This window comes from Pinus tabuliformis, chromosome 4_1 (assembly GCF_031772625.1).
Source record: "Pinus tabuliformis cultivar Carrire ecotype Pingquan chromosome 4_1, CPIR1, whole genome shotgun sequence".
Taxonomy (NCBI): Eukaryota; Viridiplantae; Streptophyta; class Pinopsida; order Pinales; family Pinaceae; genus Pinus; species Pinus tabuliformis.
Window position 1 is genome coordinate 225,203,711 of NC_142303.1, and position 72,089 is coordinate 225,275,799.

A 72,089-nucleotide genomic window follows, 5' to 3' on the forward strand; every position below is an offset into this window, starting at 1 on the left:
TATGCATCAGTATGTTGCTATTCCGGCTGCACTCAAGACTATGATGCACATGTTAACAAATGATTTGGACAGAGGGGCCAAATCAGTGTACCTGGATGCAATGAAGGCGAGAGTTCACTTTCAACTGGATGTCACCATTGAGCATGCAAACACCATCTTGGACTACGAAGCTTGACATCAGTTCGCCACCGTTGATCATCACGAGGATGTCGAAGAGTTGGTCTTCCCACAGTTTTCCGAGTCTTAGTAGTGTCTTTCATGGATTTCTCAAGAATATTTTATCTCACATGGGTACGTGTGCAGATTGTAATGTAACATCTTGTAAAAGTGAAAGCCCAAGTGTCGATGGTCGAATGTGACAGTCATGTAGTAGTTGAAGAGTCATGAGGGTAGGTGAAGAGTCACAAAGTGGAATGTCAAGGGTCACCCCACCCTTTGCTATTTATAGAACCTCATACCTCATTTTACAGGCTTTTGGTGGCCAAGCTTCCTACAGGTGTATCTTAGAGAAATTTTGGAGTGTATTGTAATGAGCCTTGGCTTCTCCATAGTGCAAAGCTAGTACATATCTTTGGAGGAGCAGGTTGCAGTGACTGTAACGTTCCGCTTTTGGAACTAGTGGTTGGTCATGGTTGTATTGTATGATTAGATCTTTCAATATTAATATAACATAGGCAACATGTTTCATGCATATGTTGTTATTTTATTTCAGTTGTCTTGATTTCTCTAATGATATATGTAGTTGTTTGCTTATGCATGTACGTATGGACTCCTTCTATATATGTATGTATGAATCTTATTGAGATGTTTTGTTGGTTTAACCATCACTTTGGATTGTTGGTTCACCTGCCTTCCAACTTGTGATGTATCTTTGCTCGTGTGTTCCCTTCCAAGCTGCGTGTTTCCACAAGTTTCCAAGGGGCACACTCATTCCACCTCTCGTGTGTTAGAACCCTTCATGCATCTTCCTTGGCTTACTATGCTGGTCACACCCTTGTTACCAACAAGAAAATCCTGCTTGCCTCTGCGTGAAACCATAGTCAAGGTGATACTATATGACCCATTACTGGGACTCCCACACCAAACAGTCTGAGGTCTAGTTGGGACTTCTTACCAGGGAGATCCCCTGACATGTTGGCGAGTCCAGCACCATCAACATTTTTGGCGCTAGAAGGAGGGCCAGATTACAAGCTGAGCCCTTACATCCTGTTTTGAATCTTCACATATTAATCATAGATACTATTAGACTCATCCCTCCATGATGTCTGTCTTATGCTAAACCTGTTGACATCATGAGGGAGGTTTTTTATCTCTTGTTGGAATTCACGTAGGATGGTGTAGGTAAAGTGGCCTAGCCTACGTACTTACAATAATTCTATGCATTTATTGATGATGCAGATGACTTCTCTGATGAAGAGGCCAGCTTGCTGCTTTCACACACACTTCGCGAATCCCCATAATGATGGTGCCACAACCTGCCTCCCGATAGCGTGCACTCACTTGACGAATTCTGTGATCTCATTGAATCTACTTTCCATCATTTTGATCTAGAAGCTCTTGAAAAAAAATTGTTAAAACAATGGAAGACTCCACAACAATCACCTATGGAATTTTGGCAGCACTATTGCAGTTTGAAGCTCTAAAAATCCAGATGAAGTTTCAATATCTTTGGGACAAATTCAAATATTATCTTAACAAATATCTCAATCCTAAGATGAAGTTGAAGTTCAAACCCTGCTCAACATACTTCGGTGATGGATCTGCGCAATCATAAACGAAAACAGTCACTGTCACAAGTGACTATCTTGCATCCCCTCATCAAACAACTTCACCACCGTATAGTGATGTGGGAGAACATGCACACACGTCTGTTCAACTTTCATATCCTCCCAACATAACTGCTCTCAATTTTCACACAGATTTGGTTGCGAATCCCATGGGTTGTCACATGCACTTGTTACCATAGCCTCCGTCTTCGCGTTTTGTTGATCCTACGGATTGCACTGTCTTGTGTTCTTCCGTTCCGAACTCTACACCTGTTGTGAACGAGGATCAATCCATCGACGGAGTGGGTGTTACACAACCAACCTGCATTGTCATTCATGATGAGTATGATTGGGAACCTAAACATCAACTCGCGGAAAAGGATGATATCCTTCCATCTGTGCCTCCTCCACTTTTTCCTGACATCTTTGGTGATTCTGCCATCACTAATTTTCCTTGTGCATCCCCATCTACATATGAACCCAATCTTGATCATTCACAGAACACACCGGATGTCAACCCATCATTCAACAACGGAGAGGATAAATTATTCATTGAAAATCCACTTGAATTTTCATTTGCTTTTTCCGGAAACACAGAGGGTGAACATTCTTGCTTCTCATCTACCCCTCTGTTTGATTTATTTGAACATGAGGATGCCGATGAAATCATTGATTTTTTTTATCATAGATGTCGTGATATCTTTACTTCTGTATTCGATCACGATGATGATTCTATTGTTGTTGATTTTTCAAATCCACCTATTTATGATGATCTATCTGTCAACGAAGTCGAAACCCCATAGATTGTCGAGGCACTTCAGCCTGAGCTGATGGTTATGTTAGGCCCTCGCTGTCCTGAGGTTGGTTTCACTCCCAATCAGGAAATTTTTGAAACACCCAAGGCTCCTCATCACTCATCAGTATGCATTAAATATCAATCCCACACATATTTCACTTCCTCCACTCGCAGTACATGATCCCATCACTCATGCATTGGAGGAATCTTACACATCAAGCACACATGCGTGAGCAAGTTGCCTTTGTTTCTCTCATTTTCTTGCATGTCATAGTCAAGAGAATGTGTATGCTTAATATTGTCACTTAAAATCACACCAGCCGCACAATTGTTGAAGGAGAGATAGAAATCCTCCTAGAGACAACCTCTGGGTTGATTGTCAACCAGTTCCTAGGACATCTTAAGTAGAGGACTACATGGAATATTATCTTTAAGGGGGTTTTGCAACACTCCAATTTTCACATAATAAAAAGATAATAAAGGGGCTTGGTTCAATAGGTCTTCATTAAGGTAGACTCAAGCCAACACATGGATCCAAATTCGGAGGGTATATCAGGGAAATTTGAAAGAGAAATGTCTTCTTCTGGTGACCGACACACAACAATGAGACAAATTAATACTGAAGTTGTAGTAATAATAGAGAGGAAGAGAATAAGGAGGGAAATAGATGCTTCGAGTTGTAACAAACAAAATCCTCAGCAACAATGTTCCAGCAGAAATATGGAAGAGGAAGGAGGTGGAGTGATAGAAACAATGGAGCGCAAAAGAAGTTTTTAGGCCAAATATAATATGGGTATCATTATCTGCCAACAACATAAGTAAATCTAAGCTAACACAGGTACTGTAGGTTAATCAAATACACCATTAAATCTGTAATTTCTATAGGTATTGTATGCTAGTGAATAACACAAGTAAATCTGGATTATAACGCAGGTATTGTTCTCTATTTAGCAACCTAGATAAATCCATCAATCAGGGAGAAACCTCAACTTCATTACAATATTTCAGAGAGGGGAAAACACAAATGGAATGAGATTTACCAAGAGGAAACATGCTTCATATTGTTCATGCTTGGAATCACCAGGGAGTTTCATTAATCTAATATGAGTCCAACATACTAGTCCATAACATTTAGCACAACATCAGTCAAGTCCCCCATGAATAAGCAAACAGAACCAAAAGTGTCATCTAAGAATTCAGACCCTATGGGTGAGAAATTATGGAACCTTATATAAGTGTTTCCTCCCCCTATTTATAAGAAGAGGGGGAGCTTGGATTACAGTTGCAACAAAATATCTGAGCCAGAGCTCTAGCTGTCTGCTATACTAGTTGTCTCGGCCTATGTAAGGAGTTGTTTCCCAAAATGATTACAATCGGGATCAAATCCCTTCTTGGAAATAAATAAACTACAGAATAATGAGAAAGAGAAGGAAAACAAAAAGATGATGGAGGAGGTGTCCCCCTGCTATTCCTGTGGATAACCCTGATCAAGCCACATCTCTGTCGTGATTCGTTGCCCTTGCTGCTCAGTCAGTTTCTATCAATTCTACCTTAACTACCTGATTAGTTCTTTCTCTGAAGTCGAGTGGAGCCCCATGCCGAATCATTAAGTGCTCTCGAGCCCCCCATACTGGTGCACCATCGCACCATACTCTTATTCAATGTTGGAGCTACCGACCCATCCATCTTTAAAAGCTCTGTATCATGCTCCTGGTCTACTTGGGGATGCGTTTACGATGTAACAAGAAGTCTTTTAGGTGCGGGCCTTTATCACTAAAATATCACGAAACAGGCACGTTCTGAATTCCTCTTAGGCCCCTTTTGGTATAGCCCATTTCCATTATTTCTTTCATATGACCAGGGGTTGCAACCAAGTGCTCAGTCCTCGGGCGCTATTGCCTTCAAGCTCCTGTCCAGGGCCTTTTTCCTTTGTTATATGAAATCCCACACTTCGTCGCTTTCCGAGGGTTGTCAATGAGATTTCCCTTTGAAACCTGCAATCATCGATTTGCAGGGGCAGGCCAACTTGTCTATACGTGGCGGTCTATAGAATGCATCACATAAATTATCGCATCCTGTTAGGATTCCAAGAAACTCTCCTAGGTTGTAGCTCGGAGATGCCTAGTAACATATAAATTCAACTATTGTTGCAAGATTTAATGGAAGGAATGATGGTTTGGTTCAAGCCGGATAACCACTTCTACTCTGTTTCACTTCAGACATGCATGAACACCCTCATACTACAAGGCTTTAGACCACTAATGCTCACAGTTTTAGATATTAGGTGAATATGGAGAATACTAACCACACCAGCATATACACAAGACCATGTGATGGCCGGCTGCAATTAGTACAGAAACCTGCAAATCTAATCTACTAATGCAAAGACGGGATGACAGCTCTCCTGCATTAGAATAAAAGAAACCTGGGCAACCTATTCAGTGATGCATTCAAGATTTTAACACAAAGATAAGATGACAATTATCTAGTGCTAAACATCAAGAGATCAAGAACACAGCGTATCAGGCAAAAGCTTAGAACAGAGGAGAATGGATAGTGAAAAGTTAACAACAAAGAAGCTTGTATTTGTTGAAAATGAAGATGAGACACTACAAGTGACAAAGTGTCTACAGTCTCCAGAAGTTGAACCTTACATCAAATGCCAACCCTGATTACATCTTGCTTCTAGATATTTATAAGTTTTCCTTACAATGGCACTTGGCCGTTTAGGTATGAGGGGTCATAGTTGACCACCAACTACATTTAACCACCTGATGTAGTCTCTGAATGAGGTTGCTTGTTCAGTGGGTGAATTCGATCTGTTCAGGTGCTGTGTTGCCCTTTAGGTGGTTGGAGTGATCATACCAGTGGAGTCCATGAGTGATAAATTTAGTTACAGAGTCGTGCTATGTCCTTTTCTCCTTTGGCCATGCTTTATGTTAAATATGGTTGTTGGAGATATTACTGTAACTGATGCTGGAAGAGCTAGTCATATCCTTCTTTGGGCAATAGAATGGTGAAAGGACGTGGAATGCATGGGTAGATGGACGATTTGGGTGAGCGAGAAGAATGACCGTCAGATCAGAGGAATGAACGACAGAGATGGCTCGGCGGAGGTTATTGGCCAAGGTGGGAGTGGGGCGTGTTAGGGCTGTTGGCTCTTCAGCAGACAAATCGGATGGTTATCAGGCAACGGAGTTGCACGGGCGTTTAATGGGCGAGGGCAGTTTGGTCGGGCGGTAATGGTTTTCATCGCACCGCTTTTGGGTGCTAAGTGGTAAATGCCCGGGGCCGAACGATTCCATTCAATGATTGACACATATTAGTGGATGAGAGAGAAAAAGTTCTCTCATAGCGTGCTATCGCTTGATCAATTTGTCAGTGCAATGAAAGCGAAGATTGTCAGAATTTGGCGGAGGTGATCTGACGGCAGAGAATTCTAGAGCAGGTCACCTTTATCAGGTGCGACAGGAGCCGTTGGATCCACGGGGGTGATTAATGGCAGGGATGTGGTGTGAGGAGTTACGAACACGCGAAAACATGTGGTAGGGTTTTATGGGGGCTTTGGGGTTTTGCACTTGGGGATGAGGCCAAGGGAATTTTGTTGGGTTTTTAGAAGGTTTGTTTAGGAAATGAGGAAGATTTAGAGGTGAGCAGGGTGAGAACAAGGGAAAGTGACCAATGTAAGCTCCCTTTTTTGACACATCCAACAGACCAGATCTCTTTCCGACATTAGAAAATCAATGTTGCATAGCAGAGCTAACATTGGCTCCTTCTGGGGATGAAAGCCTCCCTGTGAGATTTCAAGAACCGTAGACCACTGCCTTTCATACAAAAACAAGATCAATAATATTTCCTAGTGTTCCATTGGGCATGGAGTCAAATTAAGCCTACACTAAAACTTGTAAAAGGAACATATTTACAATAATGAGGCCTGAAAGCCTTTAACAAAATAAATTTTCAAAAACCGCCCATTGACTGGGCCATCAAAACTGTTTCTCCTTTCAAACTTTGCAGCATGAAAGTGTTGTTCCCTTGGATCTAAGAGATGATAAAAGACCCTGTCCACAGAGCGTCGAATTTACTATGATTGCCCTTCTTTTCTTTCAATGCATCCCATTTGAGAACCCAGTCACCAACTGAGAATTGACCCTTTTACCTTTCTATGAAAGGTTTCCTTCTCTTGGTGAATGTGCATGTCAGCCAATTCATCAAAGACTTGCAAAAGCCTATTGATTTGATCACTTGCCTCAAAAAGTTTAGGGCTTTTGACCTTATCAGGTAGAGATGGTTTATATTTCACCCCCTCTCTGTATGCTCTCATCCTTGGATGTTTTTCGTGGAAGCGTTTGCACACCTGTTGAATAATAAGGTTGTTGTATACTCGGTTGTGTCATTTGTGGCCTGAACAATTAATATAAAAGGTGAATCAATGTATTCTTGTGTGGGGGACACAATGAATTCACCTACTCCTCTAGCTTTCTTAGAACAAGCCCCATCAAAGAAGGTGTCCAAAATCTGTGGGCCTTCTTCCTCTGTGATCTGGAAAACTGCCCTTTCAGGCTGTGTGGAGGCAAACTGGGCAAGCTTTGTAATATCAAGACTGAGCTTATCCATGTCAGCCTTGGGCATTGAATTATGGCTGGCTCCAGTGCCTAGGAGGAAATTATGAGGAATTTTATCTTGAACAAACAGAGGAGCATAAGATGATAGGGAGCTGACTTCACATTTTTTGATCACTGGGCTAAGAATAACAGCTGGTTGGTCACTTTGCAAATTCACATAGTTAGTGGAATCTTGGATGGTTTTAGGCTCAATATCTTCAAGGATAGATTTCTTGAGGAACTCATTCTTCACTGGTTCAATCAGAGGCATGGGTATTCTTGGCTTCTGAATTTCTAATTGAAAACTAAAAGAAGAAGGGGAATTTTCAAGGCCTCTTACCTCTATGGCTGGAACTTTGAGGATGATGGGATCAACTACTGGTTGCTTCTGCTTATTAGCTTGTTGTTCTGCAGGGACAATAGCTTTATGAGCAGGAGCTTCTTTGACATTATTCATCATAGATCTCAGATCATATTGGTGCTGATCGACAGTTTGTAGAATAGCTTCACCATCCCGTTCTTGGCTGATTTGACCATTGAATAATGACTTCTCATAGGTAGCTTTGGTTAAAAAAGGGGCACTTCCCTTGTCTTCCATACCATGGATCTCATCATCTTCTTCAAACTGCTCTTCTTCCATGACTGTATTTTGAGAAAGGGTCTTCACCCTTTGGTCTTCATTTGCATCTTTGTTTCTTTGCAAAATCTACGACTTATCATTTTCTCTTCTATATGGATTTGGATTTCTAGGAGAAAATGTATTAGGAACCCTTCCTTTCCTTGAATGTTCCTCGAACTTCAACTTGGAGATTTCAGAGGCCAATGACTCTATCATCTTGGTCATTTTGTCTATATTGGGGTCTGAAGATGAAGAAGATTCACCCCTCTGTCTCCTTCGATCAACATGTCCTTTGAGTTTCTCTGTAGCCATGATATTGGATTCTACCTCCAAGGCTGCATCTTGCATTTCATCCAAAGAAACACATCTTCTTTCTCTCAATAGCAGGTAGAAGTCAGCGTCGAAGGCATTGGCATAGGTGAGTTTGGTAGCGGTAGGTGTGGGTTTCACTTCAGCTGGTATCTTGCTGTACATGCGGTTAAACCTTTTATTAAAATCAGAAAGTGACTCCCCATTTTCCATTTTCAGGTTCCCAAACTCAGTATGATAGTAGAGAATATCTTTTTTATCTCCCCAATGCTTTAGGAACACATCATCTAAGGCCTCAATTTATGTTACAGACCTAGGGGTTAATTCTCTGAACCATTTTCTAGCCTCTCCATCTAGGCTTTGGACAAAAACTCTCATCCACACATCATCTTCACTAATGTCTAGATTATCAACATAGCTATAGAAGGACTCAAGATGTTCTTCTGTTGTGACTCCTTCTGTCCCAGTGAACTTAGGCATGTACTTATGATATTCTCCTACAGGCATGGAATTCAGGGGAGTAGGCAATACCAAGCGTCCATACCTAGCAGCTATGATTCTCTCCATTTTGGTAGGTGCTTGTGGACCTGCCATGACTGGGGTGGATGGAAGGGAGGTTTCCTTTGGACTGAGATCCAAAGGGGAACTTATTGAAAAAGGAGCTTTATGAATCTCTGAGAGTATTTCTTCATTGATAGTGCTAGGCTCTATGTTTTCAACATGTGCATGCTCAGTTACAAGCCTTTCTTGCAGAGATACATAAGATTGTTTATGCTTACCTGGTCCTGATGCTCCTTTTTGTGATGTCTTTCTCTGCTTGAAAATCTTTTCAGGGTCAGGCACTGGGTCAGCTGGTGATTTCTGAAGATTTCTTCGAGTGTGTCTCACAAACTCAGCCAGAACTGTGATGTGGAGTCGACAAGATGTCAGTTCTCTAGTAGAGTCGCCAGATAGATGATTGCAACCAAAAATGTGTCCAGACTTTGTCTATCATCAAAGCTGGATCTATGTTGTTCTCCCACGGAAACTGAGCTTCAATCTCCTCTCTCCGGCAACGGCGCCAATTATGTTAGGATTCCAAGAAACTCTCCTAGGTTGTATCTCAGAGATGCCTAGTAACATATAAATTCAACTATTGTTGCAAGATTTAGTGGAAGGAATGATGGTTTGTTTCAAGCCGGATGACCACTTCTACTCTATTTCACTTCAGACATGCATGAACACCCTCAGACTACAAGGCTTTAGACCACCAATGCTCATAGTTTTAGATATTAGGTGAATATCAAGAATACTAACCACACCAGCAGATACACAAGACCATGTGATGGCCGGCTGCAACTAGTATAGAAACCTGTAAATCTAATCTACTAATGCAAAGACATGATGATAGCTCTCCTGCATTAGAATAAAAGAAACCTAGGCAACCTATTTAGTGATGCATTCGAGACTTTAACACAGAGATAAGATGACAGTTATCTAGTGCTAAACATCAAGAGATCAAGAGCACAACGTATTAGGCACAAGCTTAGAATAGAGGAGAATGGAAAGTGAGCAGTTAACAACAAAAGAAGCTTGTATTTTCTGAAAATGAAGATGAGACACTGCAAGTGACAAAGTGTCTACAGTCTCCAGAAGTTGAACCTTACATCAAATGCCAACCCTGATTACATCTTGCTTCTGGATATTTATAAGTTTTTGTTACAATGGCACTTGGCTGTTTAGGTATGGAGGGGTCATAGTTGACCACCAACTGCATTTAACCGCCTGATGGAGTCTCTGAACGAGGTTGCTTTTTAAGTGGGTGAATTCAATCTGTTCAGGTGTTGTGTTGTCCTTTAGGCGGCTGGAGTCTTCGTACTAGTGGAGTCCATGACTGATAAATTTAGTTACAGAGTCGTGCTATGTCCTTTTCTCCTTTGGCCATGCTTTATGTTAAATATGGTGTTTGGGGATATTACTATAACTGATGCTGGCAGAACTGGTCATCTCCTTCTTTGGGCAACAGAATGGTCAAAGGACGTGGAATGCATGGGTAGATGGACTTTTTGGGGTGAGTGAGAAGAATGACCATCAAATCAGAGGAAGGAACAGCGGAGATGGCTCAGCGGAGGCTATCGGCCGAGGTGGGAGTGGGGCATGTTAGGGCCATTGGATCTTTAGTGGACAGGTCGGACGATTATCGGGCGACGGAGTTGCACGGGCGTTTAACAGGTAAGGGCGGTTTGGTCGGGCGGTAATGGTTTTCATGGCACCACTTTCGGGTGCTAAGTGGTAAATGCCCGAGGCCGAGCGATTCCATTCAATGATCAACACGTAGCAGTGGATGAGAGAGAAAAACCGCTCTCATCGCACGCTATCACTCGATCAAGTTGTCGGCGCGATGAAATCGAAGATCGTAAGATTTTGGAAGAGGTGATCTGACGATGGGGGCGGCCCGTTCCAGTTTTTTGCATGCATTTCCTTTGTTAATTCTTTTTGGCCCTTCCGGCGATCTCACATTATATCGCAAAAAGTTACGATATCACAAATCTTAGGAGTGATGACTTCTTTGTCCTGTCGATTAGCGGATGTGCCGATAATGTGGGATTGCGGGATGGCCGATATGTGGGATGGGGGACTAGGGATGTAGGACTGCGATATCGGCGTTCAGCACCATGAACCACCAATAAACCATAAGCTTGTGCCCACGACCCCATTGATAGCCGATTTGCGATGAGCCTTTTCCTTTGGACTATTTCTCTTTGCTTTCTAGCTTTCCAAGGGTATCTTTAATCTTCTTTAACTTCTGATCCAAGACTATGTTTTTGGACTTCCATATAACATTGGAAAGATTATCACGAGCACTATGTAATGGAGAGGGGATTATTTGGCTCTAATAACTTCTTTGGCTTGGGAAATGGCTTCAAATTTCCATGCTCTTATGTATTCTCGCAATTAATAACTTGTAAAGCGGTGAGTGACAACATTGTCTCCTACTTGGGATAGTGCCTTGCTAGCAAGGTGTTGAGAACCTGCAGACTAGTATCCTTCACCATTGGGCATGGAGTCAGAAATATATGAACTTACATAAAGTTCCATGAACCTTTGTTTGCAGGGAGTCACTTCCTCCTCAAACTGAAATGCAGAAATAAAAATTCTAACAACTAGAAATTAAATGCTCAACTAGTGAGCTTATTTCTATACATTCCTACTTATGCACAAGGCTCAATTCACCTATGTGATTTAAACCCCACAATGGAGCTAGACCAGCATTAGAGTATTGGGCCTTATGCCTTCACATTGTTGAAAAATAAAAACTAAAACAAGTAAGCACCATGAAAAATATGCAAATGAAATTTTGATGCATGCTCTAGACATAACCTCTATTGCTGAGTTAAGAATATGCTCATGTACTTAGCTACAGGTTCATGGAATTGAAAAGGAAAGTTTGCATCTACCTCTTTTTCATGAGCAGTATGTTGATGAATATCCTCTTGGCGAGGGAAGCCACAAACATTGTTTAGATCCTCAGTCTTATATTTTTTAAGCAAAACTTGTTTCCAGAATCTTTCTCTCCACTTGCTGGTAAATGGATCTATTTGAAAATCCTCGACCATCTCATCCTCCTCTGAATGATTTGAATCTAAACTATAGGAGGTTCTTGATCTTGTTCTCCAGGTGTAGGATGTGCTTTGTAAACTGGAGCCTCCTTGCTGACTTCCTGATGGGCTTCCTCTTCTTGCACAACTTCCCATGACTAGGAGCACTATGGCTCAGCATCACTTGACTCTCCATCAAAGTCATATATTTCATAAGAAGGAGAAACATCAAAATCGGCCAAATTATACCTCTGATGGTTTATTTGCAGTCTGATGATGATTCCTTCTTATCTTTCTTGCTCATCGGGTGATCTTCTTGACGTGAGTGGATGTTTTCTTGGAGCGAGGCTCCATAGACATCTTCAGCAAGGTCCTCGACCTTGGGAATTTCTTCATTGTTAAATTGTGTGCAACAATATTCAAATAGAGCATTCGGTGGATAAAATCTTTTGAAATATTGATGCAATGTTGTATGAAAACATTTCAAGGAAGATATGCTGCTACGAGGTATCATTTTAAACCAAACTCTAGCATCCTCATCTAAATACCACTTGAACAAATTCATTTGTACATCTTCAAGAAGAATACCTTGTTGCTCCATGCATTCATGAAAGTATTTCAGGTGATGGTCAGGTCTTCTCTCTGTGTTCTCACTGAATCTAGGAAAATAGGTATCCCACTCATGAAACGCAGGGACATGATTGGCGTTACCAACACTAGAAGAGAAATCTAGTGAGGCAAATTGGTTGGCTAGGAATGTAGGAATGGCCATCTCGAAAGCCTCCCTATATGAGTGATTTTAGTTTCAAAAGTAGGGAAAGTTTTTGGCTACTGTAGCATCAGAGTGAGTATGGGGCTACTTGAAAGCTAGGATAATCAAATAGAGATATGGACAGTGGATTCGCCGAGATGTTTACCATAGAATTGAAACAATGGAGTCACCAAGGTGATAGATCTTCAACCCACACTTCCCTTGCTTGCCGAACAAAGGAAATGTAAAATTTTGTCGTACCCAGGGGAAAATATTCTAATCTGTTCCCGGACAATGGTGCCAGAAAGATGTTTTCGCTTCAAATCACACCAGCAGCACAAGTGTTGCAGGAGAGATAGAAAGCCTCCTAGAGACAGCCTTTAGGTTGATTGTAGACCAATGGCTAGGACATCTTAAGTAGAGGAGTGCATGGAAGATTATTTGTGAGGGGGTTTTCAACACTCCAATTGTCATGTAATAAAAAGATAATAAAAGGGATTGGTTCAATAGGTCTTCATTAAGGTAGACTCAAGCTAACACGTGGATTCAAATGCGGGGGTATATCAGGGCAATCTCAAAGAGAAATTTCTTCTTCTGGTGGTCGACACACAACAATGAAACAAATAATACTAAATTTGTAGTAATAGTGGAGAGGAAGAGAGGAAGGAGGGAAATAGATGCTTCGAGCTGTAACAAATAGAACCCTTAGCAACAATGTTCCAGTAGAAATATGGAAGAGGAAGGAGGTGGAGTGATAGAAACAGTGGAGTGAAAAAGAAGGTTTCAGGCCAAATATAATATGGGTATCATTATCTGTCAACAACATAAGTAAATATGAGCTAACACATGTATTGCAGGTTAATAAAATACACCAATAAATCTGTAATTTCTATAGGTATTGTATGCTAGTAAATAACACAAGTAAATCTAGATTATAAGGCAGGTATTGTTCTCTATTTAGCAGCCTAGATAAATCCATCAATCAGGGAGAAACCTCAACTTCATTACACTATTTTAGAGAGGGGAAAACACAAATGAAATGAGATTTATCAAGAGGAAACATGATTAATGTTGATCATGCTTGGAATCACCAGGGAGTTTCAATAATCTAATATGAGTCCAACATACCAGTACATAACATTCAGAACAACATCATCGAAGTCCCCCATGAATAAGTAAATAGAACCAAAAGTGGCATCTCAAAATTCCGAACCTCAGGGTGAGAAATTCTGGAACCTTGAATAAGTGTTTCTTCCCCCTATTTATAAGAAGATGGGGATCTTGGATTACAATTGCAACAAAATATCTGAGTCAGAGCTCCAGCTATTTGCTAGACTAGCTGTCTAAACCTATGTAAGGTGCTTTTGCCCAAAACTATTACAATCGAGATCAGATCCCTTCTTGGAAATAAAGAAACCACAAAATAATGAGAAATAAAAGGAAAACGGAAAGATGATGGAGGAGGTGTCCCACTGCTATTCCTGTGGAGCCCCCTGATCAAGCCATGTCTCTATCATGATACACTTCCCCTGCTGCTCAGCCAATTTCTATCAATTCTGCCTTAACTGCCTGATTAGTTCTTTCTTTGAGCCGAGTGGAGACCCATGTCGAATTATTAACTGCTCTCATGCCCCCCATACTGGTGCACCGCCGTACCATACTCTTATTCAATGCTAGAGCTGCCGACCCATCCATCTTTAATAGACCTGTATCATGCTCCTGGTCTACATGGGGTTGCGTTTATGATGTAACAAGAAGTCTTTCAGGTGCATGCCTTTATCACTGAAATATCACAAAATAGACACATTCTGAATTCCCCTTAGGCCCCTTTTGGTATAGCCCCTTTCTGTTGTTTCCTTCATATGACCAGGGGCTATGACCAAGTGTTGAGTCCTCGAGCGCTAAGGCCTTCACGCTCCTATCTGGGGCCTTTTTCCTTTGTTATATGAAAGCTCGCACTTCGACGCTTTTCAAGGGCTGCCAATGAGATTTGCCTTTGAACCCTGCGATTGTCAATATGTGGCGGCGAGCCAACTTGTCCAGACACGATGGTATATAGAATGCATCACATAAAGTATCGCATCTGAAGGAGGGGTGTTGAATGAGCATGTGGCCTTTAAAAAGGGCGGACCCGATGGGCCTTTAAATCCAATGTATAAATTATCGCATCCGAGGAGTTCCCACACATTGTAATGGCAAGTCGGAAGGGACTGAGGTGTAGGAGCGCCTTGACCTATGCGATCATTGATCGATGATCTGTGGGGGTGGCATCATCAATGCCATGTGTCACCCTGTGAATGGTGACACGTGTCACCCAGAAATTCCCCTATAGGACTGCTAAAAATATCGAATTAGAATGCCACGTGTCCTCCATACCACCACGTCATTGATGATGTCAACTGTCATGTCAGCCATAGGGACCATTCATATTGCGCCAAGTAGCCCCCCTGGAGGAGAGAGAAAATGGCCAATCCGACCTTAGTTTTTCCGTGAATTCCTTTGTTAAATAGAATCGGCCCCTCCCCAACGATTTAACACTGTATCGCAAATCACCGATATCTCAAAGTTTTTAAAGTGGTATCCCCTTTACTCTGCCGATACCGTAGAGCCGTCGATCATCAATTTTCGTACCGCCACATGGAGGAGAGAGAGAAAGGGGGCGGCACGTTCCTATTTTTTGCATGCATTTCCTTTGTTAAGCCTTTTTAGCCCTTCCCAACGATCTCACATTATATCACAAAAAGTCACGGTATCACAAAGCTTAGGAGTGGTGACCTCTTTATCCCACCGAGTAGTTGATGTGACGATAATGCGAGACTACGGGATGGACGATGTGCGGGATGAGGGACTGCGGGATGGTCGATATGTGGAATGCATGACTGCGATATTGGTGTTCAGCACCATGAACTGCTGATAAACCATAAGCATGTGCCCCTTGGAAAATTTTAGGGGCTAATATTCGCAGGATGGCTAATTTTTTGTGCTTTTTCCAGAAAAAAAGTTTCGCCAATTTCCATTTTTTTCTAAAAATGATTCGCCCAAATTTTATAGTATAAAATTATTTTACCTTAAAAATCACCAAAATTATAGAGACTATGGATAAAATAATTATATATTAGAGTATTTTTAAAAATATATCACCAAACATTTTAAAGTGTACATATCAAGGACTAGTAAGATTCGCCAATGTTTCTAAACTTTAAGATAAATTTCCATCCTTAAAATTTTCCCTGATGTGCCTGGAACCCCGCTGATAGCCAATTTGTGATGAGCCTTTTCCTTTGGGCTATTTCTCTATGCTTTTCTATATTTCCAAGGGTATCTTTAATCTTCTTTAACTTCTGATCCAGGACTCCGTTTTTGGACTTCCATAAACCACTGGAAAGCTTATCATGAGAACTATGTAATAGAGAGGGGCTGATTTGGCTCTAATAGCTTCTGTGGCTTGGGAAATGGCTTCAAATTTCACTACTCTTATGTATTCTAGCAACTGATAACTTTAAGTATGGGGGATTTATGCAGTGCATTATATTAGATATCATTTTTTGGGATTCAACTGCGTTAAGTAAGTCATTCAAACGTATGACCATTTCCATGAGAGGTAGTCGTAACTGACTAATTTCTCATGATTTTTGAATAGTTCAGTTAGCACTCATTGCATCGGGTGATGCTCACAGGGGTGAAGAAGTGGGATTGAAACTAGTGAAATGTGGAGAACGAATCACATAGCATCAATCATCACTTCCGGGGCTTGCACCCGATAACCAAGACTTCCCAGGAGGTCACCCATCCCAGAACTCCTCTAGCTCAAGCGCGCTTAACTGTGGAGTTTTTCCCCACAATCAAGCCCACTTAGCTTGCTACCCCATTTGCAAAACCTTAGCAAGTATTGTGCCTCATGAACCATTCAAGTAGAGATCCCTTGACTCTTTTTTAATTTAAGTATGGGGGATTTACGCAGTGCATTATATTAGATATCATTTTTTGGGATTCAACTGCGTTAAGTAAGTCATTCAAACGTATGACCATTTCCATGAGAGGTAGTCGTAACTGACTAATTTCTCATGATTTTTGAATAGTTCAGTTAGCACTCATTGCATCGGGTGATGCTCACAGGGGTGAAGAAGTGGGATTGAAACTAGTGAAATGTGGAGAACGAATCACATAGCATCAATCATCACTTCCGGGGCTTGCACCCGGTAACCAAGACTTCCCAGGAGGTCACCCATAACTTGTAAAGCAGTGAGTGACAACATTGGCTCCTACTGGGGACAGTGCCTTGTTGGCAAGGTGTTGAGAACCTGCAGACTAGTATCCTTCACCATTGAGCATGGAGTCAAAAATATATGAACTTACATAAAATTCCATGAACCTTTGTTTGCAACAAGTCACTTCCTCCTCAAACTAAAATGCAGAAATAAAAATTCTAACAATTAGAAATCAAATTCTCATCTAGTGAGCTTATTTATATACATTCCTGCTTATGCACAAGGCTCAATTCACCTAAGTGAGTTCAACCCTCCAATTGAGCTAGGCCAACATTAGAGTACTGGCCTTTATGCCTTCACATTGCTAAAAAATAAAAATTAAAACAGGTAGGCACCATGAAAAATCTGCAAATGAAAAGCTTGATGCATTCTCTAGACATAACCTATGTTGCTAACTTAAGAATATGCTCATGTACTCAGCTACAGGGTCATGGAATTAACAAGGAAAGTTTGCATCTGCCTCCTTTTCATGAGCATTCTTCTAACGAATATCCTCTTGGTAAGGGCAGCCACAAACACTATTTATCTCCTCGGCCTTAGATTTTTTAAGCAAAACTTGTTCCTCGAAGCTTTCTCCCCACTTGATGGTAAAAAAATCCATTTGACAATCCTCGACCATCTCATCCTCCTCTGAATGATATGAATCATAAACCAAAGGAAGTTCTTGATCTTGTTCTCCTAGTGTAGGATGTGCTTTGTAAACTAGAGCCTCCATGTTGACTTCCTAATAGGCTTCGTCTTCTTGCACAACTTCCCATGATAGGGAGCATTGTGGCTCAACATCACTTCACTCTCCATCAGAGTCATATATGTCATAAGAAGGAGAAACATCAAAATCGGACGAATCAGACCTCTGAGGGTTTATTTGCAGTCTGATGATGTTTCCTTCTTCTCTTTCTTGCTCATTGGGTGATGCTTCTTGATGTGAGTGGATGTTTTCTTGGAGCGGGGCTCCACAAACATCTTCAGCAGGGTCTTCGACCTTAGGAATGTCTTCATCGTTAAAATGCACGCAACAATCTTAAAATAGAGCATTCGGTCGATAAAATCTTTTGAAATATTGATGGAATGTTGTATGAAAACATTTCAAGTAAGATATGCTGCTACGAGGTATCATTTTAAACCAAATTATAGCATCCTCATCTAAAGACCACTTGAACAACTTCATTTGTACATCTTCAAGAAGAATACCTTGTTGCTCCATGCATTCATGAAAGTCTTTGAGGTGTTGGTCAGGTCTTCTCTCTGTGTTCCCACTCAATCTAGGCAAATAGGTATCCCACACATGAAATGCAGGGACATGATTGGGATAGCCGGCAATAGAAGAGAAATCTAGTGGGGAAAATTGGTTGGCCAGGAATGTAGGAATGGCCATCTCGAAAACCTCCCAATATGAGTGATTTTAGTTTCAAAAGTATGGAGAGTTTTCGACTCCTATAGCATCAGAGTGAATATGGGGCTACTTGAAAGCCAGGATGATCAAATAGAGATATGGACAGTTGAGTCACCAGGATGTTTATCATAGAATTGAAATAGTGGAGTCGCCAAGGTGAGAGATCTTCAACCCACACTTTCCTCTCTCACCTAATAGAGGAAAATATAAAATTTTGTCGTACCCAGGGGAAAATATTATAATCCGTTCCCCGGAAACAATGCAAGAAATATGTTGTCGCTTCAAATCGCACCAGCAAAATAAGTGTTACAGGAGAGATAGAAAGCCTCCTAGAGATAACCTCTGGGTTGATTATAGACTAGTTCCTAGGACATCTTAAGTACAGGAGTGCATAGAAGATTATCTGTGAGGGGGTTTTTCAGCATTCCAATTGTCATGTAATAAAAAGATAATAAAAGGGCTTGGTTCAATAGGTCTTCATTAAGGTAGAATCAAACCAACACGTGGATCCAAATGCGTGGGGTATATCGGGGCAATCTGAAAGAGAAATGTCTTCTTCTGGTGGCTGACACACAACAATGAGACAACTTAATATTGAAGTTGTAGTAATAGTGGAGAGGAAGAGAGGAAGGAGGGAAATAGATGCTTTGGGATGTAACAAATAGAATCCTTAGCAACAATGTTCCAGTAGAAATATGGAAGAGGAAGGAGGTGGAGTGATAGAAACAGTGGAGCACAAAAGAAGGTTTTAGGCCAAATATAATATGGGTATCATTATTTTCCAACAACATAAGTAAATCTGAGCTACCACAGGTACTGCAGGTTAATAAAATACACTAGTAAATCTATAATTTCTACAGGTACTATATGCTAGTAATAACACAAGTAAATATGGATTATAACACAGGTATTGTTCTCTATTTAGTAGCCTAAATAAATCCATCAATCAGGGAGAAACCTCAACTTCATTACACTATTTCAGAGAGGGGAAAACACAAATAAAATGAGATTTACCAAGATGAAACATGCTTCACATTTATCATGATTGGAATCACCAGGGAGTTTCCTTAATCTAATATGAGTCCAACATACCAGTACATAACATTCAACACAATATCAATCAATTCCCCCATGAATAAACAAATAGAACCAAAAGTGGCATCTTAGAATTTAGACCCTGTGGGTGAGATATTCCAGAACCTTGAATAAGTTTTTCTTCCCCGTATTTGTAAGAAGAGGGGGAGCTTGGATTATAGTTGAAATAAAATATCTGAGCCAGAGCTCCAACTGTCTGCTAGACTAGCTATCTCGACCTATGTAAGGCGTTGTTGCCCAAAATTATTACAATCGGGATTAGATCCCTTCTTCAAAATAAAGAAACTACAAACTAATGAGAAAGAGAAGGAAAATGAAAAGATGATGGAGGAGGTGTCCCCCTGATGTTCCGGTGGAGCCCACAAATCAAGCCATGTCTCTGTCATGATGCGCTTACCCTGCTGCTCGACCAGTTTCTATCAATTCTGCCTTAACTACTTGATTAGTTCTTTCTCTGAAGTCGAGTGGAGCCCCATGCGAATCATTAAGCGCTCCTGAGCCCTTGATACTGGTGCATCGTTGCACCATACTCTTATTTAATGCTGGAGCTGCCGACCCATCGGTCTTTAAAATATATGTATCATGCTTTTGTTCTGCCTGGGGATGCATTTACGATGTAGCAAGAAGTCTTTCGGGTGCAGACCTTTATCACCGAAATATCACGAAACAAGCGCATTTTGAATTCCCCTTAGGCCCCTTTTGGTATAGCATCTTTCCGTTGTTTCCTTCATATGACCAGGGGTTGCGACCAATTGCTAACTCCTCAGGCACTAAGGCCTTCAGGCTCTTATCTGGGGCCTTTTTCCTTTGTTATATGAAATCCTTCACTTCGGCGCTTTCCGAGGGTTACCACTGAGATTTCCTTTTGAACCTTGCAATCGCCAATCTACGGGGGTGGGCCGACTTGTCCAGACGCGATGGTATATAGAATGCATCGCATCTGGAGGAGGGGTGTTGAATGAACATGCAACCTTTAAAAAGGGGTGGAATAGACGGCCCTTTAAATCTAATGTATAAAATATCGCATTGGGGGACTTCCCCCACATCACAATCACAAGCCAGAGTAGACTATGGTGTAGGAGTGACTTAACTTGTGCGATCACCGATCATCGATCTACGAGGGTGATGTCATCACTACCATGTGTCACCATGTGAGTGGTGACACATGTCACTTGAAAATGCCCCTATAAGACCCCTAAAAATGCTGAATTGGAATGCTATGTGTCCTCCGTACTACCACGTCATTGATGATGTCAGCTACCATGTTAGTCATAGGGACCAATCATATTGCGCCATGTGGCCCCCTTGGAGGAGAGAGAAAATGGCCTGCTCGACCTTGGTTTTTCCATGAATTCCTTTGTTAAATAGAATCGGCCCCTCCCCAACGATTTAACACTGTATCGCAAATCGGCAATATCGCAAGGTTTTTAAAGTTGTAGCCCCTTTACTCCACCAATTTCCGACACCGTACAACCACCGATCACAGATTTCCGTACCGCCACATGGAAGAGAGAGAGAAAGGGGGTGGCCTGTTCCTATTTTTTGCATGCATTTCCTTTGTTAAGCCTTTTTGGACCTTCCCGATGATCTCACATTATATCACAAAAAGTCGCGATATCACAAAGCTTAGGAGTGGTGACCTCTCTGTCTCGTCGATGTGTCGATAATGTGGGATTGCGGGATGCAGGACTACGGGACTGCGATATCGTCGTTTAGCACCATGAACCATCGATAAACCGTAATCCTGTGCCTGGGACCCCGCTGATAGCCGATTTGCGATGAGCCATTTCCTTTAGGCTATTTCTCTTTTCTTTCTAGCTTTCCCAGGGTATCTTTAATCTTCTTTAACTTCTGATCGAGGAGTCTGTTTTTGGACTTCCATATACCGTTGTAAATCTTATCACGAGCACTATACAATGGAGAGGGGCTTATTTGGCTCTGATAACTTCTATGGCTTGGGAAATTGCTTCGAATTTGACTTCTCTTATGTATTCTGGCAATTGGTAACTTGTAAAGCAGTGAATGACAACACTTAACATCTGCACGCAGTATCGCACAACACAATGGTATGTCCATAGATTGCATGTCACACGCATACACTCATCTATGTTATGTGGATGCATTTAGACTCAGAGTGTGTTTGTCTTCATTTTTATATCTTCCATGTTTGCTGGTTCACGTGATTGCGTTGTTCGCGAACCATGCCTTCACCAACATGGGTCGACCAATGCGCCGATGGTTGCATTGGAAATATCACTTCACGTGATCAGACCCATGCACCATTAGCTTAGGAGTAGGAGTAGTGTTTGCTTCTTGTCTTGTTTTCTTGCATGCATGTTTACTTCTTGCCTTGTCTGTTTGTTTTTTTTCTTGCTTGTTTGCTTACTCGCTTTGCTTTCACATTTTGCTTCTCCTCTTCACTCTTTTGGTTGTTTGTTTGCTTGTTTACATTTGAGGGTTAGTTTCGCATGAAACCATGTATGAATCTTGAAACAAGAGAAGGTAAAGTGAAAGAGGACTTGTGCAGTTATCAATACTTGGTTATCTGTCGTCCTATCTCTATATGTAGAACTTGTTATCTTCAGTCCATGGTACACCAATGGAAAATACGTGATGTTCGAAGTGAACCTTGATGAAAACACAACGCTTGCGTGCTAACTAGTATCACCTACTCTAGTAAGTTGTTTTTGGTTAATCCTTGTCGGCTCAGCATTCATTTTTGTAATGTAAAGGAGGTTGCCCCCTTGAAGAGGCTAAATTCTAAGGCATTGATCTATCTTTTCTATCTTTTTGTGAGCTAGTTTCATAACAGATCCAAACAAAGACTAATAATTTTGAAAAAGGGAAAACAATTAAAGCTTCAAAGGTGCTTACATGGAGAAGCGCACTTTGCCTAGTGTAGTCCAAAACACCATTAAGATTCCAATGTGCGACCAAGCCTGTAACTTCTTCCATCAAATCACAAATTGCATTGTTAGTTTGAAGTGTAACTACCTCTTGAAAGTGTGACTAAGCTAGAGTCTCAACCTGTGACTTGCTCCCTCCTCATCACATTCTAGAAATGTGACCTAAGCTTGTCGCATTCAATCATTAGAGAAATTTTGAGTTCTAAAATGGGCCTCCTAAGGAATATTATAAAATAATAGTAGAAAAAATAAAATAAGATTAGGCTACATCATCAAATTCATATGGAACAAAAAAAGGAAAAATTAATTTTCAACTCGTATTCTCAATTGATATCCCTACACTTTTGCTCAAATTTAGAGCGGAAACACTTCTTGGGTGCGGAATTTAATTCCTCATCCAAGGAGTACCCATGTTGCATACTTTCAATGGACCCTACAACACGAAAAATGATAAATGCATGAAAAACTTGATTTTAATCATGATTTTCATGTATTTCTCTTTTTTCGTGTAGTAGGGTCCATAAAAAGTATGCAACATGGGTACTCCTTGGATGAGGAATTAAATTTGGAATCCAATGAATACTCCCACTCGAAATCTGAGTAAAATTGTAGGGAGATAAGTTGAAAATATGAGTTGAAAAGGTAGTTTTTTATTTTTTTATATTTTTACTTTTTTACTCCAAAAATGGTGAATCATCCCCCATGGTTGACATCATCATATTCAATCCTATTGGTTCTTATAAATTTGATTTTGGTTGTACATTTTTGTTTTGAGACCATTTTTTACCTCAAAATTTCTCTAATGTAAGGTTTAGCACAATCTCTCAATGAAACCTTGGAAATGCAATTTGTGACCATGACCCAATGAAATCAAGAACAGAAACCTTTGAGACAAGTTAGGGGAATTGGGGAGAATTGAGCTACATACATTATCACAACAAAGAAAGAAAAAAAAGGGACTGCCCATATTAATATTTCCACCATTATATTTTGCAAATTGATCATCATCTTTCTTATGTTTTTTCTAATGGTTATCTATAGGGAGAGGGGTAAGTGGAACTGAGCAACATATGGATCGAATTATTATGTTCAATCCAAAGCATGAAAAATTCACGCTAGGGATCACTAATTCAGAGGATCAAGGCGATGAATTTGAACCTTTCATAAAAACAACACCCATTCTAGATTTAAACGATAAGCTTAATGTCTTTGGGTGAATTTTAATGATTTTTGTTGTAGCTTTGAATGACAATTATGTTGAGGTCACAAAATGCATGCTCAATCCCTATCATTGTTGTTGTACACAAATACAACTTATGATAGAAGTGGAAATTGTGAGCCCAACTTTCGACTAGACAAGGGTTACCGAAGTTATTTTTCTGAGTAGTGTGAAGAGGAAATGTTAGCAGCGATAGATTCAAAACTTGGGAAAGAAGAAATTGTGTTGGTCACACCTATTCTTTCAAACAATATTCATATAGGGGATGTATTTTCTTCAGGTTTGGTATATTCATCTTCTATTTATTCAGTAGAACTATTTGGCTTGCTAAAGATTTTGTTTGGCTAGCTTCAGACTTGAAATATGGAATTCATGTTGTTGTTGCAGTATGGCTGAAGTAATATCATGAACCTATATTTTATCGCTCATCTTCATTTTTGAAGTCATAATCACTTGTTTATGGCCTACATCCCACAAAGGAAAAAGAACCCTCTTATAAACAGATTGACTATAACACATTAGATGACTTTAAACATGCATGGATATGCATGGATGATTGTTATTGCTTTATTCTATAAAGTTAAGGAAAATCATATCCAAACTGATAAAGATAACCCGAATATTCATGCAGAGGCATCCAATGGACAAATGCAAAATTTAAACCTAATTAATGTTGTGAATTTTAGCAGTTCACAGACAAGGGTTACATACTAGAGTGGAGTCATTATTTTTCATGCTCATTTGGAAATGACTATTTGATTTAGGTGAGATATTGGAATGGTTGGGAAAAGTAGCATTTACCTTAAACCTAGAGTGAAATTTGGTTTTCCTTCTAAAGAATATTTTTAGGATGTTGTAGGTCTTGCTAGCACTATTTATCACCAGGAATTGGGTATACCTACAGGTGCACATGGTTCTTTTCTGAATTACCAAGTGGGTGCAATAACTCTTGAAGTGTCTTTTTGTTTCTCTCTTGAAAATGAAATGACTCGCATATCATATCTTGTAAAGATTGGTAAGATTCTTGAAAGGGTTGTACGTTCAGTAAATAACTTTCTCAAAAAGTTTCACTAGTCTTTCTTTTTGTACTTATTAAGCTCTTACAGTAGATTCATCTCTATTGGATTCTGCATGATACCTTATTCCCTTCTTATTGTTCCCCTGGAAATCATTTTTGCAACCCTATGCTCATATAAAATTGGTGGTCTGAACCCATTAGCCAAGTCTTATGATGGATCTTCCCGTTGAGATTATTCTATATCAGAGTTAACTCATACAAATACACTTATGTCAACATTAGGCACTTGTACTTCAGGTCAGGAAATAGATGTCATTAACTTAGGTCTTAGCTTTCATTCACAAGAATGATTTAATGTGGAAAAATATGTTCTCCTTGTTCACTTGTGGGAAGATGTAGTGGCCATGTTTCTTTATATGCTATGTAGGCTCTGAACAGATCTGAGATGAAGTTATTGATTTGGGATGCCTTATCTTGTTTAACCTTATTTTTGGTATATGATGGTTTAGGCATTATTTATCCCATGTTTGGAATATGGGAAGAAGTATACAAGGAACCCCATATCGAAGGTTGGGTTGCTTTGAAATCATTTACCCTCATAATTACCACTATTGGCTTGGTGATTATGTCAGTATTAATTTTGTTGTTGCACAACCAGGGTTTGTCTTTCTATAGAAGGACTCAACAGGGTATTCAAGACATCCCCACATGCTACTCCTGCTCACGAAGTTATGTTATATCATTAAAGGTAGAGAGTATTAATGCTAATGAGAACCAAATGTGGAAATAGGTGAATTGGCTCCATCTAGGTTTCTAGGACTGTTTAATAGCAACAAGGGAATTTTTCTCAAGGCTTGCAACGACATTCTCAATAGGATTTGGGTTCAAAGCATGTGTGAATATGTCATGACCTTCCTTTTGTTGTAAAAACTATTTTTTCATATTATAAAACAAAAGTCACTAGAAATTAAGGAGTCAAGAGGAAGTCCAAGAGTCATGAGAGTAAATGAAAAGTCATGGTAGGTGAAAAATCACCTCATTTCTATAAATATATTGTTATGCCTCATTTGTAGATGAATTTAGCACTTAAGCTGGGATAACATTAGAGATTTTATTTGTGCTTGAGGAGATATAGGCACACAACTCTTGGCAGATAGTAGATGAGTTGTGGTGATGCTAGGGTTTTTCACTAAAGGAGGTGTGAAAAACCCATGTTCCATTACTGCACTTTGATGGACTCGTTGAACATGTACTTGAAATTGTATCATGAATAATGAGAATTTCTTCACCTTCAACATTGATTCCCATGCATATTCATTGTGGTTATATTGGTCGTCTAGTAGTTCCACTGTGTTTTTATGTGTGCTCTCATGTGGTTGATATGTTAATGAACTAATTCATGGTTAATGGTTTGCATGTCTACTTTAAATATTTTCTTTCTTATTTCACGCTATGTCGGTAACTTATTGTGAAATTATTTGGAATTAACTCCTGGCACTTTCCTCTTCATGTATGTCTGAGATGGCTTTAGCTCACGAACTCTTTATTGAGGCATGCTTATTCTTATTGTTTTGATGTTATATTCTTGTATCCCATTTTGCAAGTTATCAGTCGTGATTTGATCTCATCCCCATTCTTCGAGCATTTCATTCCTTCCCTTGCTTTAACATCTCCACATTTGACAACGAGGAGAAAAACAATCATGGTGGCAGTCGACCCACATACTTGATGGGGATCCTATCCCAAACAATGTGAGGTCTAATTGGGAATTCACACCGGGGAGACCCCCTAACTGTTGGCAAGACATTTTTCCTCATCAGTAGGACCTTAATAAAGTAAGATATTACTTGAGATTATTTAACATTTTATTTCTATGATTGAAAAGAAGGTGCAGAAGCATTCCTAGATCACCCTAGTTTTTCTCGCTTAACAAGTCCAAAAGGTTGGTAGTGTGGCAAAGATTTTGAAAACTAGAATGGATGTGAGTAAGAGTTGGGTGGCCCAAGAGAAAGTTATTTTCATATTCAATCCTCTTAGTGTTGTAAAGGTTACAGACTATTTCATCCCAAGGTGTTTTAGGAATAGACCAATGCCTGGTTTCACTTTGAAGCTCATGAGAATTAGTAATTCTCTTGGCAATGTTCATTTTCTTCTTAGCACTAGTCAAGATAGAAAGATAATTTTGGTTTTTTAGATTGGGATTTACCACACCCTTATTTCACCTTAGCTTCCTTTTCCCTCTAAATCCTTATCATCCCTCAACTTATCCTTAAATTTGGAAGTAATATTATTTGTAATACTATCCTTATTATTCAAGATGATCTCCTACTTTATCCCCCAATGGTTAAGCCAATATTGAGCATACTTATGCTAGTTTCTCTTGAGCTAGAGGTGGGGGTATTAGCTAAAGTTAGAAGCAATTTTATGAAACATATTGGCTTCCTTGTTGTATAGCTTCTTATTATACATAAGATACCTATTCATAGTTATGCTTTCAATGGGGGAAAGACTAGCTTCAATCAAGAGGATAGGGAAGGGAGTATTCCCTTTAATCTTGAGGTTCTAGGCTATAAATTACATTTGGATCATCTAAATATTCCTCCATGATTCTCTAGATATACTACAACCCCAAACCTCACATCCATATAAAATAAAAGGGGTGACAAGAGTCTCAAAGAGGTTTTTGTTTTACTCCATTCCCAAAGATCTATCAACTTTTTTTGGGTGTATGTTATATTATTTCCATGACTAATCGTAAGTATGAGGGGGTCACGGGGGGCTGGTAGCTCCGTCTATTCGTTGCATTGGTGTAGCAGGGGAGTTCATAGGTGGGATGTAGCCCTCCCTATAGGGGGGTTTCAGGGGGGTGGTTCCCCCCTGCACAGGGTCTAAGACAGCACCCCGAGAAATTTTTTTTGGACCCTATATTAGGTGGACAGACCTACCTATGGTTTTGTGCATGGATTTTGCGCATGGATTTTGCACATGGTTTTGGGCATGATGGTTTTCTTCCCATGGTATTTTGTAGATATGGTCAAGGGAACTATGATTATGTTCTAATCCAAGGTTAATGGATTGGGGTTTATGAATGGTTCAACATGTATATATATGTATTGTAACATTGAAAGGAACATAATGAAAAATCAATCTGGTAGTCATGTTTTTGGGATGCAAGGGAAATATCTATGTATTTGTTTTATATTCTTATCATTGTTTATTTTCTATCTTTTAGAATTTGTCTGCAAGTAATTTTTGTACAGGGTTAAAACCTACAACTTAGAATTATTTTCAAGCCCATAATAAGCTTTTCGACCTCTAATTACCCTTTTCTCAATGTTATAATTACAATTGAGCTGATGATGAATGTCAATTCCCATATATTTGTATGAAGAAACTTTCTCTAAGTCGTTATTATTATAAATGAAATTATCATAGTTGATATTTTTGGATTTAATTATCACAACCTTAGTCTTGTCGGTATTAACACTTATACCTATTTTGGAGTAGTAACCTTAGAGGATTATGAGTTTATTGTTGATATTTCCGTGGCTCCTATCTAAAAGAATGACTTTGTTAGCATAAACGATAAGAGTAATGACCATATCAGTGAGCATGGGGCCATCACATCCTGCAGCTTTCAAACACTCTTCTAGCTTATCAATGTAAATGCCAAAAACGATAGGGAATAAGGGAAATCCTTACTTAACTTCGATAATGCATGTAATTTATTCGTACCAACCCTCAGTGGTCCTACACTTGGAAATAACATTCTTGTATAGCCTAATCATTGCAGTCCTCAGCTTGAGAGGAACCATTATCTCTTCTAGCCTTTTCCATAGCTTATTTGGAGGAACAATGTCGAAAGATTTTTCAAAGTCAACAAAAAAATAGAAGAGATTATTCTTATTATTGTGACATTCCTCTGTAACGATCCTAAGAGTAACAAGATGATCTATAGTTGAGTGATGTCTCCTAGATCCAGCTTTCCCTTGTTGGAGAATCTACTAGTGCAGCATATTAAAACAATTCTCCTTTTCCTTGATAAAAGTTTGTGATCTTATATTAGCTTCTTTATATTCTTATTTAAGTTCTCTTCATAAAAAAATTATCAAGAGAATAAACCATAAAAACAATAGACACAAATATAGGCTCCAAGCCAGGGAAAAACCCCTCCAAGTGAAAACCCAAAAAGAATATCCTCTTCTTATAAAATCTAATGAAACAAGAAAAACAAGACCCAAGACCAAATTCAAGACCTCCTCCAAGCACTGAGTCAACCCTCCAAGAAATTCTTTCTCAAGTTATTCAAATCCTTCAAGGTCAACAAGTGTCAAACTTTCCTTGAGCTACTTCAATTACAGTATTCGATCCTTTACTTCAGATATGAAACTTTGGCTCCCTGTAGACAGAAAAAACCCTAGCCTTCTTACGTGTGTCAGCCTTCCAAGAGATTCTTCCTCAAACAAATTAATGTCTTCAAATTAAACGAAAGTAAAACTGGGTCAAATCACAGTTTTGGTCCTTTTCTCAATTCTACAACTCAGCCTGCAACTTTAGGTCTTGTAACTTGCCTAGAAAACCCTTATTTTTGCACATTTGAGCAGATATGGTCCAAATTAGAGGTCTTCCAACTTTTCTCTATACTTGTCTTCCTCCCCTTGACTTTTTCTCTTGAATATGTTCTTTTTATACTACATATCAAAATTCTTGTGATTGCATATCAAATGTGTCCAAAAGAGGTCGAAACTCCTTCTATATATACACACCTATGGAAATTGAATAACCTTTTCTAGGCCGACTTGTCACTGGCAAGGCTGACTTGTGCTTGGAGGTATTTTTCACTTTCTTGACACAAAAATAAATTATATTTCATGTTACAACTTACCCAAATGGATCTTATACAAATGATATTGACTCTCTTGACTCATGACAATAAATATTATGGCATGACAAAACCTTAGAAGCATGAAGAACATGCTTAACCTAGAGGACCAACTAAAAGAAGCATGAAACCGATGCTTGAAAATAATATGTTTCTTTATTTTTTTCTTGTTATATAAGATATACATAATGATATGAGTACAATGACAATTATGAAGACTGAAACTAGTTATGTTTTTCAACACTCCCTCTTAACTAAGGAAGTATTCATAATTGTACAATTGGTACAAGAATATTCTCAAACTGAAAACTTCTCATAAGAAGAGTCTAATTGGTAAGCCATCATCATAACCAACATTGTTGACATAGTAAGTCCTTAACTTTGACAAGATCTATTTATATTAGAGAAAAATGATGGGAGGCTTTATGTGAGACACCACACTACCTCTCAAGGTACATACCCCATCTGGATATTCACTAGGTATATCCTTCTAGGACTATTCTTATCTTGGATTATCAATCCTCAAAGAATATAAGTCCTCTTTGACCACTCTCGTCTTGGATACATGTTCAATCCTCAAACAATTTTGCTCAACTTCCTATCTTGGATTCTATCCTCAAGGAATATCAATCCCTGATGCTTATGCAATCCTTCATTCACCATTCTATCTCCATGGCCTTCACTTAGACGTAAAATTATTAGTTCTAGCCTAGTGCATGACACATGAAAAAGAAAATATGATGTCTTTAACACCACTCCCTCTCAACCTAGAGAGGTGATCCTTATTCCCTCTTGATTAGGGAATAGATCCTTGCTCCTCCTTAAACATTTAAGGAGACTTATTACTCTCTCTAAATCATAGAAGAGATTATTTCACTTCCTTTCAATTGGGAAGATTTCTAGTGTGTATTCATCAATACATCAGCTACTAGTCCTTCCTAGAGATCTTCAAGTAACTCTTGGTTACTCTTCTTCTTTGTATCTTCATGAAATTGATCTTTCATTTTCCTAAATGGAAAGGAGCCAAAATGTGACATGATTTGGGCCATCAACCTTTCATATCACTTTCCTCTAATGATTATTAACAAAGGAATTATATTCATCCTACCAAGTATAGCTTAATTATAGCTCCATCTAAACATGAAAGTGAACTTCATTGTCATTGGGTGATCCAGATCTCTTCAACTACCGGAATTATCCAAGATCTCTTACTTCTGTGATGTCAGCAGAATTGCATATGAAAGATTATTGAAAAATCACATGTGCATACTTAAAAGAAGAAGAAACATAAAGACAACCATCAAATCACGAACACAAACACATTGATAATGGAGTTCACCCAGTGTGGGTTACGTCTCTGGGCCCTGGTGTCAAGAGTGGGGAGGTCGCTTCATTAAATGCTGCAAATGATGATGATGTACATGGTATGTTATTTTTCATTATAAGGATAAATACCCTCAACCAGAGTGGCTTGTCTCTCCACGAGATGTTCTTAGGAACTCTCACTCATATGGGAAGATTCCCTCAACAAGAGTGGCATGTCTCTCCATGAGACGTCCTTTAGGAACTCTCACTCAAATGGGTCTTCCTTCAGCATGACAAGCTAACAAATTCTCACAAGATATGGCATACAAGTATCCCTCAACATAATGGTAATCAGGGATCCCAAAAACAATAACATCATCTCAACAAATCAAAAGAAAGCATGACATAACTGCATCTTATGCCTCCACTTTCAGGGATAGCCGAAAAATTCAAAGCTCAGCTGCTAAAATGGACTATACCGCTGATCTCGTGGCACAAAATCGTGTCAAACGACTATCAACTTTTCCCCTTTCAGATATCATCAAATTCTGGACACTCAGGTATCTTGAAGATTCCTTCCTAAAGATGGCTAAAAAAATCCGCGACTCGGATGAAGATTCTAAGCACACCATTACGCTCCTTGTGAAATTCTGTGAAAATTAACTATAAAGTTGGCATCATTCCGACACTGTCAAAAATCGGTTGCCAAGGGAATCTTTTAGATTCCACTAGATTCTCCAAAGGTTCCTTGCTATTGGACACTTGCATTTATGTTGCTCATAGGGGAAAACAAACTACACAGTTTGACTCCTAATGAAAAAACGTGCAAAAATGACTATAAACTTGACAAATTCTCTCACTGACATCTCTGGCCCTCAAAAGAATCTTTTCAGCGTCTTAAGATTCTCCACATTCATGATTCCACATCTCTGTCTGGGCAAGGTTCTGCTCTAGTCTAGCTCAACGCTGCTCCATTCTGGTTGAATGGTGTAAAGGATTTGTTTTATAAGCTCCATGGCAGATTTTCCAACGTGTGGCCCATGGGCCGTTGGTGGGAGCCAAATTTAGGTTGGGGCATGCCTCGATTCAAATCCCATGGTTGCCCAAAATTGGTGTGCGATTACCAAATTTTTTATGCTTTTATAATTGGAGTTTGGCATATTAACGTTTTAATGACGGTTGGGAGGCGGTTATGGTTTGTTTTATTCCCGTTATATTATATCGTTCCAACATTATTTAATACCCTTCGTTACATATGCCATTAATATGGCTTAACCACCCTTTTTTAACTTTTAAATTAAAATATTGTTTGTTGGGACCTTGTACCTATATGCTTTTTATGGTTTTGTATTTAATATGGTTTGTTGTTTCCCCACTATATGACCATATAATATGATTTGTAACAACCAACCTTTGTTTTTTTTAAATATTCGTTTGTCTTTTGTTGTTTTTTTTTACAAACCATTGTATTTAATATGGTTTGTTGTTTCCCCACTATATGACCATATAATATGATTTGTAACAACCAACCTTTGTTTTTTTAAATATTCGTTTGTCTTTTGTTGTTTTTTTTTACAAACCATATTTAATATATTGTCTTAAACCATGACCATATTTTGACTTTTATGTGCTCTTGTTTTTTTTTAAATTGTCTCATATGGATTCTTTCTTACTTATATATATTGATATTGTCTAAATTGTCTCATATGGATTCTTTCATATATAGATATATTGTCGTTTTGCAGGTGCAAGAAGCCAATGAAAGAGCGCCAAGTGTCAATGCTTTATGAGATGCCATGTACACTGTGGGTCCCACCTGTTGACTAGGATTCCATGTGGCACATTGTGGATCCCACTTGTTGACTAGGATGCCATGTGGCACATAGTGGGCCCCACTTTTTCCCTGTCTTGGCAAACTTTAAAAAGTCATAAGTTGGTCATACAGAATCAGATTTGAACGTCGTCTATGCCACCAGAATCATAATGACGAGCACTATAATATGGTCCTAGTTTCACTTCAATATAAGGACTTTGATTTTTGAGTTATTTTCAAGCCACTGCTAAATTCTAAGCGTGTATGGAGCCACCTGGATCATTCCTCCCCACTGAGGAGATTTTGGTCCTCCAAAAGCATGAACATAATATGCAACAATTGTGTTACATTGTTTGCACCTCAAGTGTCCTGATAGGTCACCCTTCCTTCTCCTTCACCCTTGTCCTTTGGAGCCATAAGTGATGAACTAACACTTGCATCCTCTGCAAACCTATAGTACATCTTTGAAAATTACATGCTAAATTATATGACCAACAATGAACCAAGAATCCCCATACTTGCCAAGAGTTTATAGGACACTCTCTTTGGTCAAGTTTACATCATGATAGAAAGCAATACCCAAGCTATCAATAAAAGACCAAAACATCATCATTGCTTTAATAAGCAATGGAAAACTCATCATCACTTTTACCATTTAAATTGCAAGACATGATTTACAAAATGTGACCACGACAAGCTATCATATATGGTAAAGCCATTTCTTACTCAGCAAAGTAAACCAACAAGAATGTGGCAGATTTTCTTGTTGAAGCCCTTCATCGACTGGCTTCTGCACGGGTGCTTTGTCCTTAATGCGCTGCTTTGGATGGAGCCTCCAACATGTGGCTCTTTGATGACCACCTCTGTTGCAATGACTGCAAAAAGTCTTCTTCCTCCAAACCTTTTTAACCTGCTTCCTTCCCTGATGTGGAGAAGGCCTTTCATGCCTCATCCTATTTCTTACTGTCATTCTCTTCCAGCACTTAGCAATCACATGGTTATGTAAACCACAAAAACTACAAATTTTTCTATGACATTATTTTTGTTCATCATTAACATGCTTGTAATCAAAATGAACTCTGGAATACCGAGACTATTTATACCTCTCTTGAGTATCTCTGGTGCAATTCTAACGATGTGCACTATCATGGGAGGATGATGATGTGTTCCCATCATTCTCTTTCCTTGACAGTTTCAACAATGTCTTGGAAGCTTCTGACACCTTTGAGCACTCTCCTTCAGTGTATCCCAAACCTGCGAATCAAGCTCTTTGTACCACCTCCAATGACTAAGTCATTCCTTGGCCATTAACACCAAGTCCTCATCCCTTATATCCCATGTTGGTAAGGAGTCTCGTGCCAGTTCCTGAAATGGGTACCTCCATGTTTCCAATAGAAATAACATCATGCGAATATGAAACTGAAAGACAATCAACATTGTTTACCTCAACTTTCGATTCTAAAACAGGTGATGATGGCTTCATTAGCCTTCGTTGCACTTCAATTTTTCCAAGGCCTCTTCCATGGCTCAAAACTGAAGCTACAATCTCTGCTTCTCCTCTTTCTCTTCTTGTAGAAGCCTCTTCAATTCAACATTCTCTATTTGAAGGCTCTAATTAATCTCCTCATTTGAATGATGAGAAGACAATGATGAAGATGAAAGTACACTCAGGGGGGTAAATGGAGCATCATCCTCTACTCTTTTTTTCTCTCATTCCTCTCTTGCCATTTTCTTCTCATAAGCTTCATACATTATGTCCACCAATTTTTACATCATGAGGAAGGCCTTGTACATATATATGTCATCCTCCATTTTCTTTCTTGTTTCATGTTCAATCATTCACACTCACAATTCGCATTAGCGAGAAGACCGCTATGGTACCAAACTTGATCTAGATCTCTTCAGCTACTAGAATTATCTAAGATTTTTTACTTCTATGATGTTTGCAGAATTACATATGAAAGAGTATTGAACAATCACATGTGCATACTTCAAAGAAGAAGAAACATAACGACAACCATTAAATCACGAACATAAACACATTGATAACGGAGTTCACACAGTGTGAGATATGCCTCCAAGCCCCAGTGTCAAGAGTGGGAAGGCCACTTCATTAAATGTTGTAAATGATGATGATGTACATGGCATTTTCTTTATCATTACAAGTATAAATACGCTCAACTAGAGTGGCTTGTCTCTCCATGAGACGTTCTCAGGAACTCTCACTCATATGGGAAAATTTCGTCAACAAGAGTGGCATGTCTATACATGAGATGTCCTTTAGGAACTCTCACTCAAATGGGTCTTCCTTCACCATGACGATCTAACAAATTCTCACAAGTATGGCATACAAGTATCCCTCAACACAATGGTAATCAGGGATCCCAACAAGAAAACATCATCTCAGCAAATCAAAAGAAAGCATGACATAATTCCATCATATGCCTCCACTTTCAGGGATGGCCGAAAAATTCAAAGTTCAGCTGCTGAAATTGACTATACTGCTGATCTTGTGGAGCGAAATCATGTCAAATGACTATAAAATTTTCCCCTTTCTAACACCGAAAAATTCTAGACCCTCAAGAATCTAGAAGATTCCCTCAAAGATTCCTTCCTGAAGATAGTTGAAAATCTGCTACTAGGATGAAGATTCTAAGCACAACATTTCACTCCAGGGGAAATTCTATGAAAAATGAATATAAAGTCGGCATCATTCCGACACTGTCAAAAATCAGCTGCCAAGGAAATCTTTTAGATTCCACTAGATTCTCCAAAGATTCCTTGTTGTTGGACACCTGCATTTCTGCTACTCAGATGGGAAAATAGACTGCACGGTTGGCCGCTTGGCAAGAAAACCTGCAAAAATGACTATAAGCCTGACAAATTCTATCACTAGCATCTCTGGCCCTCAAGAGAATATTTTTAGCATCTTAAGATTCTCCATGTTTATGGTTCGACATCTCTCCCTGGGCAAGGTTCCTCTCTAGTCAGGCCCGACGCTCTTCTGTTCTAGTCGAATGGTGCAAAGGAGTTCTTTTATAAACTCACCGGCAAATTTTCCAATGTGTGGCTCATGGGCCATTGGTGGGAGCTAAATTTAGGTTGGCGCATGCCTTGGTTCAAACCTCGTGGCTGCCCAAAATTGGTGTGCGGTTACCAAATTTTTTGACGCATTTATAATTGGAGTTTGGCATATTAACATTTTAACGGCGGTTGGGAGGTGGTTACAGTTTGTTTTATTCATGTTATATTATATCGTTCCAACATCATTTAATGCCCTTAGTTACATATGCCATTAATATGGCTTAACCACCCTTTTTTCAAATTTTAATTTAAAATATTGTTTGTTGGGATCTTGTACCAATATGTTTTTTATGGTTTTGTATTTAATATGGTTTGTTGTGCCCCAACATACAACCATATAATATGGTTTATAACAACCAACCTTTGTGTTGGACACAGATTGTCATTGATGTCAATATGGCAATATTCAAGAGGAGGAGACAGAGCATATCGGAGCCAAGAGGAGCAAAAGGAGCCAAGAGGAGCAGACCAAGCCAGAGGAGCCACATATATCAGAGCAAGAGGAGCCATATCAGAGGAGTGCCAGAGCAAGAGGAGCCATCGGAGGAGCTATCGGAGCATATTGGAGCAAGAGGAGCCATCGGAGGAGCAAATGAAGCAAACAGAGCCATATATGCCTCAGATAACATTATCGGGAGTTGTTCGGGCAATGGAAACCCACATATGCATGTATTAATGTTATCGGGAGTGTTTGAGCGCCCAAAATCTACATATATGCATTTATAATAATTAAAGGCCTTTTTCCTCTTTGGCGGAAACAACACAAGTTAAATGTGTTTCGGCACATATGGACCCGATGGTATATATATATATATATATATATATATATATATATATATATATATATATATATTTCGCCAAATCGGCGATCGGGGAATGGAGAATAGGGATGAGAATGGACGCGATATAATATATATCGGGTTAAAATGCCAAATCGGGTCCGGTTTTGTATCGGCGGATGCATACAGATATAACCCGCGACGAGCGATCGCCGATCGCCGACGAATTACCATTGGGCGGAGGCGGATGCGATAAAATATAAACTGTGGTGCATTGCATATCGGGTCCGCGGAGGACTTGTATCATTTCGGAGGTAGCGATCAGCGAAATCGCCGAATCATCCGGAGCCGAAATTATATAGAGGATGGTTGAATGGGAGATCGGGTCCGCAAACCCGTTCTGTTATAACAATCCCGCCGATACGAATCCGCCGATATGACGGATCCGAAATCGATATAGAAGGGAGTTAATGGGTCGATCGGGTCCGCTAAACCTTCGCGTTACAAATCCGCCGAAGCGAACCTGCCGATATCCCGGACCCGAATTCAATATAGAGACGGGAGTCTAAAAGGGCAAAGGTTGGGCGGTGGCTTCTGATAGACATAAAAGCGGCAATAAAAGGATGGCTCTGATTCTATAAGTGTGGCGGGTTGATTAAAGCGCTCGGTGATGGTTGATTAAAGGCTCGGTTGGTGGCTTCCGATGGTTGATAAAACGCTCGGGTGGTGGCTTCCGATGGTTGATTAAAACGCTCGGGTGGTGGCTTCCTATGGGTGATTAAACGCCTTCGATAAAGCCTGTAAGGTATTAACCACAGGTCAAGGGCCGAGTTTTATTTAAAAAAGAGGAGTTTGGGTTTTTCTACTCAGATTTTGGAACACTTGTATAGACAGAAGAAGCAAAGGAATGGAAGCCGAAGAGTCAAGCGATCAAGTGAGGAGGAAGCCAAAGAGCCAGCATGTAAGAGGAAATGAATGGACAGGGGCATGGAGCATATAAAAGCAGCAAAAACAGAGAACTGAAGAGTAGTTAGTGGACAGTATAACCTGAGCATGAGATAGAGGAAGCAATAGAAGAAAAGGGGGCAGTAGAAGCAGTGGAAGCTGAAAAGAGTGCAGCAGCACACCAGTGTATACCAAAGAGGTTGGAGCCTTAGAATAGAACAGGATTGAAATTCTTGGGAGTTGGTGCTCCTAAGTCCAAGATTGGTGTCTTGGCAAAATAGAGTTGGTGCTCAGGAGGTTGGAGCCTCACCAAAGTCCAATTTGGAGCTTGGAAACCAATTGTGACAATCTATTTATTGTATTTATTTTTACTGCACAGTTATATTAATAAAAGCATTTATTCCTACTGTTCATTTTGTGTTCTGAACATATATGTTTTAACTAGTAAAACAATAGTGAGAAAAAGAAATACTGATTCACTCCCCCTCTCAGTATTTCCAACAATTTGTGTTTTTTAAATATTCATGGGTATTTTGTTGTTGTTTTTTTTACAAACCATATTTAATATATTGTTTTAAACCACAATCATATTTTGACTTTTATGTGGTCTTGTTTTTTTTTTTTAAATTGTCTCATATGGATTATATATATATATATATATATATATATATAGTCTTTATGCAGGTGAAAGAAGCCAATGAAAGAGTGCCAAGTGTCAATCCTTGACGGGCTTCCATGTACGCTGTGGGTCCCACCTGCTGATTGGGATGCCATATGGCACACTATGGGCCCTGCTTTTTCCCTGTCTTATCAAACTTTAAAGAGCCATAAGTTGGTGATACGAAATCAGATTTGAGTGTCGTCTGTGCCACCAGAATTGTAATGACGAGCACTACAATCTAGTCCTAGTTGCACTTCATTCTTAGGACTTTTATTTTTGAGCTATTTTCAAGCCACTGTTGAATTCTAAGCGTGTTTGGAGCCACCTGGATCATTGGGTTATCTTCTTGTACTGCTACCTTTCAGTCACAAGATGATGTAGATATCTTGATCATGTAGATTAACAAATCCAACCATCTAATCTATATATCCATTGAGTTCAAGACCAACAATTGTAGATGCACTTGCCTAAATTTCCATTATGAATTTCTACAATATCATCCTAGGTAGCCAAAACATGTATCAACTAGACAACCAAAACCAAGACATCATTATCAAAACTACCTCAACATGATGGCCTCTTCGTATATTTCTTACTTTTGAGATCAACTTTTTTTCTTCATAGTCTATCTTCATCTTTTACCAAATATCCTTCTCCATGCTAATCACTTGTAATGAAAGCGCCCATGGAACAAGCTGAAATTTCTTCTTCCTTGGAGTTTTCATTATCAACCCTCTTTCTTTCTTCAGGAAACCATTCTTGATGTTGATAAATATCATTATGTTTATGGCATGTTAACTTGTGGGGGATTCTTGATCTTTAACCATTCCGAAGCATACTAAACTTCTTCTTTTGAGCATCGAGCAACCACATGGAAGACTTGCCGATCACATTATTATAACCATATCTTTATACAAAGTTCTTGTAGATATAAATTCTACCTTTTAGAGAAAAATTACTTAAATACATGTACACCTTTTCTTTCATGCAACCATCTAGCCATCCTTCCTTTGAACAAGATTGTTCTTATCAAAGTTAGGTTTCATTTCCCAAGAGGAAAAAGAATTTAATTATGCCTTTCATACTCCAATTCGACTATCTGCATTCCTTCATCCTTCAAGACTATAGATTCCATACTATATGGAAGATATACTAGTCATAATGCTTCTTCCAAGAACCTTCCTAAATGATGGTTCTTATAAGAGTATTTTTAATTGTCCTTATTACAAAATGATTACCTCTAACATTATGTTAGAAAAAAAACTTGGATGAACTATAATATGCAATATGGTCCCAATCTTCTCATTCTTGTAATATAGATGATTCTTACCAAAGCAACTTGATCATGTAGATTCTAATTATTCTACTATCACATGCTTCCTTTTATGATGCCATGCTTTACAAAAATCAAGACTCTTCTAGAGAATGCAACGATGCATGCTATTCTACTTTATACTTTCTAATAAAAGAAAGACAAATTTCATAATGAGCTTGGTAGAGATGGTGTTTCCTTCAATAATAAAGATCCTTGGGATCTTCTCCTTTCTGCTTCTTTTCAGGTTCTTCCTTTTCCTCAACTATGTGAGCTTCACTCCTTTCCTTCCTTTTTTTGTTCTTCTTTTTTGGATAAACCCTCTTAAAATGTCGATACTCATTGCATCAAAAGCATTAAGTCCTAGATATATTTGTTTTCCATTTGGACTTTCCAAACTTCCCTTTCTTCTTTTTCTTGGATTTAACAACAAAATATTGAGACTTCTCATTTGTTTCGGTGCCATCCTTTGCCTTTATTCTAGTTTCTTCCAAGATAAATTGAACCCATAACTCATCAACAAGAGTATTATACTTTCGTTTCCTTCAATAATAAAGATCCTTGGGATCTTCTCCTTTCTGCTTCTTTTCAGGTTCTTCCTTTTCCTCAACTATGTGAGCTTCACTCCTTTCCTTCCTTTTTTTGTTCTTCTTTTTTGGATAAACCCTCTTAAAATGTCGATACTCATTGCATCAAAAGCATTAAGTCCTAGATATATTTGTTTTCCATTTGGACTTTCCAAACTTCCCTTTCTTCTTTTTCTTGGATTTAACAACAAAATATTAAGACTTCTCATTTGTTTCGGTGCCATCCTTTGCCTTTATTCTAGTTTCTTCCAAGATAAATTGAACCCATAACTCATCAACAAGAGTATTATACTTTCGTTTCCTTCAATAATAAAGATCCTTGGGATCTTCTCCTTTCTGCTTCTTTTCAGGTTCTTCCTTTTCCTCAACTATGTGAGCTTCACTCCTTTCCTTCCTTTTTTTGTTCTTCTTGTTTGGATAAACCCTCTTAAAATGTCGATACTCATTGCATCAAAAGCATTAAGTCCTAGATATATTTGTTTTCCATTTGGACTTTCCAAACTTCCCTTTCTTCTTTTTCTTGGATTTAACAACAAAATATTGAGACTTCTCATTTGTTTCAGTGCCATCCTTTGCCTTTATTCTAGTTTCTTCCAAGATAAATTGAACCCATAACTCATCAACAAGAGTATTATACTTTCTTGAGTAGATATTAGTTACAAAAATGCTCCAATCTGGTGGCAAAGCATTTAATACATAAGTATTCATTTATGAATCAAAAACAACTTCTCCAAACCCTTGCAACTGGTCCCTTATGCGTAATATCTTCATAAGATAAGTGACCATGTATTCATCCTTTTACTTCCTTATTCTATATAGTTGATTTCTCAAGGATATCTTCTAGCATGATGTACTTATACAAAACAATTTCACCAACTTATCATACATAGATTTGGATGTCTTCAAATCAACAACAAAGGGAACAAGATGATCCTTTATGGATTCAATAAGAATCCTGTGTGTCTCACTTCTCCCTTCTTGTATTTGATAACTCTTGAGTCTTCTCTTTATCTGGTACAATAACTTCATCAAGAAAATATTCCATGACTTCATTTTTTGTGAGCACCAAGTCAATCCTCTTCTTCCATGCTAGGAATTTTGTTGATCCAACGAGATTGTTGTTTTCCTTGCAAATTGTAGCAATCTAATCTATAGATTGAGACATAGAAGACAATATGATACTTAGTTGCCAACTAAGAGTCCTCCTTCTTAAGGATGTCTCCAACTATCTTGATGCTTTCAAGACCTTCAAAGAGAGTTCAAAGATGCCCTAGAATGATGACTTCTAGAATGGCTTCAATAATAGTGTCTTCAAATAGCTTCAACGAGTGGATGATGATCCCAATATCCTTTGATGCTTCCTTTTATTTAAGATGATGCACTAGAGAGCCTTCAACAAGATCTTATCCTTCTTGAGATGATTATAACTTCAATAGGTCTTCTTCATCTTTCATTGTGTCATTTTGCAAATTATTCCCTTGACAAGCAATCCCTTCTTATGTCAACAAGATGATCTTCTAGTTGCCTTTTTTTCTTCACCTTAGATTTGATACATGTTGGAGAATCTACTAGGGAAGCTTATTAAAACAATTATCCTTATCCTTGATAAATTTTTGTATTCTAATATTAGCTTCTTTATATTATTATTTAAGTTATCTTCATCAAATAGTTATCAAGAGCATAAACCATAAAAACAATGGCCACAAATATAGGCTCCAAGCCAGGTCAAAACCTCTCCAAGTGAAAACCCAAAAGTAATCTCTTCTCTTCTTATAGAATCTTATCAAATGAGAAAATAAATATCCAAGACCAAAGTCAAGACCTCCTCTAAGCACTGACTCAACCCTCCAAGAAATCCTTCCTCAAGCTAGTTAAATCCTTCAAGGTTAATGAGTGTCAAAACCTTTCTTGAACTACTTCAATTACAATATTTGGTCCTCTACTTTAAATCTAAAACTTCAGCTCCTTCTAGACAATAGAAACCCTATCCTTCTTGCATATGTCAACGTTCCAAGAGATTCTTCCTCAAACAAATTAAGGTCTTCAAAGTCAACAAAGTTCAAACTAGGTCAAATCAGAGTTTTGTTCCTTTGCTCAAGTCTGCAACTCGGCCCGCAACTTTTCGTCTTGCAACTTGCCCAGAAAACCCTAATTTTTGCACATGTGAGAAAACCTGGTAAAAATTATAGGTCTTCCAACTTTTCTCTATATTTGTATTCTTTCCCTTGACTTTCACACTTGAATTTCTTTATTTTCTACTACAAACCGAACTTCTTGTGATTAGAGATTAAATGTGTCCAAAATAGGTCGAAACTCCTTCTATATATACACATTTGTGGAGGTCGAATAACCTCTTCTAGGCTGACTTGTCACTGGCAGGGCCGACTTGTGATTGGAGGTATTTTTTACTTTCTTGACACAAAAATAAACTATTTTTCATGTTTCAACTTGCCCAAATGGGTTTTATACAAATGATATTGACTCTCTTGACTCATGAAAATAATTATTATGACATGGAAAAACCATAGAAGCATGAAGAACGTGCTTAACCTAGATGACCAATCAAAAGAAACATGGACCCCATGCTTGAAAATAATATTTTTCTTTCTTCTTTGGCTTGTTACATAAGATATGCATAATGACATGAGTACAATGACAATTATAAAGACTGAAAGTAGTTACATTTTCCAACAGCCCTTTAGTTCTTTTACCATGGTTTTCAATCCAAAGGCTAATCTTTTTTTCTAAAATGATCCATACAGCTTGGCTAAGATGTGTCTAATCATAACGATCATGTAGATAGAGGGATTTTTTTATCCTCACTTTTAAGGATAGGCATAATAAGGCTTTGCATCCAAGGCTTAGGGAAGCCTTGTTTCACTACTAGAGGAGTTTGTGTATATGAGGGATGAGGAAAAACTTTCCTATTTTGAGAATTTCAGCTTAATAGCCTTCAATATCCCTAGCTTTCCCATTAGCAAGTTTCTTAAACCCGAACTCAATGTATTCCAAAGAGAATATATCCTCCTCTATAGGAGTGTTCAAGATGGTGCCCATGGCATCAAGGGAATCATAAATATTCTTAAGGTAGATATCCCAGTTCTTTAAGGGGATCAAATTATTTTCTTTCATTTTACGAACAAGAATTTTCCTCCAAAACTTTCTAGGCTCAACTTTAGAAAGCTGAAGAAGTTGTTCTTACCTCCTATTTATATAGGATATTTTCTTCTTTTTGATAAGAGCTTTGTACATTTTTATTTTTCAAGCTTTACGGTTTCATTAGGAGCTTCTCTAATCGTTTTCTTGATAATTTTACAATAATTATCATAGCAAGGGTTGAAACTTCTATTCTTATTTTTATAAGAAACCTTCGTAGAGAACTTGTTAATGGTAGCGAAAAGGGTTGTAGCAAAGTTGTGGCAGATAATATCTGTTAGGTCCCTATAATACTAGTGTATTCCCCTTATTGTTATTAGTGTAGCCCCCTATTGTTATTGTTGTTCCCATGTATACCCCATGTTGTTATTTTTGTGCCCCATAGAAGCCCATTATTGCTATTGTTGTGCACTTACATTATTATTTTTATGTAGGCTTTGATTATATTGTGAACCCTTAGACTCCTATATATACCAAGGAGGTCTTATCATTTGAATCATCAAATAATTGATCATTTATGTAATGTAAAGGAGGTTTTCCCCTCGAAGAGGATAATTTTTAATTCATTGATCTATCTTTTATGTGAGTTGGTTTCATAACAATTGGTATCAAAGCATTGGATTCTAGGGTTTCACTTCTTCAAACAGGGCATCGTGGCATTTTCACTATAATGTTTTTTCTACGATGCTTTAGAATTTGAAATTGAAACCATGTGGAGTCGAAATATTGATGAACTTCATGTATGAATTTTAGATCTCGGTTCTCTATCTTTTTAAAGATATGATCTGAGGAATTTAGGGTTTTTGCAAGCTCCATAATTACATCTCAAATAGGGTCGAAGGTCGAAACAGAGACACGTGGCACTTCGTACAAGTTCGCTCAACTGAACCAATCTATAATCAGGGCATCGTGGGAGATTTGGAATAACGCTTTCTTGAAGAAACCAATTTTGGTCTGACTTGTGGGGTTGGAAAGAAGAATCATAGGGATACCACAAGACAAAATTTCAGCTCTTGGAGATCCGAAATTATAGAGATATAACAATTTCAATATCGAGCTCCTAAAGCAAGAAAAAGTGTGTATTTTTTTAAATTTTACATAAATTTTGTCAGAAAATCAGTTTGAAGTGATTCAAATGGGCATAGTGAAGCATAGATATCATTGTTTGATTAAAAAATTCCTCGAAACAAAAAAATGGACACACCTAGTAAGAAACCAGAAAACAATTCTATGACACATGAAGAAGAGGAAGAAATGAAGCATGATATATCAAATTTACGAGACCAAGTGCAACAAATTTCGCTCTCGTAAAAAGTAACAAAAAATGAGTTGGAAACCATGATGAATGTTAAGATAGATGGTATAAAAAGGGAGGTGGGATTTTTGAATGATGGTTTAAAAGTAGACATGGAAGCAATAATGAATGTCAAGATAGAGGGATTGAAGGAAGGTTTTGCAAAGTTGGTAGAAGAAAGGATTCCTAGTGGTGACAAGGTAATCCATGAAAATCATGATGAGGACAAAAGGGATATGAATTATGATTTTAGAGACTCCAATGTTTTGTTTAAGAACCACCACATTCCAAACATCGATATAAGGAATATTGATGGCAAGGATTTGGTACATGGATACTATGGATGGAACAATATTTTGATCTCCATGATGTGAAACACACACAAAATGTACGCATTGCATCTTTATATTTAGAACCCAATTAGTTTGTATGGTATTGATGGATTTGTTCTTGTAAACCACTTGTCACTTGGTTATTTTTTACGGAGGAATTGATCTCACATTATGAAGATACAAAGAGCAATGCCTTATTTAGCCAATTGATAAATCTCAAACAAAAGGGTTCAATGGTGGAGCACATTAAGGACTTCCAAAAATTGAATATCAATGTAATTGATATTCTAGAGGATCATAGGAATGATGTCTTCATAGGAACTTTGAAGGATAACATCCAAAATGAGGTTCATCTTTGGGAACCTAATTCATTGGAGAAGGCATTCAAGGTGGCAAGAAAACTTGAAAGAAAAATTATGGTAACAAGGAAGTCTACCACTCACAACTATAAAGATGGAAGTGTTGCTACTCCTAGCCTTACACAACCTATAAGGTTGATGCCACAACAATTGGAGGAAAAAAGAGAAAAAGGGATTTGTTACAGTTGTGATAGCAAATACACTAAAGGTCATAAGTGTGCCCAAAAGAAATTATTCTACATAGATTGTGAAGAGGAGGAAGAAAAGGAACAAGAAACATCAAAAGAGGAGGATATACACTAGGAACCAACCCGAGAGAAAGAAGAAATGAACCCGACCATATCTTGCAATGCATTGGCAGGAATTAACACTCCTCAAACTCTTAAGATAGAAGGATATATCAAGAATAAAAATGTAATAATGTTGATTGGTTCAAGTAGTACTCATAATTTTATTCATTGTAAGATAGCTAAGGAATTGAATTGCTTCTATATCCAGCACCAGAGTGTCAAGTGATGGCTGCAAATGGAGGAACTATAAATTTCTCTAGAAATTGCATAATATCAAGCTAACCACGGGTAAATATGTATTGAATAGTCCAATTCTTTCCATTCCAATGGGTGGTGTTGATGCTGTACTAGGATTCCAATGGTTATAATATTTGGGGACAATAGCTTTTAATTTCAAGAATTTTTTTTGAATTTTTTTAGGAAGGAAAGGAATTTGAATTAAGGGGTATCATGGGGAAACCAAGAAAGATAATCATCTCTAATGGGATGACAAAGCTTTTGAAGAAATAACAACGGGGCATAATTGCACCATTATGTTTACTATAGGTTCAAACATCAAAATCATATATTTCTCCAGATCTCCAACAAGTATTGGACAATCATTCCAAGGTATTTGAGACTCCCAAAGGCCTCCCACCTATTTGTGGTCATGATCATGCTATTCATTTGATTCTAGGAATTATTCCTCCAAACATCAGACCTTATAGATATCCCTATGCCCAAAAGAGTGAAATTGAATGTATGGTTGAAGAAATGTTAGAGGCTAGTCTAAGTCAACCTAGTCAAAGTTATTTATCTGCTCGAGTAGTATTGGTGCACAAGAAGGATGGATCATGGCATATGTGTTCGGATTACAGGGAGCTCAACAAGCTCACTATTAAGGATAAATTTCCCATTCCTGTCATTGATGATTTATTGGATGAATTACATGGATAAATTTACTTCAATAAGTTAGACCTTTTTCAAGATATCATCAAATTAGAATGAAGACTGAAGACATTCTGAAAACAACATTAATAACTCATGAGAGTCATTATGAATTTTTGGTCTTGCCTTTTGGCCTTACTAATGCACCTTCGACATTTCAAGGTCTGATGAATTCCATTTTCAAACCCTTCCTTAGTAAATTTGTGTTAGTATTTTTTGAGGATATACTAATCTACAACAAGTCTTGGAAGGGTCATGTTCAACATGTTGGCAGGGTGCTCAAATTATTGGAGGAGAAACAATTATATGCAAAAACCTCCAAAATTTTATTTGGAGTGCAGGAGGTGGAATATTTAGGTCACATTGTATCTCATGAGGGTGTTAAGGTAGAACCTAAAAAAATTAAAGCCATTAAGGAATGGAAAATCCCCACAACCATAAAGCACCTTCGAGGGTTTCTCAGGTTGATAGGGTATTATCATAAGTTTGTTAAGAATTATGGGAGAATAGCAACATCTCTAACAACATTACTGAAGAATGATGCATTTTCCTGGACTCCAAAAGTGACTAAAAGGCCTTTAAACATCTTAAAGAGGCATTGTGCCAAGCACTGGTCTTAGCTATGCCTGACTTCACAAAAACATTCATTGTGGAATGTGATGCCTCAGGAAATGTAATTGGTGTTGTTGTAATGCAAGCATAAAATCCCATTACTTTTGAAAGTCGTCCAATCAAAGGAAAGTATTTACACAAACCTATTTATAAGAAGGAAATGTCCGCAATACTACATGCACTAAACAAATGGAGACCTTACTTAGTGGGAATACAAGTCAAGGTAAAAGCAAATCATGATTGTCTTAAATACTTTTTGGAACAAAGATTATCTTCAGAAGAGCAACAAAAATGGGTCACAAAGATGTTGGTTTATGACTTTGAAATCATATATAAAAAAGGGACGAAAAATGTTGTTGCAGATGCACTCTGAAGAAAGAATGAGGATGTGGAAGCATTGCTTTGTGCCATTTCTATTATCCAACTTGATTAGATAACTGAAGCAAGGGATGAATAGAAGAATGACAAAGAGGTGTGGGAACTCATTCAAAAGTTGCAGCAAAATCCTAGTACATTTTATACATTTAGCTGGAAAAATGATTCATTATGGTACAAAGATCGCTTATATATTTGTAAGAATTCCCAACTCAAGCAAAATATTATTTTGGAATTTCACACCTCCCCCTCAGGAGGTCACTTAGGATTTTTGAAAACTTACCACAAAGGTAAGAAGGATTTTTTTTGGGATGACTTTAAATCTGATATTCAGAAGTTTGAGGCAGAATGTTTGGTTTCCCAACAAAATAAAGTTGAGACAATTAAGACCTCAAGTCTATTACAACCTTTAGTCATTCCAAGTCAGCGTTGGGAGGAGGTCTCTATGGATTTTTTCACAATTTTACCCAAGTCTGAAGGAAAGAGTGTCATCATGGTGGTAGTTTATAGACTTACCAAGTATGAACTTTTTTGTGCATTATCTAATCCTTTTAAAGCCAACACAGTTCCTACTGCATTTATGGAAACAATTCAAAATCTACATGGAAACCCAAAGATTATTGTAAGTGAAAGAGAACCCATTTTCACTAGAAATTTTGGACGAAATTATTTTCTTGTCTTAGTACTTAACTAGCTCATAGCTCATCTTATCATCCTCGATCTGAAGGGAAAATTGAGATAGTGAACAAATGTTTAGAAGGTTATATTTATTGCTTTGTATCTGATAAACAAACACAGTGGGTCAAGTGGTTACCTCTAGCTGAATGATGATATAACACTTCCTTCCATATTGCAGCAAAAATGACCCCATTTATGGCACTTTATGGATATTATCTACCATCCATCACATCATCTTTACGAGAAAAGTCTAAGGTTCAAGCAGTGGAAGATCAAATCGAGTATCAACAAAAATTTCTCCAACTATTAAAGGATAACATCACTCTGGAACAAAATCGAATGAAACAATAGGAAGATCAGCATCAATGAAAGAATTTTTTATGTAGGCGACTAGGTATTTTTACGGCTGCAACCATATAAACAAATGTCCCTCAAGCAAGCTAAGAAAGATAACATTATAACCCAAGTGCTATGGTCCTTGCAAGGTGTTGCAAAAGATTGGTACTATGGCATACAAATTGGAGTTGCCTACATCTTCCCAAGTACACCCATTTTTCCATGTTTCTTGCTTAAAGGAGATTATCGGTGACAAGCCACCAGTTCAAACAATGTTGTCAGAACTTGACGAAGAAGGAAAAATCATATTTGAGCCTGAAGCAGTGACGAAAACAAGAATGTGACAGCTACAGAATCATTTAATTTCGTATTATCTCATTAAGTGGAAGAACTTACCCGTGGAAGATTCCACATGGAAGGATAAGAATTTTATACAGAAGCATCTGGAACTACTCAAGCGTTGAGGACAACACTTTTTTTGAAGGAGAGGGGCATGTTAGATACCTATAATACTAGTGTGTTCCCCTTATTATTATTAGTTCAACCCCTTATTGTTAATGTCGTGCCCATGTATCCCTCATGTTGTTATTGTTGTGCCCCATAGAATCGTACTATTGTTATAGTTGTGCCCTTACATTATTATTGTTATGTAGGCTCTGATTATATTGTGACCCTTAGACTCCTATATATATCATAAAGGTCTTATCATTTGAATCATCAAAAAATTGTTCATTTATATAATGTAAAAGAAATTTCTCCCTCAAAGAAAATAATTTTTAAGTCATTAATATAATTTTTTTTCCTCATAATTTTTCTACCAAAATTTATATAAAAAAATCAAAATAATACACTTTATATATTAATCCATTAAAATTTAAAATCCAATTTACTTGTAAAATTTGATGATATAACAATTTCGTAAAAACAAAAATAAAATATATCTCTACTTAAATCCTTTAAAGAGACCCATTTAGAATTTTTATTTAAAAAACAAACAACAAAAAAATCCCCCGAAAACAACCAACATTCACCAGGGTGGAGCATTACTACTACGAAAATATCAATTAATAGGAGATGCTTTCTATTTCAACTATAGTAGTTTGAATAATATTTATTTTATAAATAATATATATTGTATATTTATAGTAATTTGGTGTAATTTAATTAATAGATATTTCAATAATATTTATTTTATATTTATAATAATTTCGTGTAGTTTAATTAATATTTTATATTTATATTAATTTCGTGTAATTTAATTAATAAATGTTTTGGTTTTTTAATATGAATGTATAATTTTAGATGAAATGATAATTTATTTTTTATTTAAAATGTGTTTTTAAATGTATAAATGAATTGAATATTTTTAAATGTTTTAGAATATGTGAATTCTACAAATTACATAATTTTTTACAATTTTAAAAGAATTTTGCTAAATTTCTAGCAAAAATGATAATAAAAAAACTCAAGAAAGACCAAAATATCTATTAGTAGGATTAAGCTTAATAATAATGATAATAATAATTTTATGTTAAGATCACAAACAAGTTAAAAGTCAAATTGGTATATAATATCTTTTTGTTTATGAAATTAACGCAACATATAAAAATGGCTTATTATTATATTAATTATAAATAGATATAATATATAAGTTAAACATATATACAATGTAAAAAACATATAACAAGATTGTTAATCATGGAGATTCTTAATTTATAAATAGACTTTGTTATAATATCATGATCATTACCATGTTTTATCACTACCACATGTCTACAAAACCAACCATTTAATTTATATGGTTGTAGTTGTTAATCATTGCTACACTAGTTAATCAATTTAGTTAAAATAACAAAAATAGCATAAATATTTTGGAGATAAATCTCAACGTTTGATTTATTAATACCACTAAAAATATCATAAAATATTCTGTAGAAATTAAATCCCTATCATCCATTTACTAATTCTTTATAATTAAATTAAAATTTTAGAAATCATATTCCAAAACTCGTAACAACTCGATTTAATTTTGTTTAATAATATTAGTTTATATTTATTTTATACTATTTTAATAATAATAATAAATCTATTATTAGTTTATACTCATTTAGTATAAATAGTGAAATTTATTCGTATTTAGTAATAAAGTTAACATAACAAATTTTTTTGAATGGCCTTATTCATATCCCTTGGTCCATGATCTGGGTCCTCAACTTGTCCTATGATGAACCACACTTGTTGGTTGGAAATGTGTCAACAAATATATATTATGTAATTCGGTAGAAAACTCTTCTCAAAAAACTTGACATGGATCACAGAAACCTAAATTCAACAAATAACAAATAATTTAACCCTAGTTAAAAGCAAGAACAAAATCGTTAGATGTTATTGTTGTCCGACCAATCTTGTTTACCGTTCACAATGGGCCGCGGGCCACGCCGGATCTTACCACGTACATACGACAAATCATAAATAAATAAATGAATGGGTTGAGTGTAAAGTTTGACTGAAATACCTACTCCCCTTATATTACGCTACTAAATGTGCAGGACGAGCATTACGATTTTTACTAAATGTCTTTTCGCGGCAATCACATGATCTCCCTCTCTTTATTATTACTTTTTGGCGGAGTTAATATTGGAATACCATAAAATTTAAGTTAATGATTCTATATGCAGCACATATATATTGGTAGATATAAAATTTAGTTAATTAACATAAAAATAGAATTAAATGAATATAATGGAATAATATAAATCTGAATTAAATTGTTATCAGCAAATTTTACAATTAATCTGGATTTCAAATTCCACTAATTAATATATGAAGTGAATTATTTTGATTATCTTATATCTTTACATATTGGAAAACTAATCTTGAAAACTAATCGTGAGAGGAAAACTACGAGAAGAAAAGTTGTTTGGATGGTAATTTTAAAACAATGTAATTTTTAGTATGCTTTGATGAAAGCGAATTATTTAAAATAACGTAATTCAATTAAAGGAAATATGGTTTTTATAGGAAGAGTATTTTAACAATGTAAGTTTTTGGAGACAGTTTAATTAGAAATGGTTGTCAAAATGAAACCTTATGTGTGAGGACGTTTAAGGTTCAAATCTCCTCGATTCACTTGTGTTTGTGGAATGGGCATACATAGGTTATAGTGGTAGTGGTTGGAATCTATCGTGTGTCACGCGAGAGGTTATAGTGGTAGCAGTTAATAATTGGAATCTACCCTCATGTCACTCCAGTGCAAGACTAGCCCAGTTGTCGATTCTTCTAGATACAAAAAAAGAGTACCTTTTGTTGATTTTTGGGTAGCTGCATGAGTATACCCAGCTACAAATCGGCCAATGAAAAGGAGGGAAAATTAAAATTTAAAATTTGAATTTAAATGGTCACATCGACCCCAAAGTACAAATCAGCCCAACATAAGGAGATGTACCCCTTGAGCACTACTAGACCACTATAAATACAAACTCGATCTCCAACATTTGGACAGAACCAAAATTCATATCATTAAAACATGTCTTCCTCTATTTGCATGTGTGAAGGAGAGAGAGAGAAGAAGACTGAAGTTTGACCAAAAGGTTGACCAACTTTGACTATTTTTTTATGAGGTCTATTTGACCTATGTTGACTGAGATTTTTCTAGACAGTTGCAGAAGGCTAAATTTCAGCCTATTTGACCAGGTTTGACTTATGCTAAATCTTTGGTTTGGGTTAACAAAGTCTGACTTGAGATTATCATATTGTACTTTTGTTGAATTAAATGATTTCTCCTGAGAAAAGGTTGTTGGGTTTTTCCCAAGTTTGGGTTTTCCCAAGATAAATTTGTGTCTCTTTTGTGCTTCGTTATCTCTTTATGATCCTATTATCATTATTGCATTACTGTTGAGATTTTCTATGTATAATTGCTTAATGATATATGTGACACAAGTTAACTTGATTAAGAAATCATTGGAATGTAATTATCAGATTAGGAGAGAAATTTCTCTCATGAAAAATCAACATGGTATCAAATCTTGGTAAAATAACAACCATTAAAGCCAGTTGTGAGAGAATAAGCCCTAATAAAGGAACTTGTAGACAACAAGCAAGATTATTGATGTTGAAATCAAACCAAGTTTTGTCTGTGATTAAGAGGAGGGACAAAGCCATTATTCAGGGTCGGAAGGCCTCAAATCTTGTCTTTTAGTATGTTCTGTAAATGTATGAAGCCCTAGAAGGAGGCAAAAATCCTAAGATCTGTTATAGGAGGAGGTCGAGAGGCCTCAAGTCTGTCATAGGAGGGACGAAAGGCCTCAAACGATGAACAAGAGGGCTAAAAGGCCTCAATATGGTTTGAAGTGCTTCAAAAAGTGGAGAGGTTAGTGCCCTAGATTTGGAGGGTTGGTAGAGCTGAGACAAGGTATTGTAAACAACACCAAAATGGAAGGTTAACAAGTTATTGATTGATGCTGACCAAAAGAAGAAGAAATTGTGTGAGCATTGGAGGACAACTTGTGTAGATAAGACTTATGAAACTATATATATTTCTAATAATTAATGATCAATGCTCAAATTCCATTTCGAGGAATGATTGGTGCAATTTGAAATGTCCTGAGACAGTCTACACATGAACCTACAGTTGACATGAAGTCAAATCCTTGCCACACTAAAATTGGCTAACTTGATTTTTGGAGAAATTGTTGATTTGACTAAGTACATCTTTGAAGTTACTCCAGAGCCAAAGGGAGCTAAGGGGAAAGCCTCACTCACCTACTTTTTGTATAAAACAATAATTTTTGGTGATGAGATTCATAGGTGTTCAATGATCTTTAATGTTCAAAATGGTATAATGGCGTCCTGCAATGGATCAATGTCAAATCCTTTTCAAGGGACAATGATTGGTTCCATAACTATAGCATAATAATTTGTACATGACAAGTCTGTTGGACTTACAAAGGGTGTCAATGAAATTTGCAAATCCTAAAAGTATAGAAGTATATGACTTGTCTTGAAGTCTTAGTCCTAATGTTTTGTGAAATGTTATAATGAGACCTAGAGTGTTGAATTCTAGTGGAGTTTGTACTTGGTTCATCTTCTTGTTAGCGTGAAGATGTATTAGCATGTAGTTGAGTCTTTGGTGTGGCTGGATAACTCGAGGATGAAGAAACCCTAGCTCATACAATTCATGCAAGGAAGGAAAGGAAAGAAACATGCATCAGTAGTTGATGATGAGGATGAGGATGAGGATAAGCATTTCTATCTTGATGAGATTACAAATGGATTTCAGTGATTTCTGGAAGAAGGCAAGGATCAAGAGGGAGTTGACAATTCCATACAATCCTCAAATCAAAAGATAAGTATTTCATATCTTTCTTCCTTGATTATTATTACTTTATTTTTGGTCAACCTCTTGTCTTTGTATCTTTTGCTTGGTTATAATTGTTTCTTCCATGGTCTCCTAATGAGGTTTCCAGGTACATTGTGAACTTTTCCAAGGAAATGATTATGGAAGCAGATGAAAGATTTGGTAAGAATGAAGTAAAGTTTGTGGCAAGAGGATTTTTCCAGGATCGAGCATAAACTCAGCAAGAGTGATTTGTGTTCAAGAAGGAGAAATTGTACAAACATCTAGAACTATGCCAGATGAACGTAAGAGCTCCTATTTTAGAGGGAGTAGACAACTAGGCAATTTGAAAGGATGCAATGATGGAAGAATATTAGTCCATCATGAAGAATGATGTATTGTGCCGATACCTGAAAGGAAGTTAGCGGTAACTTCCAAGTGGATCCACAAGATCAAGCATACGGTAGATGGAAGCAAAAAGAAGTAGAGGACTATGAAGAGACATTTTCTCCAGTTTCCAGGTGCACTTCTATTAGAAATATTGTTTCTATTGCTTCTATTATGGGTTGGAAATTTCATCATGTGGATGTGAAGACTGTTTTCCTCAATGAAGAAATTTAGGAAGAATACTTTGTACATAGAGCAACCTCAAAGCATTGAGGTACATGAGAGGGAGCCCCATGTTTTTTACTGAAGAAGGTCTTGTACGGACTCAAGTAAGCACCTTGCACTTGGTATTCTCATATTGATGGATACCTGATGAGTCTTGGTTTCACCAAGAATGATGTTGATCCCAACATTTACTATGAGGTTGTTAAAAGTGAGAATGTGATCTTATTATTACATGACTTGTTTCTAATGAGAGTAGAAGGACTTATGTGACAAAGGGAGCAACGATGGTAGGAGGATTTGGTTCTGTGATAGAGGAAGCAATCATGATTATCACAGGAAGCCCTGCTTCATAAGGAGTTAACATATGAGTTCAAAATGAAGGTTCTAGGTTTGATGCATTACGTCTTGGGATTAGAAGTGTGGCAGAAGTCGAGTGAGATCTTCCTTGGTTAAGGGAAGTATATTATTATGATCCTTCAGAGATTTGGGATGATAGACTACAAGTCCATGGCTAATCCCATGGTGACCAATCTGAAGAAGTTGAGAGGTTCTGGCTCAAATTTGGTGGATCCCTCTATGTATCAATAGTTGCTTGGATCCTTGATGTATCTAGTTAAACACTAGACCTGATATTTTCTTTGCAATGAACATTTTGAGCCAATTCATGGTGGAACCTAGGCATATACATTAGATTGCAACAAAGACTGTGTTGAGATATCTATTGTTATTTATTGATTGAGATGTCTTAAATGGTGAAGTATGGTTGTGGGGATACATAGATTTTGATTGGGAAGGTTGTGTCAAAGACAGGAAGAGCACACAAGGATGTTACTTCAAGTTAGGATCTGATATGATATCCTAGATGAGCAAGAAGCAAACATCTATCACAATTAGTAGTGCAAAGGCTGAGTATATTGCAGCTGCTTTGGTGAGTTGTGAAGCAGTGTGGCTTTGAAATTTGTTTGCATGATTGTTTAATTAGGTGTTGGAGACAACCATGATATATTGTGAAAATCAAATTTGTGAGAAGCTTTCGAAAATTCTAGTTTTCCTTGACAAGTCGAAGCACATTGAGATCAAGTACCACTGCATCCGAGACATGGTACAAAAGGGAGCAGTGAAGGTCCCATACATTTCTATAAATGAGCAGGTGGTTGACATTCCCACAAATCCTTTGTCCCAAATTAAGTTTGTCTACTTGAGGGACAAGATTGGAGTGGTTGAGAATGCCTCCCTTGGTCAAAGGGAGTGTTGATTTTGTAGCATCAAGGGTAGACATTCTCCTTGTTGGAAATTGTAACTAGATTCGGTCTTCATAATTACATAAAGAAATTATTTATTTGTTATAAAAAAAAATTAAATTGTATTATGTCCCATTTGGACAATTGGAAGGAAAAGGATTTTTTTAAGTGATATTTGTCCTCCCAGTTTCCAAGTCAACCCTCCTAGGAGAGAGGTCGGCTTAACCCTATGAGGAACCTTTTCAAACATGGGAACGGCTATATATATTCCAACGTTCTCATCCATTTGGACAAAAAATTCGGTGGTTTTCTGTAGAATATTTCAAACCTCCATCAAGAAATTTTCTCTCTAAACAACAAAACAAAAGAAGGATAACAAGGAGATCAAGATGAATTCATATTTCTATTGGATGCATTCTAACCGAATCTGTGGAGAACACCTTAACTGAAGCATTGTGGGAGATAATCTATGTGAAGTTGTGTTGAAGCCTATTCTATGATGTTCTGTGATAAACTCTGTACTATGAAGTTCTTTGTAATAGCTAGTCTGAGATCCTATAGTTGGTAGTTTTGAGGTAGCTTTCTAAGAGAACAAAATTTGAAGCTTTTTTCTCTACATCTTAACCGAGCTACTGTAATTGACTACTGTGACATGAAGTTCAAAGTGTGCTACTATGGAAGGCTAAGCTTCTTATTGTGAACAATTGGAAGATGAATCATGGAGGGAGGGTTGACTTGGAAATGGAAGGAACTAGTTACTGGACTATATTTGACTTGGGTTTCTCTTGACTCTATAAGGAAAGGATTGATGGGTTTTCCCCCTTAGTGGGGTTTTTCCCCGACCTCTAGCCTAATATCTTGTGTTCTTTGTCTCTTTCGCACTATGATCCTAATGTATTGTATCTAATGATAATTACTTTGATGGAGAAGATTAACAAATTAGGAAAGAAGAATAAATATAACAATGCTCACAAGTAATTATCATGTTAATTAATTCACTTATCACTGGAATTCTAACATGGTATGAGAGCTATGGTAAGGACAAGAGAAAAGGTTACTAGGAAGTCTTAATGTCATATCAAGACACAAAAATTTCGTTGAGGCTATGTGACAAGATCGAAGGCTCATATGTGAATTTTTCTGTGGAAAAATAAGTGAAAAGAATGGAAGTTTTCCTGTGACAAAAGAAATGAGAAGGATGTGAATTTACTATAGCATGTAACCTAGAATAGATGTGAATTCTTGAGGATATAATCCTGTGAAAAATATGTGAGTTATTAAGATTGTTCCTGCGATAACATTGTGATCATCTTGAAAAGTTGCAGAATGAAAGTATTTCTCTATGGTAAGAGAATATACAGATCTGAATCACCTTATCATGATAAAAAAAAAGGTCCAAAATCTCTATGTCAACCAAATTAACTATGGTAACAATCCTCTATGATATCTAATCTTGCTATAAAAAATCGTAATTGTGGCATCTGAGTTCACTATGACCATACTATTAGTGATATCCAATCTTACTATACTACCGTGGAATGTAAGCTACCTCTGAACATAATTGAGCTATGTAATGGTATGTGATGACCTTTATACATGTGATGGTTTATCTTAAATTGAAATTCATCAAAGAATTTGTATGACATTCAAATATGTCATCTACAAAGGCTTTCTCTTGTAAATCTAAGCTTTTATAGAATTCTGAGCGTGAAGACAGTATCTTTGGTCAAAAGAAGAATTTCAAATTAAAATTGGTAACTGTGAAGGATAGGGTATTCGAGCTGGTAAACTTGACCCAATTTTGTGTTTGAGAACAAGTTTGGAAACAATGGTTAGTTGAAGGAGTGACTAGGCCAAGACCTAGTAGGATCAAAATTCCTGTAGAATATTATCTGTGTTTGAAGAATAAGATCCCTAAGGCTCATACTCCTAAAGAGTTTACCATGCAAAGACAATCTTGTGAACCAAATCAAGAGTGGTGCTAACAAAAGGAATTTTTGGAGGACGGTGGCCAAAAGTCTGAAGGCATCTCACGTGGAAGAAGATGGCATAAATCTGTTGAAGTGAAGGCCTGCAAGTAGAGACTGAAGTTGATCAGAAGTCCTAGATATTGAGAATGGCATATGGGAAAAATTATCCTATAGCTCAATTTTAAGAGGGAGCTAACTTTTCTTGAAAAATAAAGCTGACAAAGTGCATGCATGAAGTCCATGGATTAAGTAAAGGATGATCATTTTCAAAAGATAAGTATTATGTTCCTTTCCTCCTTGATTGTTGGTTTTGGTTAGTTTCCTGTCTATATGCTCTTTTTCTATTTCATGGCTGTGAGAATGAAAGGCCTATTTAGGGTTTAGCAGCAAAAGGCTAACATGGAAGAGTGTTGCATATTAAAATGACTTTCTAGCCTTGCAGAATACATAACCATTGAAGGGTTTGACAATTTGATGATTGCATTTATTTGTAGGAATTTACAGGGTAAGTTCCTCAGAAAGAATACCAAAAGGACACCGCTCACAACCAGATCTCAAATCAATACACCAGTATTTTTGACGTGGTTAAAACCCTCAGAGTGCAAGGAGGGAAACAGTCCACGGCCTGTCCCAACGTGGGTACAGACAATTTATTAATCAAAGAATGAAAATTTACATAAGCTTCTCTCATGCACGGATTACCCGAACAATGACCCTCCATGCGCTTTAAATAGAACTCATGGACCAATCGGGTGTCAAGCCACGGATCAAGTGTCGGTAATACCGAGGTGAGAGTGAACCGTCGGATCACTACATATCGTGACCGTCGGATTGTAAGTTACAAAATGTACAACGGTAAAGAAACACACTTTACCTAACTCTAACCTAACTCTATGCTAGACCAAGTTGAACTTAACTATATCCTATGTGTCGGAATATCCTAACATCCCCCCTTAAGAACAACTTGGGATAGGATTGAAGGATTTACAAATATGACACAATAGGAGAAGGAAGGAGGCACTAGAGCCTATCCCCCCTTAGTGACAACTTCCTGAACTCCAAGCATATATCGAAGTTTAGTGAACTTCGCCTCTGTGAGAGCCTTTGTGAAGATGTCTGCAACCTGATCATCCGTTGGACAATATTGCACTTCAAGAACATGGTCATGAATGAGCTTTCTGATGAAGTGCATGTGTAGTTCAATGTGTTTGCTGCGCTGATGCTGGACTGGATCTTTGCATAGCTGAATGGCACTTTGATTATCACACCAAAGTGTGGTTGGATGCTGCTGCTCAAAGCCAAATTCGGATAGGATCTGACGAAGCCACAAGGCTTCCTTACTAGCTTCCACGGCACCACGATACTCTGCTTCTGCTGACGAAAGAGAAATGGCAGCCTGTTTCTTACAAGCCCATGTAATAGGTCCTGAACCAAGAGTGAAGACATAACCGGCAGTAGACTTCCGATCATCAAGGTCACCAGCCCAATCAGAATCAGTGAAACCAACTAACAGAGGAGCTGCTTTGGCACTGTAATGAATCCCAAACTGTACTGTACCTCGAACATAACGAAGTATTCTTTTAGCTGCTTTCCAATGACTTTCACGGGGGTTTTGCATAAAACGAGCAACAAGGCCAACAGCAAAGGAAAGATCAGGACGAGTATGGGTTAAATACAAGAGTTTTCCGACAAGTTGACGGTATAAGGTAGCATCAACTTCAGGAGAAGTACAAGAGACTGAAAGTTTGACTCCAGACTGAAAGGGAGAAGGGGCTGGCTTACAGTCTTCCATGTGAAAATGACGAAGAATATCACAAGCATACTTGGACTGGGAAAGGAAAATACCTTCTTGGGATTGCAAGACTTGAAGACCGAGGAAATAGTGTAAGTGTCCTAAGTCTGTCATTTCAAATTTCTTTTTAAGGCTGGACTTCACATGGTTTATAAGGTTGGGATCACTACCAGTAAGAATAAGATCATCAACATAAAGAACAAGGATGATAAGAGAGTTGCCCACTTTCTTGGTGTAGACAGTATTGTCAGAATGACACCTAGAAAAGCCAGATTCTAAAAGAAAGCTATCCATTTTGGCATACCAAGCCCGAGGAGCTTGTTTGAGGCCATAAAGGGATTTCTTAAGTCGACAAACGAGGCTGGAGTCTGTTTGTATGAAGCCAATGGGTTGTTCCATATAGATTTCTTCCTGCAAGTCCCCATGCAAGAAGGCAGATTTAACATCCATTTGATGGACTTCCCATTTTAAAGAGGCAGCAAGGGAAAGAACAAGGCGGATAGAGTTCATTTTGGCAACTGGAGAGAAGGTTTCAGTGTAGTCAATGCCTTCAACCTGTGAAAAGCCCTTAGCAACTAGACGAGCTTATGTTTATCAACTTTCCCATCTGGTCCATACTTGGTTCTGTAAACCCATTTGCATCTAACAAGTTTGCGTCCCTTTGGTAGAGGAACAAGATCCCATGTATCATTTGTCATCAATGAATGATATTCTTCATTCATAGCTGCTTCCCAATGTGGATGGCCTGAAGCTTCTGCAAAAGTGTCAGGATCATGATTTACTGGAGCTTGAGCCAGTAAAGAAGAGGCTCTTTCAAACTGAGAACGTGTACGTCGCTGATCTGTAGGATCACCGGCAAGATCACCTGCTGCATCCCGAGTAGCACGGACCCATCTTGGAAGTTGAGGATCCTGAGAAGGTGGGGGAGGATTATCATCCTCGCTTTCATCATCAGAAGAAGAAATGTTTTCAAAGATAGAAGAGATAGGAAGAGGTGGCACATCCGCCGGACTAGGCTCGCAGGCCGATTTATTTTCATCAAATTTTACATCTCTTCTAATGATAACATTTTTGGACTTAAATGGAATAAGTCTATAACCTTTTACATCTTCAGAATATCCAACAAAAGTACATTTCTCACTCTTAGGTTCTAAAGCTTTATGCTTTTCATCTGGAATATGGGCCCATGCTTCACTTCCAAACACACGAAAGTGACTTACATCTGGTTTAATGGAACTCCAAGCTTCTTCTGGAGTGATATTCTCTAGAACCTTAGTAGGAGTGCGATTGATTATATAATTTGCACAATTAATTGCTTCGGCCCAAAAACTAAGACTGAGTCCTTTAGATTGCAGCATACAATTAGCCATTTCCTTTAAGGTGCGATTTTTCCTTTCAGCTACACCATTTTGTTGTGGAGTGTATGGAACAGTATGTTGCATTTGAATTCCATTTTCGGTGCAAAAGTTGATGAATGCGTTTTTAACATATTCTCCACCATTATCAGTTCTTAGCTTAAGAATTTGATGTCCAGATTGTTTTTCAACAAATGCTTTGAAGGCCAAAAAAGTGCTAAATACTTCGCTCTTGAGTTTTAAGAAGTATACCCAAGTGCGTCTAGAGAAATCATCAATGAAAGTTAAGAAGTACTTGCAGCCAGAGAATGAAGCAACAGGAAGAGGACCACATAAATCACTGTGCACAAGCTGTAAAGGGGCTGAGGCGTGCCAAGAGGCACGTTTGTCAAAACTGTCCCGATGATGTTTTCCGAGTACACATCCGGAACAAACACCATCTTTGCAAGATACCATAGGAAGACCTGTCACCATATTTTCTTTACATAGATGCTGAAGGGAGCGATAGTTTAAGTGACCAAACCGCTCATGCCAAAGTTTGCTCACTTCATCATTATGAGCAACAAACACTGAGGGAAGATGGGATGACCCAAAGTTGTGAAACTTATACAACCTTTTGGAATCATCAGCAAGACCAGTAGCTAGAATCTGTTTAGGATCTTTTAGATCCTTGATTACAACATCATGAGGTGAAAATTCAACAATTTTACCTTCACCTGAATGAGTTATCTGATAGACAGATAGAAGGTTGCAGGATAAGTTTGGAACACATAATACATCATTGAACTGACCATTGTCTAGATGAACAGTTCCAGTCCCTACAACATTAAGAGATCTATCATCACCAACATATATATTTTTGGTGTTACAATCATTTAAAGAAGAAAACATGGCTTGGTTTTTGGCCATGTGACAAGAGGCTCCAGAATCAATGAGCCACTCATGAGAATGAGAAGAAGAAGAAGATACATTTAATGCATAACCAGACTGAGATGATTGACGATGACATGCAGAAAGTGCCGTTCCGGAAGTTGAAGTTGAAGTAGGCTCCAGATGGATGTTATGTTTCTTCATTGCGGCTTCCAAGGCTTCCATCTTCTTAAAGCATTTAGATTCTAAGTGGCCATCTCGATTACAAAAGTTACAATGTCTGTCAGTCCTCTTCCATTTGTTTTTATTGGTCTTGTCATTTTGCTGAAATGATCTTTCATCTTGAGGCTGAGTTGGTTTAGGACCATTCCTTTGAGGATAAGACTTCTTAGGATTCTTTGAATTTGGTTGCTGCTGGGCGGCTAACGCTTTCGAGGAAGAGTTTCCAAGATTAAGAAGACCAAGGTGTAAGAGTTTTTCTTGTTCTCTTATTAAGGAATCACAAAAGGAGTCAAAGGAAGGGGGTTTGTAGTCTTTGCCTTGACAAATGAAAGCTTCCCTTGTAGAATGGAAAGTGGAAACAAATACAGAGTAGGCTGGTCCCAACTTAGTAAGGATGGAATAAATAAGGTTACCATCTTCTTTCTTAACTTTAACACCTTCCAAGAGATATCTAAGGGTCTTGAATTTGGACAAGAAATCTTCAATGCAAGAAAAATTATTAGGATCCAAAGTAAGCAACTCATTCTCAAGTTGATGGGCTCTAATTTCATTTTTAATCCCAAAAACTTTAGCAAGTTTTTCTAATGCTTCATGAGGAGTTTCAATTTCTGCAATGTGGAATCTAAGATCAGGAGAAACAGACATTCCTATCAAACCACGTGCTTGATCTTGTCTATTTTCCCATTTTTCGGCCTTGTCTTCATCTTTGGGTTTCTTCTCTTGGTCTGTGGCTATTCTGAAGAGACCTTTACTTCTAAGTAAATCTCCCATGTAGGCTACCCATTGGAAGTAGTTAGTGCTGTCAAGAATGACTTGGCATGGACTTTCCATTTTTTGAAAAAAAATCCTGAAGCTGAAGATGCTGAAAGTAAGTGGTCCAATGGATAGATCTCGAAAAAATAGGCGGTTTTAAAAAAAACGGCTCTGAAAAAGGCTTCCGGATGAAGAAGATATGGCTTTTTGAAAAAAAATTGTTGACGTTGCCGGCAAAGTGCGCGAATGTGCGGGAATGAAAAAATCCGCCCCCACAAAATGGAGACTTGAACCCAAGACCTCTACTCTCTTAAAAAGTCTTTGAACCAATTGATCTATACAAAATATTTGAGAGAGAGAGAGAGAGAGAGAGAGAGAGAGAGGGGGGGGGGGGGGGGCTCGATTTGCGTGCTTGCCTTGGGAAGGCTCTTTTCCCCTACAAAACACAAAACACAAAACCCAACACGAATATGCAAAGAAAAACGAACCTTACGGCTCAAAGTTAGCTTTAGCCAAAAAACTAGAATTTTTAAAAAAAATCTCAAAGTTAGCTTTTAACCGAAAAACTAAATATTTTTCTCAATGTTTCTGATTTTCCAAGATCACACTAAGGTGCAGGGAAAAGAGCATACGCATGAGAAAAATCCTTTCTTTCTGTTTCTGATTTGCCCAGATCGCACAGAGTCGCAGGGCAAAGAGCATACGCAGAAATGAAAGGTATAGATCCGGGAAAAAAAAAGGCTAAATAAACCGAAACCGAAATAAGCAGAGAGAAAATGACAGTAAACTGCAAAAAAAACACTGTATACCTCCCGATCTGAAAAATGACGCAGCTAGGGCTACCGGAAACCTTTTCGCGTGAAACGAAAGGGGTTCCTCACTGAAACAGATGCTCCGAACGCAACAGAGCAGTCCTCTCGGCCCGAAAGCAGTCAGAAACAGCAGATCTAGGAAACGACAGCCGCATGCAGTTCTACCGGCTTCAGATTTGGATCACCAACGGACGCGGCCCTCAAATAGCTCTGATACCATGTAGGAATTTACAGGGTAAGTTCCTCAGAAAGAATACCAAAAGGACACCGCTCACAACCAGATCTCAAATCAATACACCAGTATTTTTGACGTGGTTAAAACCCTCAGAGTGCAAGGAGGGAAACAGTCCACGGCCTGTCCCAACGTGGGTACAGACAATTTATTAATCAAAGAATGAAAATTTACATAAGCTTCTCTCATGCACGGATTACCCGAACAATGACCCTCCATGCGCTTTAAATAGAACTCATGGACCAATCGGGTGTCAAGCCACGGATCAAGTGTCGGTAATACCGAGGTGAGAGTGAACCGTCGGATCACTACATATCGTGACCGTCGGATTGTAAGTTACAAAATGTACAACGGTAAAGAAACACACTTTACCTAACTCTAACCTAACTCTATGCTAGACCAAGTTGAACTTAACTATATCCTATGTGTCGGAATATCCTAACATTATTGTGTCCTACGGACTGTCAATTTGAAATAACAAAGGACACAATAAATGCTATCATATGATATTGTCCTTTTCTATTTCAAATTGATGCTATCTGTGAGATGCTTATGTAAGCCCTAAGAACTATGATTTATTGTGTTAACATAATATTTTGACGGTTTTCTTATGTGTGCCCTAAAATAGAATATTAGATGTGACAAATCATATTTGAGTGGGTTGGTCATTAAGCCCTATATTTGTAGACTATGTAAGAGATGGTTTGACACCGTTCTTCATTGAAGTCTACAATAAACGAGGTTTGTACAATACATCTTGAATTAAATTTTGAACAACAAAGTGCAAATTAGTGGGTTGTTTATGTGCCCTAGATATAACATTTTGAAGTTGTCATATAATTGGCAAGTGGATGCCTAGAAGACCTCATGTATACTACAAGAAGAAATGTGGGATGCAGTGTTGGATGTTATTGGTGAAGACCTCAAGTAAATGATCATGGAATGTTAGGAGGCATATTTACAGCTCTAGTTCAGAAGTTACATATAGGAAAACTCAGTTATAAGAGGGTTTCTTGAGGAAGCTACAACATATATCCATGGAATAATAGGTAATTGATGTAAGGGAAATATGAGTACTTTTGAAAAAAGCTAAGGATTATTGATGCTCTCTCACTGGTTGAGAGGGAGTGAGTACGAATTTATCTCAGGTTGAGAGGGATTAAGGTTGGAAACTTGGTTATCCTTGTGTTGTGTACCATGATGGATTAGGATTAACATCCAAATTCAAGTACATGGACATAGATAAGGAGAATGGTGGATTGGATAAGCATCTTGGACAAACATTATTGATTCATTTACTGTGACGGATTAGGATTGGCATCTTAAGTCAAGTACATGAACTCGAATAAAGAACGGTCTAATGGAAAGACATTTCCTTGAGGGAAATGGTCTGGTGGATTACATACTCCGGGTATCCTAGGTGGGGTATGTGCATTGAAGAGGCGGTGTGGTGTCCAATGGAATACCTCCCACCATTGTGCTCTAATCTTGTGGAGAGGTAGAGTGTGCCTATCAAGGCCTTGGTAGTGTGACAAAGGTGGCTATGATGATGTTATCAATATTGATGTTTATTAATCTGGACCCTTTCTTATAGATGAGAATATCAGGATGAGTCATTATGAATACCCCCTATTTTAGAGGGAGCGTTGGATATTGTAACTAGGTTTGGTCTTCATAATTACGTGAAGAAATGATTTATTTGTTATAAAGAAAAAGTAAAGTTGTATTATATCCCATTTGGAAAATTGGAAGAAAAAGGAAATTTTTTTTTTTTTAAATGATATTTTTCCTCCCAATTTCGAAGTCAGCCCTTCTAAGAGATAGGTCAGCTCATCCCTATGAGGAACCATTTCATACATGGGAACGACTATATATATGCTAGTGTTCAAATCCATTTGGATAGAAATCCAGGTGGTTTATCTGTGGAAGAATCAGACCTCCATAAAAAAATACTCTCTGAAAAGTGAAGCAAAAGAAAGATAACAAGGAGATCAAGATGAAGTCATATTCCTGTTGAAGACATTCTAACTGAATCTATGAACACCTTTACAGAATCACTGTGGAAGACAATCTATGTGAATTATGTTGAAGCTTATTCTATGATGTTCTATGATAAACTTTGTATTGTGAAGTTCTCTGTAATAGCTAGTTTGAGATCCTATAGTCCAAAGTTTTGAGGTAGCTTTCTAAGAGTACAAAATTCGAAGTTTTGTTATCTACATCTTGGGAAAGCTACAATAATTTACTACTGCGAGCCAAAGTGTGCTACTATGTAAGGTTAAGCTTCTTATTATGAATAGTTGTAAGATGAATCATGGAGGGAGGGCTAACTTGGAAATGGAAGGAACTAGTTACTGGACTTTATTTGACTTGGGTTTCTCTAGCCTCTGGCCTAATCTCTTCTGTTATTTGTTCTTGTGCATTATGATCCTAATGTATTATATCTAATGGTAATTATTTGATGGAGAAGATTAACAAATTAAGAAAGAAGAATAATAATAATGCTCAAAATTAATTATCATGTTAATGAATTCACTTATCACTAGAATTCTAACACTTCCTAGGTTAGGGGTATTGACCAGGTGCCACATATTGTGGCTAGGGATATTGGTTTAGAGAGAATCCTGGAATTGAGTGCTTCATGGTTCAAAAGGTTATGACTATATTTCTAAGGGTTCCTTGGCTAGTGGGTAGAGTGAGTGCCCCAAAGCATTAGGAAGTGTTTTTACCATTCAAATGTCATGTGATGAAATGAGGGAATGGTAAATTGGACCGAGGTTTCACCATTGGTTAGTGAAATTGATCTGGTTCCAAGTGATGACTTGGATAATTGGTGACCTAGGACTAGTCTTGTGTTTACTCCGGTAATGGGGTACTTAACCATATCACCAAGGTTATTTTACATGTATTTTACTAGTGGGTAACTTGTTAGTTTTTGGTAGAAGAAGACATGTCTTCTAGCCTCTATTATGTCTATGAGGATAAGTAACACATCTTCTCTAATATCCAGAAAAGGTTTCGCAAGAAAATCCTTAATTAGATTTATTAGCCAATTATTAAATATTTTTCCTAAGCTTAACCTAGGAAAACTAGTTAATTAAATCAGATTGATTGATGGAAATCGATTTTTCTCAAGGGACTTCTAGAAAATTCACTTGATGGGTTCAAAATGATCTTATCCATCGATTATGATTAGATCATGGCCATTGGTTTCTCAACAAGATATTATAAGAGAAAATTGATGGGGCTATGGAGAACACACAAAGACTCTCAGTGGTGAGATTTGCAATGAGAGAAAGGGCGCAGAGGGAGACACAAACAACAGGGTTTCAAAAGAGAGATTGGGGAGAGAATTTATGGATAAATTCTCCATAGTAATTCCAACATTCCAATGATAGGAAGGGAAGCCAAATTTATCTGCAGAGAGGTTTTACCGAGAAGTGCAAGTTAGCTAGTGCACAATGTTGCGCAATAGAAAAATTTCCAGTTGTTGGAGACAGGTGCCGAAGGAAGTGCGAGTTGTTGAGTCAGGTTTCAAGTAGAAGAAGGGGTTGCAAGAATTATTTTCTTGTGGTAGTGCGAGTTCCAATTGAGTCGTATACATTTCCAGTTGCTAGTGCGAGTTGGAAGAAGGATTGTGAATTGCACTGAGGAGGCTGAGTTGATTTTGCAGAGGAAATATGGGTTTTCAGATTGAATTTATGTTGATGGTGCTAGAAATCTGTCAACCAAGGGGTCTCCCTGATGTGAAGTCCAAAATAGACCTCACACCATTTGGAATAGGAACCCCATCTAGAGTGTCAACTCGATTGCCATGTATTCTTATAAATTTGCCTTCACGCTAACTGTCAGCGAGAGAGAGGAACATGTGTGTACCTTCGAAAAGAAAGTAAGTGTGCCTGGTCAATGTTCGGTTCTAATTGTGTCAAAGTTCTTCTATTGCGGAGGAAATGAATAAAGTGAGCCTCTGAGAGAGAGGTAATAGTACCACCCAAGTAGAGACATATGCAAACAAGAAGGATATGTCTGACATCCAAAGGAATAGTCCACAAAATATGCAATGATCATTACAATAAATGAATGAGAAATATGTGTCTAGTATCCTGCGAAATAGTCCACAAGTATGGGACAATACTAACAACCATTACAGGACATTCTCAATATGATAAGTACTAAAATAAGTGAAATGGTTCAAATACTTTAGCACATATGAAGGCAAACATGAAATACAAACATCCGCAGAATAGTCTTACAAATATTCATAATCCATTCATGAAGAATGTGCTGGCCATGAAGGCTTCTGTTATTAAATAAAAGTTACAAGACACATGTATACAATGAACATCACTAGATCCAATACTAGAGCATTGAAGCCACTCCTTCCTCCTCAAAAGAACTAGCTTATCTCTCTAATTCCTTGCGGGAGGAGCCAAGGTGAAAAATAATTTTCTCATACAATGAGGGTGTATATATAACCAAGAGGTGATGCTTCACCTTCATTGTGACTCTTTGACTACCCTCATGACTTTTTGACTTCCTATGACTTTTCGACTTTACATGACTCTTCATATTCTCACTCTGTCCTTTGGACTTCCACTTTACAATACATTAAATTGAATAGGTAATTACATAATCCGCACTAATGATGTGGCATATGATGACTTGTGACAAGACATTACATGGCACTGATGAAATGGATTGCATGATGATGTGATAGTCCCAAGTTGTCCTTCTTGCTATTTCTTTCTTTGTGTCTTCTTGAAAATATGGTACATGTTCTTCTTCTTCCTCCTCCTTATGACTTGAAGATGAGGATTCTTCCATGTGATCGCGATCTTGATATTTTGTTATAGTCTAGTGTTTCTTCATCTTCTCGCCTGATCATCATCTTATCTCTTCAGCTCCATATGTGTCTTCTAGCATGTCCTCCTTCTCCATCTCCTTCTTCATCATCTTTCCATAGCATGATAGAGTACCTACATCTGAAATCCACTAATGACAAGATGACAACATTCCTGTAAACCCCTAGTCTAAGATGGTGCATATGGATTCACTGATTGAAACAGAACTAGTTGACAGGCTAATAAAGAGGCTCAGTAACTGTGAAATTGCGCATCTCAGGCAGTCAGGGGTGAAGCTTAAGCCTTGAGACTGTTAAATGTGAAGTTTAGGTTGGAATGATGAAGAAAATTGTGCAATCTCAGAGCTTAGTGTGACAGGCTAAGGGGATGAGCAGTGGATCAGCCTATTGCATAGTTTTAGAGGATAGAGGAGACCAGATGATTGCGTAATTGCATAGGTCAATAGCTTAGGGTTGAGCCTTGAGCCTTGAGACTACGCAATGTGTAGTATTGACTAGGAAGGAGAGAGAAATTATACAATTTTGGGAGTCAGTGAGCCGAGCTAAAGGGATTTTGCACTAATTTAGCCAATTACACAGTTCTCGTAGGCAAAGAAGGCCTGGTGATTGAAAATTTACACAGTTCAAGAGCTTAAGGTTTGAGCTTGATCTCAAAGACTGTGCAGTGTGCAGTTAGTGCCAGACTGGAGAGTTGTATTGCACAATTCTGGGAGCCAAATGTCGAACTTGAGCACTTGAACTGCGCAGTGCACAATCCTAGGTAGCAGGAACTGCCCATTACATAGTGTCAAGGGAAAATTATACAGCTTGAGTGTTGGAACTACATAGTGTGCAGTTAAGGAAGGTCGGATGAGGCAAGGTTGCTGGGAATTTCTAAAAACTAGCTAAGTGTAGAACCAAAGAAACTGATGTGAACAGTGATATGAATCGATTGTGATCACACACTTGAAACACTTTGATGACACAAAAATATAGATCATCTGTAACACGTTAAAAACATATTTCCCTCAATGTGACAACTTTGCGACAAATTTACGACAAGTGCAACACTAAAGGTACACTTTGCAACGACCGTGATGAAACTTGTGCGACAATGCTTAAAAATTTGGAAATGAGTGCGAAAAATGTCTTCATGGTAGGATCAACTCATTTGTACAAAGATAACCTCTTAACACCACCAAAACAAGCTTAAGTACATTGTCCAACACTTAACATGTGAAGAGACAATAATTGCTAAAGTGTGAACAACTCTTGCGATATGTGAATGAAAGTGAAAGTAACATATGTTAGAGAAAAGAAAATATGAAAATGACACTAATTAAAGTGAAAGAAAGCAAAAGAGAAAATCAAAAACATGAAAATAACACTCACGAAAACAAAGGTGCACGGAAGTGACAGTTTGCAAAACTCACCGAAATGGAAGAACAAACGCAACTGGAATGTGAGAAATTGTCGTTGTCAGTGCACATTGACTGTCGACATGGATTGGACATCGCATAGGCACAATCTTGATGTACTGTGCTATGCTTGTTGAAGCTTGCGTAAAATAATGCACTCATGTACTTGTTACTGACTGAGCATGTGTGAGCAAGTGACTTTGACACTCCTGATCCAAGAAGGGAGCTCAAAAAGCATAATTTGACCAAGAAGTGACTACGGAATGACTGATTGCAAGATCCACAGTAGGCTCCAAAATTCGAGTGTATGCAAATTTTGGAGGGTGTTTGTCGCAACGACAACACCTGGCAACACACTAGTAAAACTCCAACTTCTCTGCCTTGGTCAATTCTTCCATGCAAGGTCTAGTTCTTCAGGAAGTATTGACTCAATGTTCAGATGACCATGGCTTCCCTACTTACCCCATGCATAAAGATAGTCCCCTTCATTCCTTTACTCAGTTAAACACAAACATAAGACCAATGATCACACAAAGTTTTGAATCAGGATAGGCTAATGAAGTTCGTGGGCTTTAGATTTTCAAAGTATAGTTTTTCCAAAGTTAATGAACAAAAAAAACCCAAAAGAACCAAAATATATATTAGTTGGACTAAGCTTAGTAATAATAATTTAGTTTAGAATCACAAACAAGTCAAAAGCCAAATTGGTATATAATATCTTGTTGTTTATGAAATTAACACAACATATAAACATGACTTATTATTATATTAATTATAAACATATATAATATATAAGTTAAACATATATACAATGTAAAAAACATATAACAAGCATATTAACTATGTAGATTCTTAATTTGTAAATAGGTTTTGTTACAATATCATGACCATTTTCATGTTTTATCACTACCACATGCCCATAAAACCAACTTTTAATTTATATGGTTGTAGTAGTTAATGATCGCTACACTAATTAATCAATTTAGTTAAAACAACAAAAATAACATCACTGCTTTAGAGATAAATCTCAACCTTTAATTTGTTAATACCAATGAGAATATTGTAAAATATTTTATTTAGGTTAAATCCCTACCATTCACCTAATAATTTTTTATAATTAAATTATAATTTTAAAATTTTTATTCCAAAATAAACCCTTAACAAATCACTGATTTTTTTTTTCAATATTAACTTTATTATTAACCATTAACCATTAAAGTTAACCATTAAAGCATCTGACAAAGGTAACCCTCGTTAAAAGCAAGTAATTATGGCAAAAGCGTTGGATGTATGTCTGACCAAATCTTGTTTACCGTTCCCAATGGGCCACGCCAGATCTTACCAGATACATACGACAAATCACAGTATTGAAAAACCCCATAAATAAATAAATAATAATGGGTTGAGTGTGAAGTTTGACTGAAATACCTACTCCCCTTAGGAGTTGTCTATAATGCGACTTTTTGGAGATTCCGGTGACGGAATCCAGCGAAAGAAATTGAGGTTAAATCTTGATTTGTTGCAGTTAAAATGGTTTTTTAACTGCATATTTGGATTCAGCACCCTGAAAAACCCCTGGGACGCTTTGATTGTGCAGAAACTAGCTATCAAACTTGTGATTCCAATAAATTGCTGCCGGATTTTGACCGGAAAAACCCACCGGAAAGGCTTCCAAAAAATCGCATTATAGACAACTGCCTCCCCTTATATTATGCTACTCACTAAACGCATGACGAGCATTACGATTTTCACTAAATGTCTTCTCGCGGCAATCACATGATCTCCGTATCTCTTTATTATTACCTTTTGGAGGGGATTTTTTAGTTTCTCCTTCAGGTTTTTTCCTCCATTTTTTAAAGATTGGAATAACCATCAAATTTAAGATAATGATTCTATATGGAGTACATATATTTGTGGATATAAAATTTAATTTTAGTTACATCATTTCTTAATAATATATAATTTAATTAATTAATATAAAAATAGAATTTAATGAATATAATGAAATAAATATAAATTTGAATTAAAATTATTTAGGAGAGAAATATATTGCATTACTTCATGTTTTATAAAATTGTTATCATCAAAGTTTGACTTGAGATTATCAAAATATATTTTTTTCTTTAATTAAACAATTTTTCTTAAGAAAAGGTTGTTAGGTTTTCTTGAGGTTGGGTTTTCCAAGTGTAAATTTGTGTCTTTTTTGTGCTTGGCTGTCTCTTTATGATCCTATTATCGTTATTGCATTATTGTTGATATATATATATATATATATATATATATATATATATATATATATATATATATTTTTTTTTTTTTTTTAATGTATAATTGCTTAATGATATATGTGACACAAGTTAACTTGATTAAGAAATTATTAGAAAGTAATTATCAGATTAGAAGATCAATGTCTCTCATGAAAAATCAACATGGTATCAAATCTGGTAAAAAAACATCCATTAAAGCCAGTTGTGAGAGAACAAGCCCTAGTGGAAGAACTTGTAGACAACAAGCAAGATTATTGACATTGATATCCGACCAAGTTTTGTATGTGATTAAGAGGAGGGTCAAAGCTTTTGTTCAAGGTC

At 37.6% G+C, this 72,089-nt stretch overlaps 1 pseudogene; it reads left to right on the plus strand.

The window, feature by feature from the left end:
- Positions 1 to 10,190: 10,190 nt before the first annotated feature.
- Positions 10,191 to 24,552, plus strand: LOC149175054 (uncharacterized; annotated as a pseudogene).
- The last annotated feature ends 47,537 nt before the right edge of the window (positions 24,553 to 72,089 follow it).